Source organism: Apodemus sylvaticus, chromosome 17, assembly GCF_947179515.1.
Source record: "Apodemus sylvaticus chromosome 17, mApoSyl1.1, whole genome shotgun sequence".
Taxonomy (NCBI): Eukaryota; Metazoa; Chordata; class Mammalia; order Rodentia; family Muridae; genus Apodemus; species Apodemus sylvaticus.
The window spans coordinates 4872307-4944205 of NC_067488.1; the positions used below are offsets into that span (position 1 = coordinate 4872307).

The 71899-nt window shown below is 46.3% G+C and overlaps 1 protein-coding gene and 2 long non-coding RNA genes across 3 annotated transcripts; 1 reads left to right on the forward strand and 2 right to left on the reverse strand.

The window, feature by feature from the left end:
• Positions 1-13619: 13619 nt before the first annotated feature.
• Positions 13620-21836, reverse strand: Znf706 (zinc finger protein 706). The gene is made up of 4 exons (XM_052160502.1): positions 21593-21836; positions 17951-18087; positions 16194-16301; positions 13620-15546 (listed from the first exon to the last, which is right to left on the reverse strand). Exons 2-3 carry the CDS (start codon positions 18083-18085, stop codon positions 16206-16208), a joined length of 231 nt encoding a protein of 76 aa, XP_052016462.1. The 5' UTR covers positions 18086-18087; positions 21593-21836; the 3' UTR covers positions 13620-15546; positions 16194-16205.
• Positions 21837-21994: 158 nt separating this feature from the next.
• On the forward strand, positions 21995-37067 carry LOC127667484 (uncharacterized). The gene is made up of 4 exons (XR_007973881.1): positions 21995-22201; positions 24117-24271; positions 32813-32916; positions 36732-37067. It is a non-coding gene; the product is annotated as an uncharacterized LOC127667484 (long non-coding RNA).
• An 18872-nt stretch (positions 37068-55939) lies between these two features.
• On the reverse strand, positions 55940-57778 carry LOC127667485 (uncharacterized). The gene is made up of 3 exons (XR_007973882.1): positions 57620-57778; positions 56468-56678; positions 55940-56171 (listed from the first exon to the last, which is right to left on the reverse strand). It is a non-coding gene; the product is annotated as an uncharacterized LOC127667485 (long non-coding RNA).
• Between the last annotated feature and the right edge of the window lie 14121 nt (positions 57779-71899).

A 71899-nucleotide genomic window follows, 5' to 3' on the forward strand; every position in this document is an offset into this window, starting at 1 on the left:
ATGCAGAGCTGAAAGTCCACACACCTTGGCATTACGAAGGTGTCTGTGGGGGAAGGGCAGGCACAGGAGATTTAACCCAAGGCCTCGGCATATGCTCTAGTTGAGCCATATCCCCCACTAGAAAGAAGTTTCTTTTTTGAAAGCTTACTTCTACAGAAACCATGTCTGTGTTTGTCACACGAGGTAACCACACCCAAGCTTTAAAGGACGCTCGAGCTGTAGCCCATGTACCACCGGGTCTGATGCTACCTGACGTAGCTCAGTGTGGCTAAACTGAATTTTTTAAAAATAGAAGCAAATATATTTCCAGTGTAGAGTCCTGAAGCCGCCTCTCTCCCATGCACTCTAAATCTGATACAAAAGGCAGTAAGTGACCCAGAATCTGTATTCTTAGCACCTGGGCAGCCTGTGTGATGCGAGAGTTCACACCATTGGAGAGGGGTGCACCACCCAGCACTCTCTCAGGCCCGGGTTGCATCTTCTCCCACTGGTCCTAGGACTGACTAGGTCAGAACTGACTTTTTAGGCCCCCACCCCTCTTATACCACAGTCACTTTTGCCTTCTGACCATGGAGTCACCTACAGCGTTTAACCAGTCTATAGCTTTTTCTCCAGTCTTATGTCGTTGAAACAGGTTTCTTCATCCAGAAGTGTCCATGTGACCTCAGAATGAGCTCTACGGCAGCCGAGAGTCCTGGCAGTGTCCAGACAGTGTCCTTACTCTTCTGTTTCCACGCCTCCCTCCCCCACCCCGGCGATCCCCGTGTCCTTCTATATGATCATAACACCATCCTTCCTTTTGGTGAGAGTTAGGTCTGGATAGCATACCTGGCTGTTTTCATCTTTTCCTCAGATATGAACTCAGTTAAGGACGTTATCAAATGTACTCTGAGTAGACAGACCGATCGAACAAAGGCCCAGGGGACAGTGCAGTGTTCCACATCTCACCATGACCTGCTGGGCAGGCCTGGGGCCCCCACTTGAACTGCTCCATCATGGGATCAACCTCTGATTCACCTCCACCGTTCCTCAGACTGTTGCTGGGGATGGCTTTTGGACAGTCTCTGCTTCTCTGTGACCCTGCAGACCAAAGCTCTGGCCTGCTCGCAGGAGCCTGGTTTCAGGGTGTACACTTTCTACATCCATTTCTGTTGGCAACTGTGGAAATGTTTCCTGTCTCATGCTCTGCTCACCCGTCCTCCCCGCTGCTCACCAGTCCTCCCCGCTGCTCACCAGTCCTCCCCACTGTTCTCCCATGCAGATGAGGGGATTCTTCAGTAGCTTCATGAGCACAGGCTTCTCCAGGCTTGCGACGCTGTGCCTCCCTCGCATGGACTGTTTGGTTCAAGCTCTTCTTGGTAGGGTTGTGAATGGCTAACCAGCACATTCTTTCCAGGCCTCCCACAGTGAACTTTGACCCCTGCTAACAGTCCACCACCCAGCCCTACCGGTTGTCAGGAGGCAAGCAAGATCTTGGGAAACCTTCACAAAATTAATGACAATAGAGTTTTGCGGCCCTGACATTCTGTGCCGACCGACACCCAGGCTTTCTGCCCAGAATCAGGAAGCCTGGCAAGGCAGTGCTCCTGGCTCCAGCTGCAGGGCTGGGTCAGAGAGGCACACTCTGGACTACGCCTGGGCCCTCTCGCCCTCAGGAAGCCTGTCCTGACCAGATGCTGGCTTTTGTGCTGCCTTTTTGTCCTCCAGACAACCTCTTCAGTTCTTTCAACGTGGCATTCTTGCAGAGGCTTGTGTATGCCCGTCTGTCTTCCTACAGTTTCTTCTATAACCCACTAAGGTAGCTTCTACCCCAAGCCGTCTGACGGCACAGTGAGACCTCTCCCTCAGCCACCCTCACCAGGCCTTCTGGGACTCACAGCCTCTTCCTTTCTGCCTCAGCTCTAAATGCTGGGGTTGACCCCAGGCCTCCTCTCTGCGTACAACCTTTTTCTACACTTCAGCAATACCAGAGGCTGAACTGATGCTGGCTACTGACAGCTTCGAATTTCTGGCTCCGCCCGAACTCTCCCCTGGAGTCACGTATGTCTCTAGATGTTGTATTTCAAGTGCATGTTGCATGATGCTGCCACACGGCTGACTGATGTCCCATCAGGATTCTTGTTCACATCTCCCGCTTCCTGGACGAGACTTCTTCCATCTTCCGTTATTTCTGCGAGCGTTACTGCCCGCACATTGATCTGAGGCACTGTTACTTCCTTTTCTCTCATAGAAGGCCTGCTCTCGGCAGGTTCAGTAGATCCTCTTTTCCCCTCTTTTTAGATTTATTTTTTATTATATGTAAGTACACTGTAGCTGTCTTAGATATACCAGAAGAGGGTGTCAGATCTCAATCCAGATGGTCGTGAGCCACAATATGTGGTTGCTAGGATTTGAACTCAGGACCTTCGGAAGAGCAGTCTTAACCACTGAGCCATCTCTCTAGCCCCAGGTCCAGTAGATCCTAAGGACTGACGTCCCACCATCTTTTGGTTTGCTCATTGTCATTAGATTGCCCCTAACCTACTTCTTACCCCAGTTGATCCTCCACGCCACAGGTAGAGCATTCCTCACCAGACATAAGTCAGACCATGTCACTCCTCTGCGTAGGGTGGACTCCTGGTCACCCCATGCTACCCCTTGTCCTCTTTATCCTGGATCTTCAGGCATGCAAAGCCCAGGTTATCCAGACCCAAGGAAGGGATGGGATGAGTCGCCTACTTTAGAGTTGACCCCACCCGGCTGATAGCACCCTCTGGTCAACACAGTAGACTCTGAGCTGCATGGAGGGCCAGAGATGGGCACCTGGGGGGGGGGGTCAGTTCTGACAGTGGTTCAGAAAGGGACAGAGATAAAGCGCTTCCGGCCACTCCTAGCCAGCAACGTAGCACAGCAGCTCGCTAGCACACGAGCTCCTCTCCTTGGAACTCCTCCTAGTCTGAAGAAAGCAGCTTCCGGAGCTGTGTTGCCACCTTACGGCCTTTTCTGCCCAGCCCTCCTTCACAGCTGAGGACAGCGCCTCAGCATGAAGGCTGCCTACTCTCTTCCTGCCCCTCTGCCTCCATCTTTCTTAGGGTTCCCCCTTACACTTCAGTTTTGCTATCAGCTTCCCAAGGGCAACATTAGAAATTTGACTTTTTTGTTCCTGGGCATAGAACCCAGGACCTCAAAAATGTAGAAATGGAAATGCTCTAGCAATGTAGAACACTGGCATTGTAAGCCTTGGCCTGTCTTTAAATATATATATATATATATATATATATATATATATATATATATATATATATATATATATATATATATATATATACATACATACATATATATAAATTTATAAATATATATGTTATATATATATAAATTTATATATGTAAAGGCATCTGCTTAGTTCTCACACCACTTTCAGACATGCTCTTCCACTGGAGGACTGAACACACAAAACAACAAACACTAAAAACAAAAACAAAACCACTTGTGTGTCCCCCAGGGCCTCAGATTTACCCTGCATTCCAGATCGAGTCTGGAATGGAGTCATTGACCTGCATGGTAAATTCTGTAAAATCTTAGAACTGCAGAAGCACACAGTTACACTCAGGGTCTGTAAACCGCTTAGCCACTGGTCCCCAGCACAGTCTTGGTACCACTGGCAGCTTCATTAACTCTGTGGGAAGGACCGTGTTCACAGAATGTTGCTTCTGTGACCCGAGGAGTGGCACTCATCTCTATTCATCTGAAATCAGAACACACAACACCAGAACTGTTGTCACCTATGTCCCCTGCTGGGGCTCACAGCGGTCAGAGTTGATGCCCTTATCTTACAAGAGGTGCTTTCACAGGATCTCAAGCCTCCTAACGATGCCAAAGGCAGTCTTCACTGTGCTAGGCCTCAGCAAGACCACGACGTCCCCAAGATCACCTGGGGACTATCCAGAAACTCAGACCTCTGCCAGGGCCAGAAGACTAGGTTTCTTAATTCCAAATGACAAAAACTTTCATTCCCTCCTCAAAAGTCCAGAACCTAAAACAAGCGTGTCACCCATCACGGCCCAGGAAGAACGCCTGTAGCACAGTAAAGTCATCAACTCCCGTCACCATCCTTTAGGAAGAGGATCTCCGTCTGCCAGACTTGTACTGAAGACTGGAGAACACTTTAGACAAGAAGTTAGGGAGGGCGAGGGTGGGCTACTCAGGCATGTAGGATGCTTTTCCCCAGGCTTGGTGGCCTTACATCTGGCCATTTAAATCCCAGAATGCACTTCTGTGCTCAGTATTAACTGAAACAAACCTCTCTGAGTGTTTTGGACTCCTGCAGTGCTGGGCTGTACGGCTGCTTTTACTGCACACAAGGCGAACACTCAAAACTCGGGTAGGTGGTTGTTGTTTTGAAACAGGGTTTCAAGACAAGGAGAACCTCATAACTGGTTATCCTGGAACCGTCTCTGTAGACCAGGTTGCCCTGGAACTTGGAGATCCACCTGCCTCTGCCACCTGAGTGCTAGGATTTTTTTTTTTTTTTAAAGATTTACTTTTATGTGCATTGGTGTTTCACTGTGTGTGTCTGTGTGAGGGTATTGAAGCCCTCGGAACTGGAGTTACAGACATTGTGAGCTGCAGTCTGGGAGCTGGGAATTGAACCCAGCTCTTCTGGAAGAATAGCCAGAGCTCTTAACCACTGAGCCATTTCTCCAGCACCCAAAACTCAGTAGGTAACAACTCCCAGGCAGTGTTAGTCAGGAGCCCTTGGCCTCTTCAGTCACTTGGTCAACAAGTCTTTAAGGACAGAATGACGGAGGCAATTGGCAACACCTGAAAATGGCCAAGGTGGGATTTCGTGGTCACTAGCAGGGCCGTGCAAGTTATTAGGCTGCCAGAGACCAGCTCTGAACAGACTGCTTGGACACTACGTTCAGTCTGGGAAGAGCAAACATTTACCACTGGGTTTTTCCTTATTTTATATTAGACAAATTAATGAAGCAGGGAAGTCAGACCTAGGGTCAGCTTCCCCTCGTTGATCTACTATTTTCTAGATCATCCGCTCCCTGGAATCTGATGGGACTCACACTAATCTCAACAGGAACACAATGCTCCTAGGTCTTCAGTTAGACTTTCAGTAATCAAAAACACTAGCAAAGCCCGCTTTTATGTAACCATGGGAGCCAGTATCCCTTATGTAAACGGAGCTGGCGAGCTGTGACATCAGGCGGCAGCAGGGCCTCCCTCACACAGGGGGCCTCTGCAGTACCAGTGGGCTGTGGCATTTCCTTTAAGTGGCAGGGTCTATTATTAGAGCCTTTCAGAACACAGCGCAGTCACACAGCCTTCTCCTGCGCTGGCGAGCTCTGCTGTTACAGCTTTCAGGTGCCTTCAGCAGAGACCCAGGCTCAGCCCAGCAGAAGCTGCTGGGAGCCGGATGGCCACAGGTCCTAAGTCTTCCCTTCAGAAGCTGTGAGGTTGAGGGAAGAAATTAGTGACACTTTGCATCTGAAAATCAAAACTGAAACTAATCAACCTCCATCTATTACAAACCACTCAAGCTCAATATGCATGCAGCCATGGCGGCTGCCTTCCCAGCAGCAGGAGCAGCCGTCAGTAGTCTAGGCTAAATAGTGCTCAGACGGCCACAAAACGAGATGGGGTCTCAAATCTAGCCACCGCCGAACAAAACAAAGGAGAACCAGTGCCAACAGCCGGAGAGGGCATTTCACTATCTGTCATGAAGCGTATTATATTACTTTCATAATTAAAAATTATTCCTACCCATACCAGTCAACAAACAGATACTAACAAGAAAAAAAAAATAAAAACAAACCCAAACCGCTTAAGAGCCAAGCAGGAATCTCTCTGATATGAATTTAAAACACAAAAATGCAAACATTTTCAACATTCATACCTGGCCCACCTGACACCCTGGTCCAGCGATGCATTTTCACAATCACTGTTCCCAGAGAGCTACACTTAAGATGGCTGACACACCCATTCTAAAAACATCTACCATGTGTAGCTTCGGATAAATGCTCACAAGTACTCAACAGAGAGAGCCTGTCCTCACTGCACAGGTTGGTGTGACGCGGGCTGTGTGATGGTGAGCTTCCTCCTCAGGGTCCGGCTCTGCGACCGCCCGGTGAGGAAAGGCACGACTGAGGAACCTTGGGTCACTTCCTCCTTCAGTGAGCCTGTATTTTCTCCCAGTCATGGCATCCATGTATGAGACACACACAAATATATCTGGACCCAGACGTCAGTTTAGATTTTAATTATGCTTATAATGACTTTGTGCAGGGTCAGAGGGTAACCTGCAGGGCCGGTTCCATTCTCCCGTCCTGCGGGTTCCGGGACTTGGCCATCGGGCTTGGCAGGCCACGCCTTCACCACTGAACCACCCTGCCAGCAGCCCAGACATCTTACTGGCTGTAACTGAGCCCTTTCTTTCTCTACAAAGTACCCTGAGTCACTGGGGAGTAAGATTCTTAGCAGAATACCCCTACATGCACTGAGAAAATGATTGCTAGCTAAACACACAACAGCACAGCACAGCCCTGGGGACCCAGGCAGCATCTCTCAGCAGTTCTTATACGCTACACAATTGCCTGGGTTTTGGTCGCCCCCCCCCCCCACACACACACACAGGGTTTCTTTGTATAGACTTGGTTATCCTGGAATTTACTCTGTAGAGCAGGGTGTCCTGGAACTCAGAGATCTACCTGCCTTCGGTAGGATCAAAGGTCTGTACCATCACACTCAGCAAATTTCCTGCTCTAAAAAACAAACAAACAAACAAACAAACAAACCAAAAACCCCTCCTCCTCCTCCTCCTCCTCCTCCTCCTCCTCCTCCTGTGAGGTAGGAAAGAGATGGCTTCAATGCCAAGAAAGCTGGGCCTCAGAGGCCGCAGTCACTTGCCAACCCACGCTGGCTTCTGAACTGCACCACTTTCCCATGCAAAAACTGGCAGGCTAACCCCAGCCAAAAGACAGCCACTGTGAAAGCCATTATTTGTACTTTTTACCCAGGAATTTTATTTCCAGGAGGTTTTTCAAGAAAATAACCACTACTAATTTCCTGACCGGAAATAAAATGGACTTAGAAGTAGAAATGGGTATCATAGGCCAGGTATATTTCCCCTTTCTATCTACCAGTGAGTGGTTCAGATCTTGTTCTCTTCCTAACCACTAAAATCTAGTGTATTTTATGTATGTGCAGGATTTTATAATCAATAATGCATAAAATAATCGGATTTAGATATAAATTTGTTATGAAAATGTATTAAAATATATATTCAATAAATTATAAATTAAATAGGTCTATAAAGCATATATAGGAAGGCTAAAAGCATATAGTCAAGACTAAAACACTGAATATAGGCTGAACTGCTGTATATAGACAGTATAACCATTCCTAAACATTTCAAAATGCAAATTAAGCTCACAATGCTTAAAACAGTGAGCAGTGCACAACCCAGCACATTTTAGGCTGTGAGTACTTCCTGCTAAGTGACAGAGATTCAACTCCTTGGAAGGAAGCCATGGCCACTAGTTTTGTTGTGTGTGTAACACTCGCTTCTCAGGCTGGAGATGAACATCTGCTGGCCTTCTCCTAGCTCCGTAGTTTGTGAGAAGCCCATTCCCTTGACCTTGGAGGAAGGCTGGGAGTACTGGACGCCAGTGTGGCTCACGGCGACCGTTTATAAGCTGCCCTGTCACCTGAGAGCCTAGATAGTCTTGCCTTGACTCTGTCTCCCTGGTCGTCGCTTCCCACTCCTTTCTACCCATCCATAAGAATAGGGCATCCCGAAATTTTAATCTTAGCTTGTTTGTTCTTTTGACTACATATTGCGGTAAAGATATCATCTGTCTCTAAGATTTCATCTTTATGCATATCTATGCAAATTTCATCTCAGTCCTGATTTTAAGTTCTAGTATCATATTCCAAGCTACATGCTAAGTCGCTTTACCATCGTGCTGTTTCATGGGCGTGCCGTGCCCTGGCACTTGACTTTAACTGCAGATGCTTTAGACACAGCACGGACCCTTAGCATATTATTTTCCTATTAATTTATAAAGATTGTGTCTGCGAGTGGCTCAAAATGCTTTAGATTGAAAACAAACAGGAAGACAAGGACAGGACAGAGTGACAGCCCCCAAAGCATGCTGTGTACTAAGAAGATCCACTGGGACATTGAGTGTATGGGTGTTTATCGACGCATACATGTTTACACACGTGCCTGGTGCCACAGTTTAATTCCCCATCAGAATGGGAGGACCGGTTTCCGGGCCCTCCGCAGGAGCACAAGGACTGCTCACCGCTGAGCCACCACTCCAGCCCTTAGTGAAGAAGTTTTGTTTGCTGATGGGACTTTCTGACTTCCCTGTTACATTAGCTGACCTGGATATTGGTCTTTACCCATGATATACTCATGTCACTACACAGTACATGTGCCAGATGCTAGGCCTTCCTAAACTAGGCTTGACATCCAAAAGCCGATTAAAATGTGGTCCTGAAAGACCCATTCAAATGTACTTTATGGTGCACACTTTCACCCCTACAGGCCCAACCACGTCAGTGAACAGTAGTTATTTCAGAAGCTCATGGCTGCTGTTTGCTGAGAATGAATGACAGTGAGTGCTTGGCCCAGTTGGGCCACCCGTGAGGCTCAGAGAGGTCTAGGAAGGGAAAGCAAGGAAGGTGACAGTCTGGAGAAGAGCTGACGAATGCTTCTGTTAGGGCAGGGGACAGCCATTGTAAAGATGACCCCACAGGAGCTGGGCTCCCCTACATTGGACCTACATAAGACTATGGCTGTCAACAGCCAGTCACAAATCAAGCAGGAGCTCCTTGATGAACTACTGGATTCTGGGGAAGGGACAGTTATTTTCAGTTATGTACCAAATGGTGAGCCCACCAGGCTCCTATGGACAGAGACAGTCCTGGTTAAAAACAGTAGGTCACCAAACAAAAGCTACGACTGTAGACAAGGTGCATGGACGGAGAGGTGTCAGGGATGGGAGACGGGAGGGTGGGTGTGACAGTACTCAGAATGCAGTCCATGTGCAAGTGTGACCCCTTGATTCTGATGGAGTATCTTCCCGTTTAAAATTATAAGCAGAGGATGAGGGCAAATAGTCAAGAGTCAGCAGAACATGGAAGAAACTACCTCAGCGTGAGACTCCATCTGTGATGGCTTCCGTGCTGTGGATTGTGGCTTACAACATGTTCTCAGTGAGCCTGTTTACTGACTCCCAGTGAGAACCAAGCCTCACTGTCCTGTCCGGCCCGGCCCGGCCATGAGCAGCGGTGTGCATGAAGGGCGTGTGGAAACCAGCAGAGGCGTGCTCTTGTCAGGGTGCTCCCCTTCAAATGTGCATGTCTTGGTGTGTGACATGGCATGCCACCCTTCTGGATGGAGGTCAGAAGGCAACTTTCGGCAGCTGGTTTTGCCCTTCCACGGTGGGTTCCCAGGACGCTACGGAGGTTACCAGTCTGTCCACCCACTGAGCCATTTCACTGCCCTGCTGTTGACTTTCACAATAACGGCTTTAAAATAAACTCAGGCCAAGGAGAGCAGAGGCAGGACCCCCAGCCCCATTCTTGCCACTGCTCTGAGGTTTAGCTTTGGGGGCTTTACTTCCATCCCGCTGTCTTGTCCCTTATGTATTGGCCGCGGCGGCGGCGGCATGTGTCCCTTCCCCTAACCTGCACTCGCTTTACAGTGCAAGGAACAGGTACGTTTCCAGCAGAAGAGCCTGAGGAAGGTGGGGAGGAGGTGAAGAGGGCAGGGCACGTGTGAGTACACACCCTGTACCAGCTACACGAGCTCACACACTTCCTTTATTTGTTGAGCTTTGAGCTATCCTTTGTTACTTTGCTACCTCCAGAGCGAGAAGGTCGCAATAAATAAGAATTTACTGATTCTGAATACACGTAAATACTGTTTACCCCAGGCACATGGCAGGTAAACCTTGGCGCACACCTGTAACCCGAATGCTTTGGCTGAAGCAAGAACTGTGCACGGGAGGCCAGCATGGTCTACAGCTCTACAACAAGACATCTGAACACGGACTCCGGGGAAACCCTTCCAGCATGTGCTGCCCACACCTCAGCAAGCTGTGGTTACCTCCATTCTTCATGCTCCCCGGGGGCCTCCAGTCCTTCCCAGCCTGCACACCAGGCACACTGAGAAGATCCAACAGGAAATGGATAGTGGATAAATTGTACCCAGGTAACAAATAAAATAGAATGTTCCACATTTCACCAGACACCAAAGGACAACACCACATTACAACAACTTGGTGTGTGAAAGAGCTGGCACTCAGAAAGTATTCAAAGGCACCCCAACACCACTGTCCAGAAGCCTGGCCTGCAGCTCCGGGTTCCTCACCCTCTAACCAAACACCCCGTGCTGCTCATCCTCTGCTTCCCAGCAGGAGCTGTCAATTTAATGAGATGCGATTCTAAGTGTGGAAACAAAGCATGCACGACTTAGAGGCCTAAGTCCCACAAGGGACAGACAAACGGACAACCCCAGCCCCACAGCTATACTTCGGTCAAGCTAAGAACATGAAGACAAATCGCTTGCTATGTTATAAACAACATACAAATTTTATATTGTGTTACCATATAGAATATGCACATGTGTGCACAAGTGTCAAACAGACCATTGGCTGGTTTTTATATAGTTTTAAAATTTTGTTTTACTACACTCTCCAAAACCTATATATATTATTTTTCAAATGTATTACTTTTAATCCAGTAGATGACAAACACCATGTGCAGACTCAATCATCTGGATCTCTTGGTACAGACGAAAACAGCAAGGCCTCTGGACACTAGACTAGCAGCATCACTGCACCAAAGCAGAGCAAAAGACTTCTGTTTGTTTTTGAGACAGGGTGTATAGACTTGGCTGTTCTAGAACTTACTCTGCAATCTACCTGCCTTTGCCTCTTGAATGCTGGCATTAAAGGCATACACACCACCACTGCCTGGAAAATTCTCAATCTATATTCATAACTACTTTAAAAAATAAAGTTAAATTATAAACAGGTTAGCCTGTGACAGGTAAGGTACAAACGGTATATAAAATGATTTCTTTCAAAAAGTATTTCACCCTAACAGAATCTTCCTACCTCAGCTACATTATATCCCCCCTGTCAAGTAACACCACAATACATACACCGCACAACCTGATCCTGCTCCAAGGGCTGCTCCCCACTCTCACCAGGGGCTCCGAGGCCTAAACTGACTGGCGCACGCACTCACGCCACACTTCTGCTCCTCCTGCCACTCACACCTGCTTGGCTTTCACTATTTGTTCCTGTTGCTCTCTCCACAACCCTAGACAACTCCCCATCCCTCTGAGCATGACTGACCTCAACCCTCTCCCCATGGAGGCCACTCACAATACAGTAAGCACTTATTTACCTAAAATTATGTAATAGATGTATTTTCTCTAGAAGGTTGCTTAGAGCAGAGGCTTTGGACACTTCTTTACAAAACGCTTTCATGTTAATGCTTTACAACCAACACGAGAATCTTGTGTTAACCATTACAATAGTACCATTCTCCTGTACATCAGCAATTTCCATTTGGAGCTGGAGAAATAGCTCAGAGCTGGCCTAGCATGTATAGGCCCTGGGCTCAATCTCCCCTCAGCTTGGGGTGTGGTGGGGCTATCATTAGGTACACAAAGAAAACTCAGCCAGAGAACCTGTCCCACAAATGTGTGAGCAAAGAGATTCTTCCTCCCCAAAAAAATGTTCAAGACATTTAAAAAAAAAATGCTAAAAGAAAACTTTCCCCCCAAAACAAACTCAACATACACACCTAGATTTCTAATTATTCCCCAAAAAGAACCATTGGAGAAATGCTAATTCCAGGAATATAGTAAACAAGCCTGGTGCTTCTTAATCTTACAGACTAGAAAATTCTGAAAAACCAAAACAAGGAGTATCTGATACTGGAGCCAGTCTGAAAGCTGCATCCAGTCGAAGCTGAAATAATTTCAACAGGACAGATAGCAGTCCAGTCCAGTAGAGCACACATGGACTCAGAAGACTGAACAGATGGGAAGAAACATCCTCAGTAGACCTCCGAGTTAATAGACTGCTTCTCAGCAGCCAGAACTCAGCAAGAGACAGAGAGAGCTTACTGTCCACACAACAGAAGCCATTAGAAATCACGACGCAGGGCTGGAGAGATGGCTCAGCAGTTAGGAGCACTGACTGCTCTTCCGAAGGTCCTGAGTTCAAATCCCAGCAACCACATGGTGGCTCACAATTTGTAACGAGATCTGATGCCCTCTTCTGGAGTGTCTGAAGACAGCTACAGTGTACTTACATAGAATAAATAAATAAATCTTTAAAAAAAAGAAAAAAGAATTTACAGTGCAGAGCCAGGTGTGCTGGTTGGTGCACACCTGTAATCCAAGCAGGTGGAACATGAAGACCAGAAAACAGGCTGGGCTAGATGAGACACATCTCAAAAACAAAACCACAAATAATTATGGAACAGCGCTGCAAATATAAAGATATTTTAAAAAATGACTTTAACATTATCAACACTGAAGATCACACCCACACAAGCATACATAGCATGTGACTGAAATCTATCTCTGTAGGAAACATTTCAAACTTGGGTCTATTCTATACACAAGAAATGAAGGTGAAAAGTGGTTGCAAAAATCAAACTTAGCTAATCAAAAGAACACTTAAAAGAGAAGTGTTTTACTTACCGTTTTTTATAAAAAGCTTACACTGTGACTGCCAATTTTATGAATATAGCATATATTTTGAGTCGAGCATACGGATGCTTTATTATATCTATACACTGGAAACTCACACTAGTTCTAAAGGTTTCACAGTAAACTTAAGCTAGCCTAAGGAATTCACTATGTACAGTGACATTACATATAGCCCTGCCAGTTGGGTCACCACTGCTGTACACACTAAACAAAAATCCCAAACTAGAAAACTGTACAAATGAACTCATTTGGACTTGGTTATTTAAGTATGGCATTTTGGTTAGTTTAGACAATGTTTGATCAATATATTGTAGGAAAAGTGACATTGTATCAGCCACTAAAGCAAGCAGTGCAGACATGTGCCAATAATGAAACAGAAAACAGGGTCCCTGTGGGGTAACCTGTAGTTTTAACTGTTGACTTTAATCCCACTACTCAGGGAGTAGTAGGAGGAGGATCTCTTGAGTTCTAAGACAGCCACAGCTACATAGAGAAACCCTATCTCAAAAACAAACAAACAAAACAAACTCTATACCACCACCACCAAAACGCCCCAAGTCTTGCTGTCATACGTGATTAACCATCCTATCCAGCAACCGGCGTAAGTATTCTGTTGTTCTTGTTGGTAACGTCAATGTTCTCCTCTAGTATACACTGCACACAGCAAGATTTGAGAATGGCAAACACTTTGTTGACTCTCAGGCAGTATCTTACAGACCCAATAGTCAGATATAGGAAAAACAGAGGCTGATCAAAGACCTAAAAAACTTACTTGTTATTCTCTGGATTACCAAACTATACTTCAGAGACAATTCTAAAACCAGAGAGGGAGGAGGGGGAAGAGGCGATGGAAAAACCTCTTAAAAGGTATAAGAAATTAGACTGGTTTCATTTTCTTTAACATCTTCTTTAATAAGACATTACAGCACACGTGAGGTCCCAGTGTGTCAGCTAACCATGGGCCGAGAATGGAGACAAGTGTATGTGAACCCCATCCTTCGACAACCAATACAGAGTACACATAGCTCAGTCCCCTCTTGCTATGTTATACCACCCTTGAAGACAGCAAAACAGTTTTTAAACAAACTTGTCTGTTAAGAGACTCTGCAAACTTAATTACAAAGATGTTCGAGTTGTCATTTTCTCCTTACAGCAGACTTGACTGAAACACAGAATAGGACCATGCTGGCAATCTCCATGCTCAGAGCGAAGACCCATTATCTACTCCCTACCACTGAGATACAGAGTGAAATACGGTGTCTTCAGCTGCTCATACAACAGGTAAATACGACTGAAAATGTTTTATTCTGAATTACAACAGTGAAACAAACAAAAAGAATTAAACCAAAAATTGCGATCAGGCTCTGAATAACCAGTTTTGTTACTAAAAGAAACGTACATCAGTGTAAAGCTCTAAAATTGCCATTTAACTAGAATGTCTGTAAGATCCACAAGAAAACAGGTAAAACTCTAACTCTAGTCAGCAACATTTTAGCAAACAGTGGATACCAAGTGTAAGAGGCAGGAAATTAATTAAACAGATGAACTGTACTTCTGTGAGGCTGGGGACAGGGCTGCTGTGCAAATGACCAGCACTAAGACTCTCCCTTGAGTCACCCTCCTTCAAGCTCAGTGGCATGAGCCAGGTGGTCAGAGTATGCCATCCTGTCCACTAACTGACTGCCCGGCTACATCACGAGGGATCCATCTGTTACCCACAGGTCAGGGCCGCAGCTCTAAGCAGCTGTCAGTAGTAATGCTCTTCCCATTACATCAATTTCTAAACTTAAGCTGAGTTACAGCAGACTTGCTTATAAACTACAACACCAGAACTAGTTATTCTTCCTTCACTGGCAGAGTTTACTTCATCCCAAAATGCTTTGCTAGTTCAGGTGGAAGGCAGATTAGACAGGCTTTGATTTCAGGAGCCAGCACTAAGTCTCTAAAGTTAGAGTTTTATTTGAAAGACAAAGAATGTTCTGGGAATTAACCTGGAACAAATCATTCTAATCTTGTTAAATGCAAAAATCCACTCATAAAATTAGCTAAATAACTTCCAAATCCTTCAAAAATTATAGTTCAATTTCAAATGAAAGAATTTGAACAATTTGTAAAGACCCATTGTAAGACAAAGGCCTTTACAGTTCACATTGTTCCTTCATATGTTGTCCAGAAGGGCTCACTGGCAACCCTGCCAATTTTATGAATTGAATCTGTCACCTACAATGACTCCCAGGTGGATACACAGGAAATGATCAGAAGTGGGGAATGGCCTGTAACTGTGAATGCACGGAAGCAGAGATAAGCCATTCTTTACCCCGCATCAGCTGCCAATAGAATCATGTGCACGATTTAATGAATGAGTCTGCTCTAGTTAACAAACCTGCCACTGAGCTGAGAAAGGGAGAGAACTGCTCTTGCAACATTAGCTGATCAATTTGTTTTTTATAATAAGGCAAATAATAAGGAAAGTTAGAACAGAATTTCTAGAACCATTTATCCTGCGGTGTTGTAAAATCAAAGCACTACTTTATTAAATGAGTTATTTTACACAATATGAACATCAATATAATTACAATTGTAAAAAAATTTTTATAACAAGAATGGACTGATTTTTCAGATTTCCACACCAGAGTCAACTGTACATTTACACAGAATTGTCTTTGCATGACGCCCAAAGGGAACAGCATAAAAGTGAGTGTTTCTGTAGCCCCTTTATTTTTTGCTGATCAACAGTTTGTTTAAAAAAGCAGCTGCAGGTTTGTTACCTAAGGTCTGAGACAGTAGAAGAGTCAAAGGTGTCATGAATTCACCTGTAAGACACAAGAGAAAGCTTCAGTAACTGTAATGACTGACAAGCATTTCAAATACCTAAAATGAAAGACTATCAAGATGTCAGTCTCTGCTGGGTTTGTCAGCAGGTATTAGAGGTGGGAAGAACTCTCAAACACATACACATATGTACTACAGTATTTAGGAGGGCAGGAAATTCATCTACACATGAAATTAAAAACAATAAAGGAGTTTCTATGAAGCATGCCTATACTTCGCTCTATATTTTAATACAGAAAACCTCTGCCTAGCACTGCAAATATAGTCAGTACATTGCTCTGATTTCCTAAAAGACACTTGTGCGGTTGAGATGATGGTTTTCTCACAGCTGACCAGTCTTTTGCTCAAAGCTGGCGGGCATTCACTCATCCACTCCCTCCTATTTTGGGCTACAGTTGCAAAAACCTGAATGTTTCAAAGGCATAAAAAAAGAAACTGTACAAAGAAAAGGGCCTTTGCCAATCATAAAGTATTCTAGTACAACCGGAGCCACTATTATTTAACTTCAGTATAAAAGTTAGACATTAAAAATAAAAGTCTTTGCTAAAGGCAGAATCCTTCCCATGGCTGAGGATATACAGTTTTCTCCTATATTCAAGAACAAAAACCCAATAGAAAGACCAATTACCTGTAAACAACTTTATGCCTGGACATCAGCCAATTCTGGAGGAAGTGGAGTCTTAGGGTGCTTGCTCTCAAAGTGCTGCTTGAAGGTCTTGGGGTCTGGCATTTGTGTCTAGTTTAGAAAGTGTGAGAAAGAAAAGAAGCAGACTTTATGTAGGAAAGCAATCCGTGTAACCTGTAAAAAAAGACTTTGACCTTGCTTGTGCTAGACTGTTACTGCAAAATGCTTTTAAATCTCTACTTGTGACTAGTAAATGAAAAAGTATCTTAGAAAAAGGAAGCTCCTAAGGCTTCACATATGAAGAGGAACACGGCGAAAAATCAAGTGTTTTAAGTCATTATTAGAGCCTTAACAACAATCTTTAGCTTCTACTATCATGCTCATTTTACGTGCCAGAGAAATTAAAGCCCAGAGCTTACTGTGCCTGAGAGCTATGTTCAGCTCAGTTCTAGGTTCTCCTAGTTTCACCTAACACAGTAAGACAGTGGCTGCCCTTTGGGACGGGGAGACAGTTCCACAGGTACAGGAGGTTCTGCATGTGGGTTCTCAGCATCCACATAAAAGCCAGGCACGAGCACACATTTCATGGCCCTGGAGCTACTGGAACAGAAATGGCTCTCCCTCCACAGCTTGTGGGGCCAGTCAGGCCAGCCAACTGGTGAGCTGTGGTTCAGGGAGAGACCCTGATTCAGCAGTAAAGTGGGAGCCAATAATGGATGACACCTGATATCTGCACATGTATGTACATATACATGTATACACACCCACACAAAAAAAAATCTGACAAAATATACCTTTAAAGATCAGTATGTCTTTATTACTAACCCAATGAAACTTAATTTCACCTTTCCTCTGTTAAAAAAATAAACCAGAAGTCATTTAATTTCATTATCATCATTACCAAGGTTAGAGATTCGCTTTTTTCACGAGAACCTTCATGTACCTAAGTTAGGAACTCCCATTTCATTTGTAAAGATTTCAACTGATGATTACCTTCAGTCTGGCAATCATGTTGTATCAAGATCCCTTCCCATCCACACCAGCAATCTTTATTCAAGTTCAGAGCTTAAAACCACTGTCTATACACCAGACCAACCCTATGTTTTTTCCTCTAACACTTCATTAACCTCAAGGGTGGTGAACTCACAAGAGGCTAGACTTTAAAGCTAGACTACCCAGACTCAGGTCCCAGCTCTTCCTACTTCCTGGATTGCCTGTAGAACTTATGCATGTCACTTTTAAGTTGAACATCTGCACGTAGAGAAGGAAGCAGCACAACTCACTGGTTGCTGTGTGGATCAAACATGTGACTACAGGTAACACACCTCACACATGGCAAGAACTCCAACAATTCTTTAAACATGTTAATTCCACCAAGAGCCCTCGATGTGAATAGTCTATGTGGTATCATACATGCTCACACTGCATGTGGTGGAGCTGGAGGAAAACAACTATCACACAGGCAGTGTTTGTTTGGCAGCCCTGTACAAGGCAGCATCACAAGCGCCACTAAGACACCTTTATTTTACAAAGGGCTGGACATTGTTTTATCCATGTTTTCCCAGCTAGCACTTAGAGAAATGTGCATGGCCAAGGAAAAATGTTTCTTGAATGGGTGACTGTAGATGAATTCCTAGGAAAAAAACACTCTCAAATCTACTAGTTCAAATAAAGCATCCATTTTGTTGTAGGAAAAGTTTAACCTCTCCATTTCACAGGGGAGAACTAGCTACAGGAAAGCACCTCCTTGGGCTCCTTACCCTACAGACGGTGCAGGTGTATATTAGGGCAGCTTTGGCAGCAGCCTTTTGGTCATGTCCTTGCTTCTTCTTTTGTCCAGCCTGCTTTTTGGCATTTTTCTGCTGAGACTGAATCTTCTGCTGTCCACGAGCCATATCTAAAAAAAAAAAAAAAAGATGAGGCACCAGAGTGACTTCTTCATTCGACTACAGAGCAATTCAAGCATAGTAATATTCTCAGAGTTGACTACCTAAAATTTCAGACATCGTCAGTAAGTATCATGAGTGGATTTTCAAACTCACACACAATGCTGCTAGATGACAAATGAGTATATTCCTCACAAGATATGTTCAACAGAATCAAATGTGTATCAATGTATATACAAGGATATTCACAGGACCTGATCTAAAACTAGACAGTTCAAATATCAGTGGTAAAAATAGATAAACACAGAGGAATGCCAGGCAGCATTTTAAAAACAACAAAAAACAAACCATGCCTAGCCAGGCGTAGCGGCACACCACACACCTTTAATACTAGCACTGAGGAGGCAGAGGAGAGGCAGAGGCAGAGGCAGAGGCAGAGGCAAACAGATCTCTGAGTCTGAGATTAGCCTGTTCTACATACAGTTCCAGACCAGCCAGCGCTACAAAAAGACACCCAGTCTCAAAAGCAAACAAATTATTTCTCTAAGTCTGTATCTCTGTCAGGAAAGAAGCCACACTGTACAAAGTTCAAAAGCGCAGCTAAGGAGGTCCATTTATGGAGCAATGACCGGGAAGAAGCACTCACAGGTGCTGAAAATACTCTCATCTCAAACCAGGGAAGGATTATAAAGGTGTATGTGTTAATAATAAAGGCCAACACACAGAACTGGGATGGAGGTGCCTCCCTGGTCCACAAAACAAGACCACATCTCACTCCAACAGACTCCCAAGTTTATTGTATATGTTGTATATATGTATACATATATTGTATATATGTATATGTTTATTGTACATATTTATGTCTTTTTTTCTTTCACTTTACATGTAACCTTCAAAAGTTTAGTACTCCAAAGTTTAGTTTTCCTTTATCATTTGATTACAAAGGTAGTTTCTCCCTGCTAGCATCCTCTACTGTGACTTACAATTAGTACATTTTAAAAGCAGCGCTGTCAGCTAATCCTCAAAAAGAGATACAGGGACACCACAACTCCTTTTAGTACTGAGGTTTCATTAAACTATTATACTATTCTAAGTTTTCCTTAAGAGTTCTCCTTTCCTGCTCAGACAAAGGCTATACTCATGTGTACACGCAGACACACACACAGGCTCCACAGAGCACTTGTGGAGTCCGTTCTCCTTCCATAGCTCATGTTCTGGGGATCCAGCTCAGGCCCCTCAGGCTTGACAAAAGGTACCTTCACCACCCAAGCCACCTCATTGGCAGCCGCACACAGTGTAAAGACAAATTAGAACCCTGGTTAAGGGTAACTTTTACAAAGTTGAAAGGTTCTTTCTATTCTTTACTACTAATGGCCTGGAGTAAACAAAAATGAGTTTAAACAACAGTCACTTAAAAATGATTTTCCTGCTAAAACCGGACTTTTGGTTAGACAGCACAAATTCAACCTGTTCACCGAGTATCTACCAGAGTTGTGCTTTTGAAGCACATTAAAATGAGATTCTATGCCACTTTGAATAGCACTGTAATTACATTTTAAACTCTGAAATCACTAAAAGACATGAACGGACAAGGAAACGGTACTATGAAGAGGGTTGACCTTTTCTGACTGCAATCCTCTTTGGCGACTGGATATAAAGTCAAAAGTGTTTTAGAAGCAGTCATGCTCTCCTCCCTATCCCCTACCCCAAAGGAAACTAAACAAATACACACTTACTGGACACACTCCCACTAATATTACATAATAAACTGAAAGTCCGCCCAGTCTTTCACCAACCGAGAGAATGTTTAATATGCTAGCCTAATATAAGAACTCCACTCCCACCCAAGGCAAGTATCAACTGTTTGCCATAAAAATTATACTCCATTTTTGTGTTTTTAAACCAACACTGTATCAATTCTAAGTTCAATAGCATATTGGGGGAGAGGGTGTCTCACTACATACCTCTGACTGGTCTGGAACTCTGCCTCCTCAGTGCTGGGATTTTAAGGTGTGTGCTACGTCACCTGTTCTAATGACATATTTAAAAATACATTCTTTTTTTTTTTTTTTTTTGAGACAGGGTTTCTCTGTGTAGTCCTCCTGGCTGTCCTGGAACTCATTCTGTAGACCAGGATGGCCTTGAACTCAGAAATCCGCCTGCCTCTGCCTCCCAAGTGCTGGAACTAAAGGCGTGCTGCACCACCGCCTGGCCTAAAAGTACATTTTAATGGTGGGTCTTTAATGTATGTACACCAATGCTTTGAAAGCATTCTTTTTAAAAAAATGTATTTATTTTATGTATGTGGGTACACTGTTGCTGTCTTCAGACACACCAGAAGAGGGCACCGGATCCCATTACAGATGGCTGTGAAACACCATGTGGTTGCTGGGAATTGAACTCAGGACCTCTGGAAGAGCAGTCATTACTCTCTTAACGGCTGAGCCATTTCTCCAACCCTGAAAACACTCTTAATGTCCTCCTGTCTTAGTATCAAACCCTTACCAGATCATTCTCGTTGTCTAAAGCATCTTAACTCTTCCACACAGCATGGCTTATGTATGTGAAGACATTACTTGGTGAACAGTCCTTAAGGCTTTGCTTTTTTTTTTAAGTTACAAAGCCTGTTATCAGTAATTCCAAAACTTTCCGTGGCATCTAGGAATTAAAGCAGCTACTTTGGTAACCTTTTCATGAAGCGTGCTGTAAAAACAATGCCATCAGAGAAGCAAAATCTATTTTTAACTTTTGCATATAGGGTTCTCCTAAAACACAACAGAACACCTAAAATTTAACCCATTTTCTCTACCACCCAACAACGGTTACAAAAAAGGCATGCGCTTCAATAAACACAAACTATAACCCTAGGCAGAGGAGATCTGTTCTACCAGGCTAGCTGAGCGGGGCAGGCCCCTAACTTCTGACAGCAGTGGCACGGATTTCCTTTCTGAAAGCAGAAGTGTAAACGATCCAACCAACTACCTGCTTTCGGACAGCTTAACGATTTGCTCTCGATCAGCCCATCGAGTTTTGGACAAAATCTTACGTATAACCCGCTCCCTGATTAAATGGGACAAATTGAAAGGCAATAAATGGTTTGCAAACAGTTACCAGCTGATTTTTAATAAAAGTTTTAGCTTTCCCAGGAGGCTGCAAATGAGCTATGAACCAGGAAGAGTTCGTGGAATTCCAGGACTCTCGAGGAGGCAACAAGTAAAGCTCCGGCCCTAAGGGGCCGCTTAAAGCCAAACAAGTTACTCTGAGGCCGGGGAGCCAGGAAATGGGCTCACACTCTGCAAGCAGCCAGAGCAAGAGGCCCAGGCAGGCTCCGCAGCCCGATCCCAGCTTTGAACAGCCATTCGTGGGCAGAGCCCGCAGCTGCAGCCCGGCCCGCCCGAGGCCTCGGCGGCCCTCAGCCCCGCGCCTGCTCCGCTGGGAGTCCGCCGCCCGCCCGCCCCGGCCTCACGCCGCCGCGTGCCTCCCGCCCCGGCTCCCGCGTCCTGCGGCGCCGCTCACCCGGGCCGGGCCGGTCTGGCGTCCGAGAGACCGCGCAGCGCGAGAAGAGCTGGGCAGGACGAGCAGGGAAGGAAGGGTCGAGCCCCGCACCGCTTGGGGCCTCCGCCACCCGCAGAAGAAGGACCGAGCAGAGCCGGGAGCACAACAGCCCGCGCCTCGCACACCCGCCGCAGCGCGCGCCCGCCGCGCCTGAGCCCGAGGCAGGCCCGTCGCTCGTGCCCGCGCACGCCGCGCCGCACTCCCAGTCGCCTCAGCGCCGCCTGCCCGCCCGCGCGGTCCCGCCCCTCACCTTCCTGCGGCGGCTTTGCCCCGCCCCTCTGTCAAGCCCGCGTCCTTCCGGTCTGCAGACCAATGGCAGCGCTCCCCTGTTACATAAGCGCGCGGGGGCGGGGCCTAGGACGGGAACTGCAGGGCCGTCGCCCGCCTCTCTCCTTCCCGCCCGCTCTCTTGGTGCGGCCTCAGCGCTTCGCTCTGCCCTTGCTGTGTGTGACCTCCGAGCCGCGGGCGGTGGTCGGCAGAGTGGCTCGACCGTCACTGCTTCGTTTCTCACTCACCCGGCCTGGCCTCGGCCCCGCCGCCCTCGTTCTTCCCTGGCCAGCCCGGAGCCCTGTAAGGCGCTAGCCGGAGCGGCGGGGGAGTCGCGCCCGGGGCCCCGCGTGGCCGCCGCTCGGCCGTGAGCCCTTGCCCGACTCGCTGCCATTGTTCTCTCACTGGTTCCGTGCTCAGGGTATTTTGACCTACCAGGGACTTTCACATAGATGGAGACTTGAGCCTGAAAATCCGGTTAAATCCTGCCGTGCCCGCTTGCTGGCTATTGGATTGCTAATATTTGGGGGAAAGAATAAAAGGTCGCTCCCCGCCGACACTCGATTTAGACAACATAGTAAACTTCAAATACCTGATTAAAAGTGGTTGCAGTTCTAACAACGAGAACATCTACTGGTGGTTAGAAAATGGCGTTGTACATAACTGCACCCGTTACCCTTGTATCTGCAACAAGCTGCTTCCCAATTAGATGTAATTGGCTTATAGGTATACTGCTTTTGTGGCCTTAAAAAAAATCACTATGTGGTCTAGACTGTCCTAGAACTGACCCTTTCACCTTCACAGGAACTACATGACCATGTGTCACCATGCCCAGTCAGAATCTCAAATTTGCCTGGCAGTCTCCAGAGAATTAGTTAAATATGAGGATAATCTACTTTACTTGAACTATGATAACCTTGTCACAATATTGTTTAAAATAGCAAGAAAGACCTGAGCTTGCTGCTTACTGCAAGTGCAATCCATCTGGGCCATGATTGAAGTGTACCTATCTTTGATTCATTTCACTTTTTATGCTCACAAGCTTTTATTAAAATGTTGTTAGGTGTTTAAGTTTTGTTACTATTGCTGATAGTAATCTGTAAGTTCATTTTTATTACTGTATAGTCAGAGACCAACAAAGTGCTGAAAAAAAATAGATATTGAACAGAATGTGTCTAAAGATACTGAGGTTTGGAAAAGATCCGTCAAGAAGCTATAACAAGCCAGGCGGTGGTGGTGCATGCCTGTAATCCCAGCACTCGGGAGGCAGAGGCAGGCGGATTTCTGAGTTCGAGATCAGCCTGGTCTACAGAGTGAGTTCCAGGACAGCCAGGGCTATACAGAGAAACCCTGTCTCGAAAAAAACAAATCCACAAAACAAAACAAAAAGAAGCTATAACAATTATTAATGGTGGCCGCATTTGTTGTATTAATCTGCCTTTTGGGTTGTGGGTCTTAGAGGATCTAGACGTGAGAAATACAAAGAGCTGTTTGTCTAGTCATTCATGACAATGGACAGTGGAACTTCACCTGAAGACCTCTGTTGTGAAGTAGGATTGGCTTGTTGTTTTTCCTCCCGTGGCCTGGGGAAATACTCATAAAAAGCTAGTATTCCTTGAGTTTTTTATTCATATCTCATTCTAGAACCCTAGTTGTAGTTCTCTATCTCAGCACAGCTCTTAGGTGTTTAGTGATAGCCCTGTCTTCTACCTGGCTGGGTCCAATAGCACTCCATTTTCACTTGGGGCAACTAAAAGTCTTTGAAGATGTTTATAGATGTTCCCTGGAGAATCTGTTCACAGCAGTAAACTTGTCTCTTTATCCCCACACTTTCTGCGTGAGCTTTTTTTGTTTTTCAAGCCACCCAGATCTCTTGTCTCCTCTATGCTTTTTATCTTTGAAGGAGTCTGGCTCACTCTCTTGTTTAAGCACTGTTGCCTAGAGAATATGGTGTAATGGTAATTGTATGTGGTGATTAGGACATTTGAAATATACAGGAGAAGGATGGAGCTGGAGTGTGTAAGCTTGAGCGGGCGAGTGGTAGCAGTTGGCAGAAGGCGGTGCCTCTGCTCTGCCACCAGCTGCTGTCTTTCTTGCTTTGGTGTCAGGAAAGTGACAGCAAGCTAGATGTGAACTCTGAGGTTTCTGTGTACATTCCTGCGTTTAATAGTGGGTGCTACAAGTACTTCTGGTAATATTTTCCCTTTTCTGCTTATAGGCGGTCACTTTAAGATATTATACAATAAGAATTTGCCAATTTGCTATCCAAAATCCACCTCATGAAGTGAAACTGCTTCTCTGGAGATGAAAGAAAGATGAAAGGCCTATTGATCTGTTTGGATGCGTGTTGGGATTCCTGCGATGAGGGTATTGGTGAGTTCCCAGCATAATAATTCTCAATAGATAAGTTATTTGAAGGATTTTTTCAGTGTATCTGTTGTGGGTTGATACGTAAGTTAATAAAGTGGCATGGGGGGAAGGTGTTAGAAAACAAAGAGGCAAGGTAGAGAAGCTCGCAGCTGTAATCGCAGAGACCTCACATTAGTCAGGTTGTACTGAAGTAATGTTTATGTGCAGTGACTCTTTAAAACATGCCGCCAGTTGAACTATGATGTCATGCTCTTGGTTGTAAGGCAAATCTTGATTTCAATAAAATTAAAAGAAGTTTAAACGGTAATGTGAGGTATTAGAAATGCATCAAAAAGAGTAAAGTACTTAGGTAAAGCCTTACCAAGAGAGACTCAAAGCTTGTATTCTGAATACCAAGCAGCACTGATGAGGACATTGCAGAATATCTCAGTAAACAGAAAGGCACTTTAACTTGGGCAGTCAGAAGATTCAGAATTACACCCGTGTCAGTAATCTCTGCATTGATCTACAAATTAAGTGTAGGCCTGACCAAAATCCTGCTGGCATCTTTGCATATGTTGAAAACCCTATCTATAGGGTTATAGGAGCTGAGAATAGCCAAAGAGCTCTTAAAACTTAATGAAACATACTTCCCAAGTTCAGAACTTAACACAAGACTCCCGTCCTTGGTATGCATGGTAGAGGGAGAAGGACGGCTGTGCACATCAGCTCGCGGAATCCAAGGTCCAGGGATGAAGCCTCATAGTACCATTGTGCTTTGTTCTTTTACCACAGTTGACACACTGGGACAGAGTACCTGAGGACAGTGGCTCCCTTAGACAGTGTGCTCCGTTGAGACTCCATGGCAGGCTTCAGACTGGCAGTTCAGGAGATGAGGCCTAAATCTCTGTCACCAAGAACTGGGCAGGTCCAGGCAGGTCCAGGCCTCAGCAGCTGCCCCACCACCTGTCCTGAGGCAAGGACGATGGGTCAGCAGCAGTTTCCAGACTTCCCCAGCTACTTCTCCAGTAACAGTTTCCAGACCTCCCCAGCAAGTTTCCAGCCCCTACACCCCGATAATGGAATGTCCGTAGAGATGGACCCAACAGATTAGCACAGGTCACCTGCCCCGGAATTCCCTAATGTTCTTTAAATCAGGCCTGTGAGTTCACTTGGGTGCCTCTCTATGCTGGTAATGGGAGGCCCCAGCATGCTGGACTTGTGCAGAATAACACACTCTTTGCGTTTATAAACTATTTGAGTCCAGGATATCATTCTTCAGCAGATCATGGACCCTCACACCATTATGGCAGTGAAAGGAGCCCACTCCATCATGGTGGTGAAGAGAATGCGATGTGTCACACTGGTAGAGAAAGCATGCTCCGTCACAGAGGGGAAGGCATGCCGGTGTGAGTGGGAAGCAGCTGGTCGAGTGCCTCTGTAGTCAGGAAGCACATAGATATGTGTAATTAATGAGCTAATGGAATTGATCGTATGCAGATCAGGGCGCTACCATAGAACGGTACTGCCCCCATTTAGGCGAATCTTTCCACCTCAGATAGTCTAGAAAATACCTCACAGACATGGCCAGACGTCTGCCTCCAAGGTGGTTCTAGCTCCTGTCAAATCAACAATTGTAACCATCAAAGCAGTCAAATTTCAACACTAGTGTCAGACACAATTCAGTGGGGTAGGGAAAAAAGTCTTCAATAAGTGGTCCTGTGGCAACTGGATGTCCACGAATGAGGAGAGACTAAAGTACAAACTGCCCAAGATAACAAAGCCTGCCGTGGAGTGGAGAAGCGGAGGTATTTTTGTACGTGTCCATTTCATTGTTTGTAGGTAGCATTTAATATGACCCTTGGCCTGATGTGGGTGCCCAGTACATGTTTGTGGAATGAATGTATGCCCAGATCATCCCTCCAAACTAGGTTAAAAGGCCTGCAGGGCACCTCAGAGCCTCCCTTCCACTGACACCAGCAGTTGCCTCACTTGGTGGGGCTAGCTTGTTGAACCGGCTACACCCATACAGGCTTTGAGCACCCTGTGGTCCTGATCTCTATCTTTATTAACTAGCACCTGGCACGCAGTAGGTACTCAGTAAGTGTGTGAATGGGTAAATTACAGTCAGTGGATTGTGAAAGAAATTAGAAATATTAGTGACTATTGGTGCAGCCATGTTTGGAATGCGTGCCCTTTCTCTTGAGGGCCTACTAATTGCAATGGTAAATAGGAGTTTCAAAAGAAGTCACCAAGGCAAAAGACAGAAGGCAAGACCTATGTCACAAATTGAAAAATGTTTGAGAAGTAGGCAAATAGTTTGAGGATTTCCATGCTTCAGAGCAGACGAAACAGCAGTCCTAGGCTGAGAAGAGGGGTTCAGTGGACGTTTAAGCTGATATGGAAAACCCTTCTCCCCTCCTCCGCCCCAGTTGAGCCTGGCAGCAGAGTCTTTGCTTCCAGTCTGACACTGGAAGAAGTTTCTTAGGAATTATCTCAGCCTAATGCTGAGAAATATCTAAAGATACTTGAAACTGCAGTCTCTCAAAGAATCACACGACCTGTTTAAGCAAGCCTGTTTGAGAAGTGCTAGCTCCCTGCACAAACCTTGCAGCCAGATGTCCAGAGCTTTGCTCTATTACATGATCTAACAGCCAAGGATAAGCAGAAACTGGAGACCCCAGACAGCAGCTATGGAAGAGAGCAGCCTGAGCAATAGTCTGTTGGGCGAGGAAGACTTAAGAGAACCTTTGGAGTCCCTGGCCTTACAAAGACACGGGGAGCACTCTGGGAGGCAGAGGCAGGCGGATTTCTGAGTTCGAGGCCAGCCTGGTGTATAGAGTGAGTTCCAGGACAGCCAGGGCTATACAGAGAAACCCTGTCTTGAAAAAACCAAATCCAAAAAACCAAAAAACCAAAAAAAGACATCGGTGTGTTGTTGCCCTCAAACTGTTCTACCCATGGAACAATTAATTGATTCAATAATCCCTTACCTTCCCAACCCGTCCTTAAGCCCTCAACCCTCCTTACCACTCAGACTTAATTGTGTTACTCCTCCAGCCTATATAGTATTTTCTTTTGATACTTCAACCCCACCCAGAATTTTGACTACAAATGACACTCCAGGGACTCGTTTTTTTTTTAAAAAAGTAAAGGGAGGAAATGTGGTATGGTAAAAATCAGTCTGTGTTCTGGTTGAGCAAGGCTTAACCTCTGGGGACACCATAGATATTATACAATGGCCTGTTGACCATGCTCCCAAACTCTAGGCTTCTGACACGAGGCTTTCAACTCCATAATTCTGTGCCCATCAGTCATGTAGAGCAACACCCCAAGCCCCTAGTATTCTGGCTGGACTCTACCCCCACAGTCACCTGGCTACAGCCAGGTATGCTCCTCCCCATGGTTACCTGGCAACAGCCAGGTAGGCTCAGCCCACTACAAAAAGGGGCTACTTGCCCCTCCCCTCTCTCTTATTCTCTGTTCTCTCTGTTCTCTTACTCCTTTCCCTTCCCCCTCTCCAAGTGGCCATGGCTGGCCTCTACTTCTCTATTTTCTCCCTCTCTCTACTTCTCTACAATAAATTCTCTAAAACAATAACAAAAACAAAAACAAGACATCAGAGTACAAGCCTGGTGCTGTTTTAGAATAAGGATCACTGGGGAATCGAATAGCAAACCCAATTTTAATGTTGCTCCATCTACCTACTAGTAGATGGCTGGCCAGGAGGAAGGCTGAAAGATAAACAAGAAAACTGTAGGAAGAAGGATAAGAAAGCAAAGGAACTGTGGTGTCAGGAGGCAGGCAGGCAGATGCACATGACTTCCAGGCTGTTCGGGCGATGCAGTGAGACCCTGTCTAGACAAACAAGCAGAGAGACAGGCTAAGTCAGTCAAGGGATGATTTCAGGACTCACAACATCCGACTGATAAGGATTCCAGGAAAGGAGGATGAGAAAGCAGAGAAAAAGGGATCGTGAAGTCTAATTGTGAAAACCACCACACTCATTATTTTCAAAGCCTCCATGAGTGAGTGCTGACGCAACAGATGGGGAAAACCACACAGAGGCACAAGTGCGACACTGTAGAACATGGGACAGACAGCATAGCCTCTGCGTGCTGAGGAGGGAAAATGAATTAGTTCATCAAAGAACTAAAAGCTGGTGTTTGAGCAGTATTGAACACTAGAAAACAATGGAGAAAGAAATGTATTGAAATATTTCCTTTCTTCGTGTTATCCTCTCTAGGCTTATTGGACTATGGGCTCCATCAAAGAAAGGGAGCAAACAAACTTGGGAGGGGCGTATGCTTCAGACAGGGATTTAGCCCAAGGGATGAGGAGATGTGGAAGAGGGGGGTGGGGAGGCCAAGATGGCAGCCGGCAGACCAGTCAGGGTTGTTGAATGCAGAAGAAACTTCAAGAGGGTGAAATTGATTGTTTCGTAAGTATGAGTTTGTAGGGAGATTACATAACTTGGATTTAATTGGTAATAAGGACATTGGGGAGGGAAAAAGCCAAGGATAAGCAAAACAAGTTTCAGCTACTGGGAAGATTAAAAGTTACACAAGGCAACTTGATTATCCCTCATTCTGTGGCTCAGCAGCACGTAGCATTTACATACTGCTGATGGTGTGCATGTGGATCAGCTGTGGGGCGTGTGTGTGTGTGTGTGTGTGTGTGTGTGCACGTGGCACAGTCAACTCTTCTTTTTTTTTTTTTTTTTTTTTTTTTTTTTTTTTTTTAATTTTTTTAAAGATTTATTTTACTGTCACTGTCTTTAGATACACCAGAAGAGGGCATCAGATCCCATTACAGATGGTTGTGAGCCACCATGTGGTTGCTGGGAATTGAACTCAGGACCTCTGGAAGAGCAGTTGGTACTCTTAACCGCTGAGCCATCTCTCCAGCCCTCAACTCTTCTTAATCTTATGTGGGCTCCAGGGATCTAACTCTGGTCATTGTGTGCTCAGGCCCACACCCACCGAGCCTCTCAGCCCGTCTCCTGAGATAGTTTAACCACACATTATAAGCTCCTTGAGGTATTTCAGGAATGTAAAATCACTCTGAGTAGCCACCTTAGTGTGGAGAAGACCTGAAAAGATCCAGTGTCTTCTGCCATTGTGTGAGGTCCATATATAATATGTAAGAGAAGGGAAAATCCCAAGAAATAGTAAATAAGAATGTTATTTAAATGTGACGTGCCCACAAAGGCCAAAAGACTGAAGTAATTCCAAGGAGCTGCTGCAGAGAAGAAGGCAGCAGGTTAGAAATGACTATTTTTCAGAACTAGTGTTGGATTTCTTTAATATGTGCATTTTCACAAAACAAACTACAAATTAATAGAATGAAGCCTAGCTCGTGGTATGCTTCTGTGATCTGAGACTCTGGAGGGAGAGGCAAAAGGACCAGAGTTCAAGGCTATGACTGGCTGCATAGCAAGTTTGGAACTAATCTGGGATACCTGCCACCATATCTGGTCCTAGGTATGCATGCCACCTAGCAGCATGCCTCCACAGCTCTGGTCCAGGGCAGTGTGTGTGTCTAGGCACAACACGAAGGCTCTTGGCATCTCCCTGCAGTTACAGTTCCTCCCTGTAATTCCGGGGGAGGGGTGTGCGTCACCTTCCACCATCCCATCTTCTAATTCCTTCCATTCCATTCTTATTATTAGATTTCAAGAAGATGAATACACTAGATGTTTAGATGCAATGTGTCCATCCTTGCCTTGCTTTGCTGCTGTTGGGCAATGGGGTGGGAAACAAGACCAAACATTCTTCCCCAGGCAGGGGTTCTCACAGATCCCCTGTGGGGGAGGCTTCTGCCCGGGTCTGAGGCTGTACAGTTGGCTCAGTCTGATGGGTGGTCTCGATGGGTCTGAGCCCTGTTTACTGTGTTGGTGACAGCAAGATGATACGGTACAGAGAAGTATCTCCTAAGAACACCTCAATAGGTTTCTAACTTCAGAGGTTTGGGAAGACTTTAAGCAAGCCACTTCTCTCTGAATGGTAACTTTGGAGGAGAGAACACAATGAGAAGGTTAATAACACCGCAAACATAACTGCTGTTATGTGGATGTGGCTTCTACTGCTTTAGTTACATACTCATTTTGCTATAAAGATATGCTCTGGTTTGATTTCAGCAATAGTTCAGCTGTGAGAACACAGAAGAATGTCTGCTGACTGATTCCCAGAGAGACCATGGAGGAGCTGGTTGGAGGGACTCCAGGCTCTTGTCTTGTCTTCTCTGATTGACTTGTCAGGGATGGTGGTGGTGGTGGGTGGTGGTGGTGGTGGTGGTGGTGGCGGTGGTGGTAGTGGTGGTGGTGTTAATGGTGGTGTTAATGGATTTTACATATAACAGACAGCAAAAATCACCCATCTGTGAAAAATTGAAAAGGAAGACCCTCGTAATACTTGCATATAAAGTAAAAATTATATCTGTATTCCATGGATGTAGAGCCCAGGGTTGAAGAAAGAACAGAGGAGAGCATGAATTAAGGAAAACTACTTGTTGAAATTACTATGACTGTTTAGTAATATTTTCCAGTATTTTAGACATTTTACAGGGCTTACAGCCCTGGAGAGAGACTGCCCCCTTCCAGGATGTCCTAATTCCCAAGGATAATACAGTTTGTCCAGGAATACACCTTTCATATGCAAACAAGTCCATCCAAAGAAGTCTGTGTCCTCGAACACTCCCCATTTCTGCTGCTTCAGATGGTCAGTTTCCTGTCTGTCTGACCATCCCAGGCCCACTACCAGGTAGTATGATACCATACAGAGAGGGCCTAGCTCAACAGCACAAAGCCCTGCTGAAGTTATGAAAGTTAGCCAACTGTCTTGCCTTCTGGATGGTTCCAATCAAGGTTCTGGCCTCAGCCTTCCCTTCTCCCCTCTTTTTACCTCTGACCAAACCCTGGTGCTCCCCACATAGCCCTGAGGTGCTTTGTGGGCCTCCTCTCAAAGAATGTAGCTAATACATTCTCTTCCCGTGGCGTTGGTCTTCTGAGTATAGTCGCTGATGAGCCAGCCTCCCTCCATCTTGGGCTCGAAAGCCATCTTAGAGTAAAGACAATGAAGTTCATTCCTGTTTATGATGAAACCTCTGTCTCTCCAGGACTGGGCTATGCCCCACCTGTTACCTTACCTAGAAATGGTAGCATTCTGGACTGCCTGTTCCAGGAATGGCAGCCTTGACTTTGTCTTAAACGTATGATAACCACCTTGCAACGCTACCTTTGTTTCCAAAGGTTATCTGAGCACCACTGACTCCCTAGTCATGACTTCCTTGTTATGCCCACCGTGCAGCCATGTCTGTTAGGACTAGCTTGGTATGCTTGGGTTCTGCTCCTGTAGCCCTGCCTATTTTGCTTGTCGGACGTCACGTTTGGAAAGCTCCTACCTGTATCCTATAAACCCTTGTCTTCCTCACGGCCACTGCTGGCTTCTTGAACTCCACCTCAGGGGAAGGCATCCTGTGTACATGAATTTATTTTAAAAAGAGGCTTGTTTTAATCACTTGTTTGCTTTAATTAATTTGGCCATGAGGACTTGGGTTGGTGGTCTTTCTCCTCCCATCTTTGGGATTGACATTACTTCCACACATAAATTCAGTGTTTACAGTGAGACGGTGACCTACATTTATCTGTTGTCTGTAAACTGAGGAATGCTCTGCTTTCTGTGATCCTTACACATAAGGTGAATTGGTTCATCCAAACAGAGCATTGTATAACCAATGCCTGATCTTACAGCCAGTCCCTGGGGTGCCAGGTAGCTTCCCCGGACTTCATGACCGTACATCAAACCTGTCAGGATGCGTAGACGACCATACAGCTCTTACCTGATTCTCTAGGATGGTTAGTCATGGAGTGTGTTATATAAGCTTAGGTCCCGTGTGCTCTCCCTATATAAAAGTTAATTTATTATTACCTAAAGCTTCTTGAAGATAGCGGTGAAGGCTACAATCTATCCAGCCCCTGTGGTGTGTTCCTACCCTTCACAAGCGACCTTCAGAGCAGGTCTGAGGAGGCCACACACACTGCTGATGAAGAAACAGGCACCGTGAGAGTTCTCTTGTCACTCAGTTGTGGAGGGCTAGGAGAGAGAATTCAGGTTTACCTAGCCTAGACCGTAAATGCTCCCCCCTTAGCCATGCTGCCGTGGGTTGAGATCTCCATTCCCTCAGCGTGCACCGGGGCTGGTGCTGCATGGGTTATGTGTTACTCTTAAGAGTAGCCAGTGCTGGGAACCAAATTTGTTCCCTGGCTACTTCTCTGGGTTACACAGGGAAATAGTTTCTTGTTTCTCAACCTAAAGAATGAGGGATTTGGAGTATTCCTTTTGTGTTAACAATTTGAATTCTTGAGATACAATTATAACTGTGCTATGATATATTATTTATTTTTGAGACAGGGTTTCTCAGTAACTTTCTCTGTAGCCCAGGCTGGCCTCGAACTCAGAAATCCACCTGCCTCTGCCTCCCAAGTGCTGGGATTATTTATACCCTTTTTTAATTCCAGAGTTAATCCTGAGTATTTAACTGACAACTATTTTTCCTTAATTTCAGAAAGTCATTAAAACATGAAACTTAAAGAGAACTCTATCATCATTGTCTTCAAATTAAGGTCTGAAAAAAAATAGATGAAACACATCTTCAATAAATTATTTGGGGTAAGTAAAAAATCTGTACGTAGCTTCGTCCACAGCCATCCAATTCCCAGCACATGGAATTTGTTGTGATTTAAGGTGAGTGTGTGTACAAGTTCACCTTAGTCATTCATCCCTGGCTGGCCTCAGCTGGGCATCGTCTCACACTTGTTCGTGTGTCAGTGGGGAGGAGAAATGCACACGCCCTCTGTCACCAAGTCCATGCCTTGATTCATGGCTTACATGATTGTTTCACTGCAATCTGTGACCGGAACTGCATATTTCCTGTCCAGAGGATGGGACCCCAAAGCCCGTGTCCCATTGTCCCTGAGTGTCAGCTCAGTCATCGTAACCAGCTGCTGGGCTCAGGACCGTGGACGCTGCCTGTACCTACCTGCCTTACTTCATTTTCAGCCTTAGGCTGTCTGAGCTGAGCCTTCAGCACACTGGCTCAGTGGGCCTCCAGGAGTCTGCCCACAGTCGGAACTACCTTCTGAAAGAGCTTGTCTGACCAGAGGGAAAGACAGACAGCAGGCAGTTTAAGACTGTACTGATAGCCGGGCGGTGGTGGCACACGCCTGTAATCCCAGCACTCTAGGAGGCAGAGGCAGGTGGATTTCTTAGTTCAACGCCTGTCTGGTCTACAGAGTGAGTTCCAGGACAGCCAGGGCTACACAGAGAAACCCTATTTCGAAAAAACCCAAAATCAAAAAAAAAAAAAAAAAAAAAAAGACTGTGCTGATGACTAAAATATCAGAATTAAGTAGAAATGGTCTGTCCAATAAAACATCATGAGTTTGGGTGACAGATATGTCAGAGAGTAAGGGAAAAACTGAAAGAAATGGGATTTACGTTTCCTAGTTTTGAGTCAAAGGTTTTAGGGGAAACATATATATTTAGCCCGATTTTTATTTCTGTAGAATGCACAGTATAATATAAGGAGTCCTGGATTCCTTAATTTTCAACAGATGATCTTATGCAGAGATATTAGAGTTGCAGTTATGAGCTTGTCTGTCCCAGCTGGCCTAGCAGTTCCTTCTGCGTGCTGCAGAATGCTTTTCCTGGGTTGTACTCATGAAGCAGCAGAATTTGGACTTCAGATCATAATAGGCATTAAAATATGAATAAACGTAGCAGGTTCACATTACTGGAAATGCCACTGAATGAGCATCCAAGGAGGGTGTGCTCCTTAGTGACTCCACTACATCTGCTACTGCCCAGTTAGGAGAATGATGAGTCAACTTACCAGACAAGTCCAACAGAGACTGAGCCAAAGCCCTGAGGTTGTGAGAGCGCTCTCCCGGCTTGTTCCCACAGATGATACATTGGGTTCAAAAAAGAATAAGAAAAGAGCTGCCAGGAAACGCACTTATCAGCACCTGCAGAGCAGGCCCCAGGGTGTTCTTGCTGAGCAGTTCGCTACTGGAGCAGGTGGCTGCTGTAGCACCTGGTACATCAGTGCTCTACATGCCTTACACTGGAAATCCCTAGTGTCCCAGGCCAGTGGGCAGCCTGCAGAAGAACGGAACAGGCATTGTGAAGTTCTCACTGCAATCTTTATACATAGACACCTTCCCGCCACCTCCTCCACACTCCCTAGATTGGTTTTCTTTCTCCCCACAAATAACCCCCACTGGATTTCACACACACACACACACTCACACACACACCTAGATGATCCTTATGAGGGAAAGCATGCACTATCTAACTTTCTGAGTCTGGCTTACTTTGCTTGACGTGGTGCTCTCTAGAGTAGCCATTTCCCTCCAAATGATATAAATGGCATAATTTCAGTTTTTTAGAGAATGAGTGGCTGAGTAAGTTCCACTGTGTGTGTGTGAGAGAGAGAGACAGACAGACAGAGCGGGGGGGGGGGGGGGGGGAGGGGGAAGAGAGATCTTATATGTCTTCATCCATCTGTAATGGAAAGAAGCAAAGCAGTTTTAAAGGTGAAGGACGCCCAAGGACGTGGCGTCATCTCCTGCCCGTCAGGCTGGAGTGAGCAGCACAGTGGTGATCATGGCGGGCCCCTGTCTCTGTGCTCTGCCGACTGGGCGGGCATTTTCAACGATCCAAAAATATTTCTCATTCGTTTTCTTCTTCCTAGAGAAAAGAGCAATGCAGACATTTTCTTAAATCCCAGCTTAGTGTTGTTACAAGGATGGGAGGGAAGAGGACTGGCTTAATGGAGGACTCACTTTGGGAAATGGTTGAAGATAATTAAGGGCTGCTCGAGCAGAATAATCGTGAGCTTTTTCTTGTATATAAACATGTTGATTTCTGTGAACACATCACATACGTTGGGTCTGCTTACATATTAGCCTCTTAGAAATTACGGTATAGGGTTGTTTTTTTTTTTTCCCTTTACATCATTTTCTCAATTGCTCCTTTGAAATCTTTATCACAGCAGGTAAGGGGATTGCTCACTGCAGGAGATTGCTTAAATATCTGTGAACAGTAATGCATACTTGGGCCTGGAGCTTGGCCTCTGGTCCCTGCAGGAGGCGGGAGAGCTGAGCTCACTGAAGACCAGCAGGAGTGATGGGTGCGTGTGGTCCAGCACCCACTGGTCTAGTGTGTGGTCCAGCACTGTAGGGAAAGGCCCTTGTGTAGCTGCTTTTGCACATAAATAAAAATATTCTCCACACAATGCAAATGAGCACAGCAGACCTTCCACTCCTCATTGTCTACCACAGTGAATATCCCCAGGTAAAGACCAGTCCACATAAAAACTCTACTTATTTCTGTGAATTTTGAATTAGAGGTCTGCCAGTTTCTCCCACCCCCCATTTTTCATTTGAATTAGAAAGGTGATCATCTTCCGTGCCTCCTACGCTCTGCCACCCTGTGGATTTTACTCAACACTGCAGTCAGTACGTGCAATACACGAAAGGGACAGGTCTGTTGATCACACTTAGAATTATTTCATTTGAGTTTTCCTAAAAGATTGACATATAGTATTTAAAACATGTTTAAAATCTGCAGTAGACTAATCAGTCATAAACATCCCAAGGACATCTAGGCCTAAGGCTTTCTCAAAATTTTGTTTTAAAATTATGTTTTGCTTTCATACATTGCTACATGCATTTCTATGGGCATACTGATGTCCAGTTCTATCTCTGAGCAAGAATTCTAGTCAAAACTTATAATTACTTTTGAACTTTTAAAAACCATGTATCTACTACCTGTATTTAAAAACCATGTATCTACTACCTAGATTTACCTTCAACATAACTTTATTTGCTTTGTTACTGATCATTCATATACTTATCTATACCATTTTATTATGTGAGTATGTATGAGTGAAAGGTGTCCATGTATGTGTGCGTGTGTGTGCATGTGTGTGTGTGTGTTTGTGTGTGTGCACGTGCGCGCACGTACATATGAGCATGTATGTATAGACCAGAGACTCATGAAGGAAGTGTTTTTCAATTGCTCTTTTTCAGCAGCATTTGATGAGCCGTAGCGGCTCTCACTGAACCTGAGCTCTCTTATTGGCTAGGTTGGCTGGCCAATGACCTCTGTGATCTGATGTCTCCATGCATCTCTCAGCTCTGGATCAGACGCTACAACACCTGACTTGGGGCTAGGGATCTGAACTCTGGTCCCCATGAATGTATTTGTGTCCCTACCCAACTCTGGCAGAGGTATCCACCATTCCCATTTTCTCCACCACAGACTGTCTGTCTCTTCTTGGACTTGGGATCTTTGGTAAGGGTGTTTGCCTCAGGACAGTGTTTTTCACAGTGAAATGAAGACATTTTTATTGCACGATGTCATCTATAAGCAGTATTCTCTCTCTTCCAGCCTCTTACCAACTGCTACCTCCTTGTTTTCAGGGGAGTATTTGTTCCACACTCATTGTCTCACAAAGTGCTTTCAAGTCTGCAAGTTACTATGACAAATCCTGGGCTGGAGGGATGCGTCTGTGGTGTTGGTGTACATGCTCTTCCAGAGGACCTGAGTTCAATTTCCAGTACCCACATGAGGCAGCTTGCAACTGCCTCTCACTCCATCCCCAGGGCATCTGACGGTGTTGGCCTCCATGAGCCCCTGTGCACACTCACACATAGATACATAATTTAAAAAATAAATGTTTTCAAAAGAATGACAAATTTGGATGATCTAGATTTAAAACTTTAAATGCAAAAATAAAATCACACCTGTGTACATGAGATGGCAGTATGGAAGTGGCGTGCTTAGGGCAGAGTGTCTGGACAAGAGGAAATGGGGCCGGGTGTGTGTGTGTGTGTGTGTGTGTGTGCGCACGTGCGCTCAGCTCCAGCTTCTAAGTTCCCCTGTTACTCTCCCTCTCCTGGGCTTTGTCAGCATGGTGTGTCTGAGATCCACTCATGCTTGGACCCGTCACACTTCCCTCATATTTTCTAATAGAATCCCATCCTACGGAGATATGCAGTTCTAGTGTCCATGCTCCCATTACAGAAGTCAAGCTTTTTCTGGCTTTTAATTGTTTAGCAGTAATGCTGCTAGGTCTGTCCACAAGTTCTTCTGTGAATTTTCTTATCGTTATGCAGGTCAAGATGTCCTCAAAGTTGGAATTCATCTGCCTCAGCCTCCCAAGTGAAAGTATTTTTTTTAATATTTTATTTATTTTATGTATGTGAGTACACTGTCCCTGTCTTCAGACACCCCAGAAGACGGCATCAGATTCCACTACAGATGGTTGTGAGTCACCATGTGGTTGTTGGGAATCGGACTCAGGACCTCTGGAAGAGCAGTCAGTGCTCTTAACTGCTGAGACATCTCTCCAGTCCCCAATGTATATTTTTATTTATCTTTTAAAAATATATATTTCATTAGGAATGAAATACCTAGGTCATGGGACATACTATGTTCAGTGTTGCAGCCTGTCTTTTCTCCACAGTGGTCAAACATTTCTATTACTGATAACAACATGAGAGACGCACGGTTACACTGCCTCTGATACTGTCTAGGCCTCCCATCTTGATCCAGAGAAGCCAGACCTGTTTTCTTCTTACAGAACAGCCCAGTACATCAAGTTTCTCCATCATTAGCCCAGGGCAAAGTGCTTCTAGGTTATTTTCAGATTATGTAACATAGACTTCTTTGCTACTTTGTGCTGAATAGTTTTATGTCATCTTGACAGAAGCTAGTCATCCAAGAGGAGGAAACCTCAACAAAGAAAATGCCTCTGTATGACTGGGCTGTAGTCAAGCCTGTAGGACATTTTCCTCATTGGTAATCGACGGCATAGAACCCAGCCCACTGTGGTGGAGCCATCCCGGCTGGTGGTGCTGGTTTCTGCAGGAAAGCAAGCTGAGCAAGCCCTGAGGAGCAAGCCAGCGAGCAGCTGCTCCTGCATCAGCTCCTGCCTCCAGGTGCCTGCTGTGCTTGAGTGCCTGTCCTGACTGCTTTTGCTGATGGACTGTGACATGGACGCTTAAGTGAACCCTTCCTTCCCCAGCTTGCTTTAGTCATGGTGTTTCATCATAGCAGTAGTAACCCTAAGACACTCTTCGTGTGAAAAAAAATGTGTTATACAGCTGGGCATAGCGCAGACGGACAAATCCTGGCACTCAGGAGGCTGAGGCGGAAGGAGTCAGAGTTGGAGGAAAGCTCTGGTTATGTACCAAGACCAGTCTTAAAGACGCATGTGTGTGCAGGATACACACATGCATGGCACATGTATGCATGTCAGAGAACAATTTGCAGGGGTGTCTTTTTCCTTCCATACTGTTGTGTTATGGGGTCAAAGTCAGGTAATCAGGCTTGGCTTTAAGAACTGAGCTGTCTCACTGCTCCCCCCGCCCCTTAGTTTTATTACGACATCATCCTTTACTCACATTCTGGGGGCAGAGGCAGGTGGGTCTCTGTGAGTTTGAGGCCAACCTGATCTACAGAGAAACTTTGTCTCCAAAAACAAACAAACAAAAAAAAATCATTCTTGAGAAGTTGTACAATATATGCTATTCATTTCTGTGAAATCCAAATTTCATCCTTGTGCTCAAAATGATCTGGAGCCTTTTCCCTGACCAGCTCCTCTGTAAACTGTCCTTTCTGAACTCTGCATGTTGTGCCTTCTCCCTTCCATGGGCAGCACTGTCTGGAGTATCCAGGGAACCACAGTTGTATTCACCGTGAAAAAGCTGGTCAGGACAGTCTATTACAAGCGTTCTCTGCAGTTCAGTGCTGGAACACCGGGTTTACTCTCACGGGCGGTTTGGGTTTTCTTTTTCTGTGTAGTTCTCCTCTAACCCTGTAGCATATGGCAGATTCTCTCTCTGCTTGGACAGTGTTAGTGCTGATCACAGAAACTGTAACCTGCATCCCTGCCTGGCAACGATTCCTTCCATGTTTCGCACCATTGTGTGTGTGTCCAGCCTGTCGCCAGCTCCGACTTGCTGCTCAAGTCTCTCCTTATCTCTTTTGAATATCTCCTCAAATAATTGCCCAACTGAGGTTGATTCACGAGTAAATTTAGGCTACCTTGGTATGCAGTTTAAGGCATTAATTTTCAGAGGCTGTGGCTAATTGACAATGTTTAAGGCAGAGCAGAGATGAGTCATAAGAACAGGTTAAATGTCATTCCTTTATAATTAGGGTAGTCAGAATTGTCACTAGTCATCAGTTGTCACTGACATTAATCCAAGGATCCAAATGAAAGCAATCTAAGTTCCCATCAGTAGATGAACAGATAAAAGAAGTGTAGCGTATATCTATAATGAAATGTTATTCAGACATAAAAAGGAATGAAATACAAATTACATGTTACAACGTGGCTGAGTGTTAAAAAACATTATACTAAATAGAAGAAGCAGATCTTGAAAGTAATAGTGTATAATTCCATTTATATGCAATCTCTAGAGTAGACAATGTCATAGAGATGGGTGACAGAACAAAAGCCGCCAGCAGGGAGGTGCCACTGAGCAGTGGTAGTTTCTGCTGAGGTGATGAAAGAGTGTGTAAATCCTAGTAGGGAAGGCCACTGGGTTGTGCAGCTAGAGTGGTAAAGGGATACGTTTCATATGTGGATATTTTTCTACAAAAAAAAGTTTAAAACGATTAATTTTCATTCTGGTATGATTTAGAAGCTAGAATTGCTGTCTTAGACCTGTGAGATGGCTCAATAGAGCCAGCCGGATGATCTTTGACAGTCCCTGGGTCCCACGTAAAGGTGGACACAACGGCTGTTGTTCCAGTAAGCTGGCCCTCGCCCTTCACACACGGGTGCCTCCCCCACTAATAAGTAAAGTGAAATTAATGTTTTTAAAAAAAAATATTGCTAGGGTTCTATTCCAAGCAGTCGCTAGAGAACACCATGCTTGGTGAGCAGGACAGATCTACAACAGAGTTAGATTTGGGGAAACATGGACACAGAGGCAATGCCGAGTAAGTCACAGACATGGGCAGAAATGCATCATAGACACCAGGACTTGGCAGTGGTGTCCCGGCTCAGGACCTGTGTGCCATGGTGATGGTCACAGAGACAGAGCAGTAGGGAAAGACACAGCGTCGCACTCTGGCTCTTCAGGAGGCAGAAAGGAGTGTGAACAAGAGCTGAGGGAATCAGTTCACCTCCTGGGACAAGGGGCTGGGGCTAGAGGCAGGCAGGAAGTGCACTCATATCTTAAGGGAAGGACTTGCCCATTGGGTAGGGAGAGGGCAAGACCCCGGATGGAAATGAAGATCTAGGCAGGTACGCATGTCAAGTCCACAGAAATAGAGGGCCGTGAGAAGACATCTTCCAACCTAATAATTTGCTCATCAGGGAATTTGTTCCATAGAAGCCAACATCTAGCACAAAGATGTAAACTTTAATACAAACATTTTATAGCAAGAGTACTTAAAATAATAGAAAATTATGATTTGCTTAAATGTTCAGTGACATGGAGATTCATATAGTAAATTAACAGGTAGCCATTTAAAGACTATTGTGGAAAATTGTGTGTGTGTGTTTATATTTTTGTATACAAATAGGCAATTCCTTGATTAGACAGCTCAGTATTCAATTCTTTTACTAAAAGCAACTTTTTTTTGTTTTAATAGACGTTTTAACGTTTATGTTTATTTTATGCACATGAGTATTTCGCCTGAATGTATGTGTGTGTATCTTATGCATGCCTACTGAAGCCAGACGAATGCATCTGATTCCCTGGAACTCGAGTTCCAGGTGGTTATGAGCTGCCATGTGGGGGCTGGGAATTGAATCCTGGTTCTCTGAAAGAGCAGCCAGTGCTCTGAACCACTGGGCTATCTCTCCAGCTCCTGTGTTCTGGGCTTGTTCCTGCTTATATAAGCACTCCACTCGAAACTAAAGTAGATTGCACTGTCAACAACATATTATGCTTCAAGCAATCTGTGTTGCTCAGAATTCTGCCTGATTGCACAGTGAGGCTGCGGGCAAAGACACTTGTCTTCTCCTTATTTCTTCTCATGCTGCTGAAGTGTTTTATTCTCTTTATGGTTTTTTTTTCTCCACAGAAGTTAGTCTTTTGTTGTATTTTTTAATTTGTTTGTTTTGTTTTTTGTTTGTTTGGTTTTTTTGAGGGGAGGGAAGGGACAGGGTTTCTCTGTGTAGCCCTAGCTGTCCTGAACTTCTCTTTGTAGACCAGGGTGGCCTAGAATTTAGAGAGAGATTCTTGCCTCTGCCTCTGCCTCCTGAGTGCTAGCATTGAAGGCATGCACCACCATTGTCCATCCAGAACTTATTAAGTATTGCATGAACAGGGGTCAAAGTCTGTAATTCAAAAAGATTGCTTCTTTGTTGTCAATGGCCCTGCTAAGGAGCATGCCAGCCTTGCACCCAGACTTGCCTTACTTGTTGGAGAGGTTGCACCAACAGAGGTAGCACTGAGTATAGATGGCTTACTATGTTCTGGAGGACAGACCATTGATAAGTAAGCCACACATGACCACATTAGACAGAGGTGCTGCAGGTAGAGTGGTCAGAAGAAGCGGCTCTGAGGCACATCTGTGAGCGGCCCTTGTGTCTGCAGGCTAGGAGGGGCGGTGCCATGTGCCTATCACACTTTTGATAATTAACAAGCTTGCTACAGCATCGATGTATAATATGTCCTGTTAGGTATGGGGTACAGAAGAAACTTCGAATAAGCACCATTTAGTCACCTGTAGCCAGGCCACTTTGCATGTCATTGAACCTCCAGAAAAAGTGCTATTAGATCATGAGCTTAAAGTACACAAAATGAGCTTCAAATCTTCCATACTCAGACACGTTCTAGGACTTAATGTAGCTGAGACATTAGTGTCCCAGATGAAACTGGCTGACTCTGGGGGGAGAGGTCTCCACTAACCCCATCTATCCCCACCCTCATTCATCCCACGCCAGGCTTGCGGGAGGTGCCCTCCACCCTGCTAGAGACCCACAGTGCATTTCAATCACCCATACTCACCAAGCTGCAGGTGCCAGGTGCCGGGGAGCACGTGAACACAAGTGGGAAAAGCAGGAAGTTACACAAGCAGTCGTAAGAAACTGTGCCAGTACCAGCGACCTTGCTGTGGGATGCAAGGCAGGAGGGGCCTCTCCCTTGATCTGGAGGGAAGAGCTTCCCTAATAAAGGGCTGCTTAAGCAGGCCGAGGAAACCAAGAAGCATTTTGTGCAGAGCAAGTAGGGAGGACAAGGAGACAGAGGTCAGAGGAGGAACAAGATGCAGGGCCCAAGCTCCAGGCTTCTCCAGGGACAGAAAGCTGATGTCCAAAGCACAGGCACAGTGAGAGCAGGGGGGAAGGGTCTACCGGAAGGTCCGAGCTGGTCAGCCAGACACCGGGGAGAGGAGAGACTAATTCCGGATTCCATAATCCGCAGCTCTCCCGCTGTGCCAGCACCCTGTACTCCCGCCTCGCCCCTGCACCCTCCACGCCTCTGTACCCCATATAGGTTATTCTGAAGCCAGTCCTGGGCATTATATTATTATCAGTATTTTTAATTCATTCTGTATTTATTTTATCCCCACTGTCAAGTATAGTACCTTCTTTCTGAAATATTCTTTATAGTCCTAAATTTTTATTTTATTATGAATGTTTTTACGTTTGCTTATGTATGAGTGCCACGTGCTTGCCTTGTGGCTGAGATCAGAAGAGAGTGTCAGATTTCCTGGAACTGGACTTATGGTAAGTTGTGAGCTACCATGTAGGTGCTGGAAACCAAACCCCAATCCTTGTTAAGAGCAAGTGCTCAGAATCACGGAGCCATCTCCTCAACCTAGTCTAGTATTATCATCATCATCTTCTTCTTCTTCTTCTTCTTCTTCTTCTTCTTCTTCTTCTTCTTCTTCTTCTTCTTCTTCTTCTTCTTCTTCTTCTTCTTCTTCTTCTCTTTCTCCTCCTCCTCCTCCTCCTCCTCCTCCTTCTCCTTCTCCTCCTCCTCCTCCTTCTCCTTCTCCTCCTCCTCCTCCTCCTCCTCCTCCTCCTCCTCCTCCTCCTCCTCCTCCTCCTCCTCCTCCTTCGAATAGAGTTTATTCAGGGCATGGGGAGGGGAGTTAAGAGGCTAGTAGAGGCTGAGAAAGGCAGAGAGGGGGAGAGGGAGAAGAAGAGGAGGAGAGAAGTAGAGGGGCACTGTGCCCAGCACCTCTGAATGTATCTAATAGGGGGCCTGATGCTCAGACTGCTCAGATACTAGAGCAGAAGGGTTGCCACCCATTCCCAGGCACAAAATGCACCAGGTGTGAGCACACCTGTTGCTCAAACTGTGAACCAAAATAAATCCTTTTTAGAGTATCTTTTGTTGGATATTTTGTTATAGCAGTGAGAAAAGCAATGAGTACATTTGTTGGTTGTTATGAGCTCTGTTAGGGCCTGAACAAGAAGATAGAGGGCTTACTCTGTTGACAAGACAGCCTCTAGTAAATGAGGACAACGACTTGATCCAGGACCACAGATCTTTGATTCAGAGATCCACCAATTATGCCTTTCTAGGTTGTTTATGATACAGATAGACAAGGTTCTTCCAGACTCTATAGAAACTGTTCTTTACCAAGGCACAACACAACCTGAATAAATGAGTTTCAAAACAGTGCATGGTTGACACCATCTATCTCTTAGAGCTGGACATGACCGCTTACCAAAAGCTCACCTCACTCTAGGGTGGTGCTGAGGGCAGACTCTGCACTTCATCCTGCATGAAGGACAACGTGTCACATTGCGGTTTCTGGGGTCTTCAGGCCCCTCTTGGATTGTCTCTTTGCAGATGCCCTGACTATTCTGGCTTGCACGTCAAGGCTGAAAGCCCCCAATGGGATGATACAGCCATAGATTGCCATGCATCATGGGAGTTAGTTCCAGGTAAAAAGGGTCTCCCAGAGATGTAACAGCATGAATCTTAAAATGTGCAGATCACAGCCCTTTTAAAAGGACTGTTTTCAACAATATGTATGCGTCACCATGCTCCAGGTAACCAGATGGGCTGGGACATGGCCTTGTCTTCTGATATATTAATTTTGGATTCATATCTGACGGTTCTCATAGCATACTATGTATCCCAGTGAAGAATCGTCATAGCATACTATGTGTGCCTTGGAAGAATCATCACCTGTCTTTCCTGCGGATCCAGGAGACTAACCAGCAGATAACTCCTGCTCCCCTTTCCTGAAGTTAATAGTCTTACTTTTTTACCAGCCTCCCTCTAGTGTGCTCTCCTGAACCCTAGATATTCATAGAATGAGCATTTTTAGACTTAGAAGGAAATTGGAGCCTCTGCAGTCTTTGATTGTTAGCTAGGGCAGAACTTCAGGTTACCAAGGAAACGGGATAATTCAATATTGTTGCATTCAGAACTGCTCCCTATGCATCTGGGGGGACAGGGAAGTAAGACTTTGCCTTGCTGCCTTTGCAGAGGTCCAGAGTTGCTTTTAACTTATTTACATCTTACAAAATACTCTGTTCATCTGACCTAGACAGAGTGAGAGTACTGTACCCCAATTTATTTCTCAGTGTTTGGGATCACCAGTGTGTCCATTTTGGGTCATTTGATGAAGTCAGTGCTTGACTCAGTCACTGAGAACCTGAGGGAGATCAGGAGGGGCATGAATGGTCTGAGTCACAGGTCAGGAAGCCCCGAGGAGAACTGAGGGAGTCCACATTTGCTGCATATTTATTGTTATGATATACTGACAGATTGAGCTCTGGCTTCTAGTACCAAGGGACAAGGTAGAAAGGAAGTTCCCCAAATTCTGACTAACTTGGGAAGAGAGAGCTCTAAAACACAAGTAGCAGGTTTGTCTTCCTAAAACCATCCAAGAGCCGAGGCAGCCTTCAGGGAAACAGTGTCCCTGACTCAACAAACATTTAGATTTCGGCTACCCTGAAAGATGCCTCTTGCATGGCCATGGCCAACATCGAGTGGCAGAAAGTGGTTCGTGAGTAGGCTCATGCTCATAGACAGATCTTGAGAGGTTCTGTTTTCTTTCTGAAATTAAAACAAATAAACAAACATAAAGAGCCTGTAAGGCTGGGTCTGTTTCTGCTGTGTCCTTCATGCGGGAGGGCATAGCACTCTGTTCCTCCATTTCCCTTCTGTCTTCCTCCATGCAAAGGACTCTGAAAGATGGAGCGAATGTCAAGAAATGAATTTCCCTTCTTTCATTGTTCTGTTTGTTTGTTTGTTGCTGTTGTTTTGTTGAGATAGGGGTCTTAAACAGCCCAGGCTAGCCTAAAATTCACTGTGTAGTTGAAGACGACTTTGGATTCCGGATCTTCTCAGCTCTACCTCACAAGTATTGGAATTACAGGTGTTCCCCACCATGCCCAGCTTTTGTGGTCCTGGGGACTGAACCCAAGACAAGCATTCTACAAACCAATCACACCTGCAGTCCCTAAATCTTTATTACTAAATCATCCCCCCCACCACCACCACACACACACACAGTGGCAGCCTGGCTTACATCCCTGCCCCCAGCTACTTACCTTCAGCTAGCCCGCTCAGAGGCTGCCAGGGCCAGCCTGAGCAGCGCAGTCCTTAGGCCTGGCACGGCTGGGTTCTTGTCAGCACCTTTCCCTCCCAGGCCTGTACTTATGATTTCCCAGCATTCTTCAGACCGAAGGCAAACGTTTACAGTGGAGGGAAAGGCTCATATCTCTTAGTCACACCTTTATTGTTTGTCAAAAAGAACACAGGACTCAGAAACAGAGTGCCTGAACTCAAAACTGAGATCTGCAGCTTCCTGTGTGGCCTAGGCTATCCCTTCCACTGTCTCCTGAGCCTGGTGTCCTTGTTTGCAGAATTAGAATTGTCATCACTCTGTTTTCCTTCCAGAGAGCTCAACTTGGAGCCCGACAGGAGCTAAGCAGCTCTGTCTGCGCCGCTCAGGATGCAGGTCTGCGCATGTCTGCATTCCAAAGCCAGGCTCAGCCCTGGGTCCGCAGCGAGCAGTCAGTGGTCGCGGTAATCCACTTGAAGCTCAGCTAGGACAGAGTAGGTGACAGGAGGAGAAGCAGACCTAGGGGCGTGTCTCCCCAGTATGTTGTCATGTTCTCTGGCTGTTCTTTGGGGGCTCTTTGTACTGGTCTGACTTTTTACTACCCAGAGGTCTAGAGTGTTTCCCCCCTCCCCCCCCACCCCTCCACCCCTCACCCCTCACCCCGTTGCCATTGAGACCAGCACTGCCTGCAGGAGTGGCTGAGCATCCAGGCACTGCAGCTTGGCTGGAGACACGAGCCTTTCAGTGACGCAGGCTCCTGTGTGGGGTGATAGCTTCACGGTCACATTTCAGGCACTGTGCTAAGCTTGCACAAGAGCTTTTGTTCAACCCAGATGCCTTGAGTTCTGCACCAACCAGCTGGGCACATAACCCATTCCTCTGCCACACTCTGCCAGACAGGGTTTGCTGAGTAGTTCTCACAGGATTTTCTGGGGTGGGGCTATGTGTATGCAGAGGCATCTGGGGTGGGGATACCTGTGGACAGAGGCATCTGGGTTGGGGATACCTGTGGACAGAGGCATCTGGGGTGGGGTTACATATAGACAGAGGCATCTGGAGTGGGGCTACCTGTAGACAGAGGCATCTGGGGTGGGGCTACCTGTGGACAGAGGCACCTGGGGTGGGGCTACCTGTAGACAGAGGCATCTGGGGTAGGGTTACTTGTGGACAGAGGCATCTGGGGTGGGGTTACATATAGACAGAGGCATCTGACAAAGACCAGAAGGATTTTGTTGTTGCTAATTAAAACTTGATTTTCTTTAATATAAAATTTGTATCTACTCCTAGGCGTTAAGTGTGACTCCCAATCAGGACTATGAACATTTCTGTCACCCCACAAAGTTTGTCTCTTTCCTTTCAGTACTGCTCTATCTAATAGACAGCAATAGGCCTGACTCCCATCATGATAGGTGAATTTAGTCTTTTCTAGAGTTTCCTATAGATGAAACCGTACACCATGTACTCTCTTTCTGTGTTTTTAAAAAAGATTTGTGTGTGAGTATGTGTGCATGTGTGTGTATGAGAGAGTGTGTATATATGTGAGAGTGTGTATGCATGCAAATTCACACACCAGTGTCTATGGCTATCAGAAGGGAGTCTTTGGATCCCTTGGAGCTAGAGTTTGTGAGATGCCCCACGTATGTGCTGGGACCATAGCTTAGGCCCTCATAAAGGACAGTTGGACCATCTCCCCAGGCCCTGCATCTGAGTTATTTTTATTCTTGTCATTGCTTGGATCCATGGTGCATTTTTAAAAAAAAATTTTATTGGGGAGTAATTTCCCACTGCACAAAGTACATTAGGTTATGTCTGTACCTAATAGGACATTTGGCTTCTCTTTTCTTTATTTTATTTTTTTGTCTATCATGAGTAGGGTTGCTATGGAGATTTATGTAAGAATGTATGAAGGTGTGTTTTCCCTAGCCTTGCTAACTCATATGGCAGGAAGCTGTTTAACTCCAGAAGACACAGTCTCTTTTCTCATAGCCGTATCACCTTACAGTCCCACCAACAGTGTGTGAAACTCCAGTTGCTCCAGTCTTCACACACCTGCCTCCCTTCCCATCAGCTCCGTGGGGATGGCACACTTGGTCTCTGCTAGAGTCTATGAGATATTAGTAGCATTGCCGTCTGCTACACACAACTCTGGTTGAGACAGATGGCAGTAGCACTGAGGAGCTCTGACTCCACATCCTCCTCATCTGGCCGTCTGTCACCAAGTTCTGATGGTTTCCCAGTCTCAGAATTATCATTAATGTTCTGGAGGTTTCTATTTGGGGGCTGAATCCTTGAGTCTGGGGCAAAGCTAAGCTCCTGTTCCAAGACCAAGAAGGTCCTTGCAAACAAACAGCACCAAGAAGAGTGCTTCCCCCTCTGTACCCTTCATCTCTGCCTGTCGGCCTTCCCCAGAAGTCATTTTACTGAAGTATGCAGCTTCGTTTAAGCACCAAGTCTTTTGCATCATTTGGAATAGACAGAACTGTGGGTGACGAAAAAGACGCAGCAGCATCCAGAGCATGAGCCGCTGGCGGCAGTTAAGGTCTGGCACTAAGCGGGGTGCCCAGCTTTCAGCTTCAGTCTTAGCTCCTGGGGGCTCTTGAGGGTTCTGCCCCACATTGTCTCTACCGCCAGACGCCAGGGCTGCAGGCAGCATCCAGCTGTCGTCTCTACATGGTGAACTCTGTTCTTCTGAGGCAAGCTTGTAGTTCCAACCCAAACCCAGAAGTCACGACTGTCTGTGTGGTAGCCCCGCCTCCTTTTTTAATCTCTCAGCCAAACCTAGTCAAACTGTTTAATCTCTCAGTCAAACTGCCATGGGCTCCCAACTGAAGTGCATCTAAAACATGGGGATTAATGTCCTTGGGTCTTGTGTAGTGTAGATTCTTAATCTTGGTTTGAGAGGGACAATGATTTTGCATTTGATATAGCTCCCAAGTGATGGTGACACCATCGGCCGGCACCACGCTGACCTGTGGCTCTAACTCATGTTCCTCCTGCCACTCGTGTCAGCAGCCCTGGGTGCCATTTTAAAGCAGCCCTTCAGTGTTTTGTAGCAGCATGTAGGGTAAGGCCTCGACTCCTTATTGTAGTAGGACAGCTCTGTGACCTGCATGTCTGCCTCCTGCTGAGGAACCAATGCAGAGGAGCCTTCTTGCCCGTGGAGACTGACCTTTGACCTGCCCCTTTTTTTGTGGTTAGGGATAGAAACCTTTGGCCATGTCTCTGGAATTACATACATGGCCATTACTTAGTCCCAGTGGGAGGGTCTCCTAGGGAAACAGCACGTTAGGCTTAGCTGGAGGAGTCCAGAAGTGAAGGCCTCCAGAGCTTCCCTCCAGGGCAGCAGGGGACTTGCAAAGAACATGTTGGATTTTATTGGAAAAGAAAAATTCTGTGTTTATGGTTTTAAAGATAAAAGAGAGGGAGCCAGATGGTGGTGGCACACGCCTGTAATCCCAGCACTTGGGAGGCAGAGCAGGTGGATTTCTGAGTTCGAGGCCAGCCTGGTCTACAGAGTGAGTTCCAGGACAGCCAGGGCTATACAGAGAAACCCTGTCTCGAAAAAAACCAAATCCAAAAAAAAAAAAAAAAAAAAACCCAAAAAACAAAACAAAACAACAACAACAACAACAATAAAAAGATAAAAGAGAGGGTCATGAGCCAAGAAATGCAGACTGCCTCTTTGAGTATGAAAGAACAAGGGCATAGATTTTTCTATAGAATCTTAAGAAGAAACTCAGTCCTTCTGACCCATTTTAGATTTTTGATCCACAGAAATGTAAGATAATACATTTGTTCTGTTCTAAGTTCATAATAATTTGTTATACCAACAACAGAGAACTAACACAATTAGTGACATTGGAAACGTTCTAGAAGTCAAGTTTGTAGCTTGAGCCACAGGTCAGCTCTACAAGCAAGTCCTTAGGAGGAGACCATCAGGTCTGTGATGCTAATGTCTCACAATCCTGTAGCCAGCCAATCACCAAACAGGTGAGAGGAAGTTGCCCAAATTACCACAGATCCCACCCCGTCTCCCCCAGCTCACAGCTGGCACAAAAGCACACAGGAGCTAAGCCAAGAGGAGAAGAATAACATCACTGTGGGCAGTGTTACCATGGGCAGAAGCAAATGCATAAGCCACGGGCGTCCGCCATGATTCTAAACCACAGTATCCAATGGAGAGAGTTCAGAGCCTTCAAACAAGAGCTGGAGTGCAGCCCAGTGGTAGAGCACCAGCTTGGCACATAGGAAGGCTTATGTGTGCTCCTGACATCACCAAAGATAATTTAAAAATGAAAAAAAAAAAAAAAAAAAGGCCAAGACAAAACAAAGCACAGAGCCTTGGAGAAGGAATCTGGAACCTTACTGTTCTGTCTTTCCTCTCGCTCACCAGCTCTGCTTTCTCCATGCTGACCTGTCTCGCTCACAGGCTCTGCTTTCTCCATGCCGACCTGTCTCGCTCACAGGCTCTGCTTTCTCCATGCTGACCTGTCTCACTCACCAGCTCTGCTTTCTCCATGCTGACCTGTCTCGCTCACCAGCTCTGCTTTCTCCATGCCGACCTGTCTCGTTCACCAGCTCTGCTTTCTCCATGCTGACCTGTCTCACTCACCAGCTCTGCTTTCTCCATGCTGACCTGTCTCGCTCACCAGCTCTGCTTTCTCCATGCCGACATGTCTCGCTCACCAGCTCTGCTTTCTCCATGCCGACCTGTCTCGCTCACCAGCTCTGCTTTCTCCATGCCGACATGTCTCGCTCACCAGCTCTGCTTTCTCCATGCCGACCTGTCTCGCTCACCAGCTCTGCTTTCTCCATGCCGACCTGTCTCGTTCACCAGCTCTGCTTTCTCCATGCCGACCTGTCTCGTTCACCAGCTCTGCTTTCTCCATGCCGACCTGTCTCGTTCACCAGCTCTGCTTTCTCCATGCCGACCTGTCTCACTCACCAGCTCTGCTTTCTCCATGCCGACCTGTCTCGCTCACCAGCTCTGCTTTCTCCATGCCGACCTGTCTCGTTCACCAGCTCTGCTTTCTCCATGCTGACCTGTCTCGCTCACCAGCTCTGCTTTCTCCATGCCGACCTGTCTCGCTCACCAGCTCTGCTTTCTCCATGCCGACCTGTCTCACTCACCAGCTCTGCTTTCTCCATGCTGACCTGTCTCGCTCACCAGCTCTGCTTTCTCCATGCTGACCTGTCTCGCTCACCAGCTCTGCTTTCTCCATGCTGACATGTCTCACTCACCAGCTCTGCCTTCTCCATGCTGACCTGTCTCGCTCACCAGCTCTGCTTTCTCCATGCTGACCTGTCTCGTTCACCAGCTCTGCTTTCTCCATGCTGACCTGTCTCGCTCACCAGCTCTGCTTTCTCCATGCTGACCTGTCTCACTCACCAGCTCTGCTTTCTCCATGCTGACCTGTCTCGTTCACCAGCTCTGCTTTCTCCATGCCGACCTGTCTCGTTCACGCGCTCTGCTTTCTCCATGCTGACCTGTCTTGTGTCATCTAAGCAAGCCCTACTGTCTACCTAGCTCCAGACTGCCGCTCTATCTGGGATGCTTTTCCATCCATAGCTTTGCCTTCTATTTCAACCTGTAACTGACAAGCATTTGGCGCACATTTTTGCGAGCATCCTATTTTCCAATTCTAGTCAGCTGATGGCATTTGGAATTCGGTTAGGACCAGGCAGTGTGTTACTGAAATTAAACAGGCTGTAAGCCATTGCCATCTGTAAACTCTCAAAAGAACAAATACTTTAGAAAACACTTCCCTCTTAGAGGAGAAAGGAGCGCTGCTGAGAGAGTCACCCAAGACATTCTTTATTCTGATGTAGAGGAGGGTTTATTGACTGTCTATGAAAGTGTATTTCCTCAGTCCCATCACTGGGCTGGGGTATTCTTTTTTTTTTTTTTTTAAGATTTATTTATTATTATATGTGAGTACACTGTAGCTAGCTGCGTTCAGATGCACCAGAAGAGGGCATCAGATCTCTTTGCAAATGGTTATGAGCCATCATGTGGGTACTGGGATTTGAACTCAGGACCTTCAGAAGAGCAGTCAGTGCTCTTACCCGTTGAGCCATCTCTCTGGCCACCAGGGCTACGGTATTCTTACTGACTGATTACTCCTGTCTTATACATGCTAAGAGCTAGTCTGGACCAACATTACAGATCTCGTATTTCAATGTTTGCCTAAGAGGCAGCTACAAAACCAGTCACTGTTCTGGCTGGAAAATGGCAAATGTTCTACAAAATAGTGACTGGCTAGTGCTTCCGTGGAGTTGTGAAAGGGAAACAAAACCCAACATTTATGGAGTGCTTGTGTGTACTAAGCCTTGGGCTCAGTCACAGGATGAAGAGCAATGTAGACAGGGTCACTAGTCTATGGAAGTTATAACACCCTTATAACACATACCTAAGGGTGGTAATAAAGTCTAGAGGGAAGTAAGTTCTCTAGCTCAGCAATAATACATTTCTCTGACTTTTGTGGGCATGTGGTACACATATATACATGCATGCAAAACATTGGCATATGTAAAATATATTTAAAAACAAAAACCAAAGAAGAGGAGGAGGAAGAGGAGAAGGAAGAAGAGAAGGAGGAAGAGGAGGAGGAAGAAGAAGGAGGAGTAGAAGGAGGAGGAGGAGGAACAGGAGGAAGAGCAGGAGGAGGAGGAGGAGAAGGAGAAGAAGAAGAAGAAGAAGAAGAAGAAGAAGAAGAAGAAGAAGAAGAAGAAGAAGAAGAAGAAGAAGAAGAAGAAGAAAGTTCTAGTTCCTATGACTCAGTTTGTGTGCAATGGGAGAATTGTGCTTTCTGTGATTCTTTGGGGAGGACAAAGGGCCAAAGGGTCACTTCTGAGGCTTTTCCAGTGTTCTTAGGTCTGTTCAATAACTTTCAGCTATGAGAACTCAGGGTTGCAAGGTAATAAATATAATTTGCTGGTATCTGGGCCCTGATATTCCTCTATTAAGATGGCCTTTTGCATTGGTTCTTTGATCTATTCTTTCCATATAATTATTATTTACAATCCTCTATGCATCTTCTGGAAGTTTAATCTCATTGAGCAAGACCATCTCTCTAGATGTAGGAATGTCCTCTAAGATGTTAAGATCACACCGCATGGCCATCAACTTGAGCATCAAGAGCATGAAGGAGAAAGAACCATTCACCTATCCTAAGTGGTATCTCAGTATTTTGGGTATAAGATGGGACCTGGCCTTCCCGACCACTCTCGTGAGATTGGCCTGCGGTAGTTTCAGGAAGAACTACCATTTACGACTCTTCAATTACTCCCTCCATTACAAATGCCCTTGGACCTGCAGTCTGGCTCGCCTGATTGCTGCAGAGTCTTTCTCTGCCTCAAAAGCATAGGGATTCCAGGGCCAAAGCCACACCCACCTGGCTTCTTTCACTCGGTATCTGGAGAGCCAAACACAGAAGCAAGAGCTTTGCCCACTGAGCCATCTCCTCAACCCTTGATTGCTTCTGGAATCCTGTGTACAAAATTCTTGGCAGCATGAACTGATGACTTACCTCTGAAACCCTAGGTGAACAATGATGGCCTGGCCAGCAAAATGTCCACTCGGCCATCCGGGGCACTGACAGTCATGAGGAAGTGCAACTGCTGACTGCCACCGGCTGCAAACGAATCAAAGCCCTTAGTTTTCTGGCCTGTCTCCAGTCGGTCCAGGTTTCTTCTCTCTCCACCTAATCACAGTTATTAATTCAAGAAGCTACTTTCTGTGTTTACAAAATGGGCATTTGGCTTATCTCTACTTAAACACCTGTTTTCACATCTTCAAGGTAAGTGTTTAATCCAACTGTGATGTTGCCTGTGCCATGGCTGAATCTAGAACCTTCTCCTTCTTCCTGTCTCTCTCCACCATCTGTCAGCCTGATTGGGGCACAATGGCTAAGTGCATTTTCTCTGTGCAAAGCCTGTAGATAAACAGATCAGGAAGTGGTGGGAGCAGGGGCTCAGACTGAAGTGAGGTGGGCCTGGGTTTTTGACAGCTCAGTCACCTTTGCAAGGTCACCCCATAGCCTCCAGTTTTTCATCTCAGAAATGGACATTGCAGCTCTGCTTACATCAGAGTGGGTTTATTAGGATTGCATAAGTGAAGACACCAGTAGCCAACTTTGACATATGTGTGGCATAGGGTTTACTGGTGTTGGTGTGGCACCCACAGTGCCAACTGTACCATCTCGGGAGAGCTTAACCAAGGCCTGCAGCTTCTCACAAAGGCACACTGGAGGGAAGCCAAGGAATACTGCGGGGCTGCTAGCTGTAGGCAGGCAGCATATTATGGTATTGGTCAGTGATGGAGCTCACATGCTGCTGTGGGTGCTGAGGAGGATAACCGAGCTGGGAAGCTGGCATCCAGTATCCATGACACTGTCCTAACAACACACAACTCACACGTGGTGATGCTGTATAAACAGACCTAGCATTGCTCTGTGTTGCAGTGACCCAGTACACAGATCTGGCTACCAACAGTCATATTAAACATGGCACATAACAATTGTGCACTTGATTGTTATGTGCACTTTTATAAAACCACGCTTGCTCCTTGCCCAGTGTTGTGGCCCCCTCTATGCTCTGAGATCAACCGCCACCTGTTGTGTGCACTTTTATAAAACCACACTTGCTCCTTGCCCAGTGCTGTGTGCCCCCCCACCCCCCCATGCTCTGAGATCAACCGCCACCAGCAGCTAACTTCACCAAACTGCTCCAGGCTCACCCAGCTCAGCCCAACCACCAGCTCTGACACTTTTCCCATGAACACTTGGAACCACCTTCCCTCTTCACTGGCCAACCACCCTGAGGCTAGCTCTAACAACGGACCATGCTGTGCCCTTTCTCCTTCAGAGTCACCGCAGATGGAAACACCAGACAGCCTTAACTATCTCAGCTATCTTCTATCAGAATTCCACGGTGGTGGACCGCTGGTTCTAGTTGTTTCCAGGTTCTACATAGTTCGTGCTCCTCTCCAGAGCCTGGCTGAAAAGCCGCCCCCCCCCTCTGTCTCTGTCCTTCCTCTTCCTCCAGAAATCCCACCTTTTCTCCTCCGTCCAACAATTGGCTTCTGCTGCCTTTATTGACATAATCAAGAAACAATTAGTGAACCAGATTTTAGTTTCAGCTCTGTCTTAGTCAGGGTTTCTATTTCTGCACAAACATCGTGACCAAGAAGCAAATTGGGGAGGAAAGGGTTTATTGAGCTTACACTTCCGTGCTGTTGTTCGTCACCAAAGGAAGTCAGGACAGGAACTCAAGCAGGTCAGGAAGCAGGAGCTGATGCAGAGGCCATGGAGGGATGTTTCTTACTGGCTTGCTTCCCCTGGCTTACTCAGTTTGCTTTCATATAGAACCCAAGACTACCAGCTCAGGGATGGTACCACTCCCAATGGGGCCCTCTCCTCTTGATCACTAATTGAGAAAATGCCCCACAACTGGATCTCATGGAGGCACTTCCCCAACTGAAGCTCCTTTCTCTGTGATAACTCCAGCCTGTGTCAAGTTGACACACAAAACCAGCCAGTACAAGCTCCTTCCCCTACACTTGACAACCATAACAGATAACTTATCTGTTTAATATGCCATACTTTTGTTGTTATTTTGGGATGTTTGAACGATAGCTGGATATTGTTGCTGGTTTATGTATCTATTATTCTATACCTTTTCTCATTTTCAGCTATATTAATTTAAGGAGTTTATTCTCAAATGGGATGCTGTGTCCTGCAGCGTTCTCCTAGCTTGCATTTGGTGTTCCTCCTGCTGGCCACAGGGGCCATGAGGAGTGACCAGCATGCGTGTTCGGTGTGTGTAAATGCAGCCTGTAGAATGAACAATAAGGAACTGTCGTGGTGTTTGCCCCATAGCTGCCTGTCATGAAGTCATGCATGACTAACTGAGAGACCGAGCCCTCGACAGGTCAGGAGAGGGAGCACTCTCAGAGCCCAGGAAGGGGAGCTGTTGCCAGCTGCCAGTCTGACAGGAGCTGTGGCCTTCTTGAAGAATGCAGCAGCCCAGGACCATCTGCCAGATGGAGCAGCACTCCCGAGGCATTGGTGCTGCTCCTGTGGCCGCCTCCTCCTCCCTCTCCCAGCTTCTGCCAGCAGCTCCTTCCCGTTGATACCAGTTGGAAGGGAATCTGTGTTTGCAATCCATATGAGTTAGCCTTCCAAGGCTCAGAGTGGGATGAGAAACTCCCTCGTGGAGCTGGGGAGATGCTCAGTGAATCCAAACACTTGCTGAGCGAGCAGGGCAGTACGAGTTCAAATCCCCAGCACCCCTGTAACAGTCAGGCGACAGAGACGGGCAGATCCCAGATCTTAGGTTCCGTGAGAGACCCTAAAGTAAAGAGACTAAAGTGAGGGAGAGTGTTAGAGCAGGAAGGTTGACATTCCCCTCTAGTCCCACACACGCACACTCTGATGCTTATGGTGATGACGATGACGACCATGATGATAAGTCTCCTGGCAAAGCTGGCGTCCCCAGCTCATCTGCTCCTAATGACCCACAGTCAGGGAGGCTGAGGATGAAGTCCGAGCTGGAGATGAGGCAGGGGACACACAGATTGACTGTTTCCACACAGACAGCAACTGAAATGGGAGTTCTTGGGGTTTCTGTTAGGAAACAAACAACCACTTCTAATCAGCACCTTAACTGTGTAAACAGCACTGCAAACCCAGGTGAAAGCGGCCAGATGATGTGCTCCAGATGATGTGCTCCAGATGATGTGCTCCCTTGTGCCTGTGCCGGCCATGCTTTCTCTGCTGTCACTTTCTCAGCAGGCACAGGGGACACAGGGTCACCATTGCCTTGGCACTGTTCTGAGTTCATTTACTTCTTGATCCAACTGAATCTCAGTGCTACAATTGAATTAAGAGCCTGGCTTGTTTTTGGTATGTCAATCAATGAAATGATTTGAAACATTTAAATTTGTTTTAATTTGCTGAGGATACTGGAAAAGAAAAAACCAACCTCACATGGAAATATTAAAAAAAAAAAAGAAAGAAAGAAAGAAAAAGAAAGAAAAGTATGTTTTCCCATGGTTTTGGAGACCAGAAGTCCAAGATCAAGAGGAAGGCTGCCCCTTCCTCTCCCGGGGTACAGAAATGATGAGCTGTTTTGGCCTGAAGTGACAGCCCTGGCTTGGAGCATGTTATCTCTTTTATAGGAACCCCAGTCATAGTGAATTATGGCCTGTGTTGGCAAATTCATAGACCAGCCTGACTCCATCTTAAGATTAGAAGCCATCTTGTTACAAGTTCATTTCTGTTTTCTGTAGAATTTGGATTTGAATAGGTCTTGATCCATATTCTGGAATTTGACATGGTCCACACCTTATACCCTGACCTCCACCCTGATAAGATGGCCTGCCAAATAACTTTGAAATGTTCTGCCAGAATCCTACATAACCCAAAAAACCTTGAAAACCCCTAGCATTTCAGTTTGGGGGGGCCATATAAGCCCCACTTTTCCTATGCTCAATGCTATTTTTCTCAAACCCCACTTTAGGGAGATAGGCCTGTCTGACAGAAAATAAAACTGTGTGAATCTTTACCAAAGAGTATGGGTAATGGCCTTGTCTTAGCACTTTAGTGCTGTGAAGAGATATCATGACCAAGGCAACTCTTAGTTACCTTGGATTTTTGTTTTGTTTTGTTTTTTGTTTTTTTAAACAGAGCTGAGGACCGAACCCAGGGCCTTGTGCTTGCTATGCAAGCGCTCTACCACTGAGCTAAATCTCCAAACCCCCCACCCCAATGCAACTCTTACAAAGGACAACATTTAACTGGGGCTGGCTTACAGTTTCAGAGGTTTAGTTCATTGTTGTCATGGTGGGAAGCTTGGCGGGTCCAAGCAAACATGGTGCAGGAGGAGAACTCTACGTCTTCATCTGAAGGCATCAGGGAGAAGACTCTCTTCTAGGCAGCTAAGAGGAAGCTCTCTTAAAGCCCACCTCCACAGTGACACACTTCCTCCAACAAGGCCAAACTTCCTCATAGTGTCACTCCCTGGGCCAAGCACATACAAACCATCACAGGTCTTCACTCTCATCTGGTGGGGTTAACATAACCTTGTTGTCAACCCTGGGAAGAGATGTAGTTGCTTTTCTCTCTTTGTATATTTGATTTCTCCAAACTTGTGTGTGATGTTCGTATATGATTGGCCCAGGTAGTGACCCTATTAGTAGGTGTGGCCTTGTTGGAGTAGGTGTGTCTCTGTGGGTGTGTACTTAAGACCCTCACACTAATTGCCTGGAAGTCAGTCTTCTACTAGTAGCCTTCAGATGAAGATGTAGAATTCTCAGCTCCTCCTGCACCATATCTGCCTGGATGCTGCCATGTTTCTGCATTGCAGACAAGGGACTGAACCTCTGAGCCTGTAAGCCAGCCCCAATTAAATGTTGTCTTTTATAAAACTTGCATTGGTCATGGTGTCTGTTCATAGCAGTGAAACCCTAACTGAGACACTGTGTCAGACAGAGAGCAATGTAGTTTGTTTGTTTGTTTTTTAATGAGTATGTGTTACATGTCTACCATTCTAGACATTAGGAGGCAGAGACAGGAGGGATATTGTACATTCCAGGCTCCCCAGGGCTATATAATAACACCCTGTCTCAATCCTGCATTTCTGTACCACCACCACTACACACACATACACACACACACACACACACTCACACGTTCACACACACAGGTATACATGCTCACACGGACTCTCACACATACAAAAGCTTTGATGAAATGAATGTTTTTTGACTGCTCTGGTAATGTGAGTTTCCTAACAGCACAGGATGTATAAGTCTTGCTTGTCATTATACTTTCTGGTGTCTCCAAATGATTGTTATACAATTATCACTCACCAATTATCACCCTTTCTGTTTTGCACAAAACAGAGCAATTCCAAAATGTATGTTTTCAGTATCCCTTCCTACAGGCCCCACCAGCTCCATAAGTGTCCCTGCATCCAAAGCTAAACAACTCTCAGCCTTGTTCACGCTTTTCCAGATTGTTCTCGCCTCTCTACTGAACCCTGGGTGTGTCTCTGCTCCCCCTTGGCCTCCTTCTTCAGGCAGTCGTAGGCCCTTCTAGATCTTCCTCCCAAATATTCCTCATCCTCTGCTCTGTCTGGCCACGTCTCCTCTTGAGTATAGGCTCCATGCGGGCGGGGATGTGTATCTGTTTGTTCTCTGCAGAAGCCCGAGTTCCTGGATTAGATGCCACATAATGAGACTTCCAAAGCATTTGTTGAGTGAGTAAATCCTGCTAACATGCCCAGCCTTGGCGAATGCTGTCTACATCAATTATCCTTCTGCATAGAGCAACTCTCGAAAACTTGGAGACGTAAAACAACAGGCTGGCCTCAAAAGAACCCTCCTGCTTCTGCTTCCCAGGTTGAGATTAAAGGTGTGTGCCGCTGCACCCAACCTCTCTGTTACTTTTAATTGAATGTATAGATTGATGTGTCTGAGAAACAGGGCAAGAATCACAGGTGCTTCCTACAGAGCCGCGCTGCTGGTGTCAGGTGTCAGCGTCTTAGGAGCTAGGGCCCTGCCCTGTCTTGTAGCCTGGTGGGTTTCTTTTCTCTGGTTTTGTTTCTGCCCAGGCTGTGAAGCATCCTGTAGGAGGAGACACCGAGAATCCCAGAATGACAGGGATGGCAGGGGATGGCGTTAGGTACTCAAGACCCATCTCTGCCCATTCTGATACTCTGCTCCCTCTGCTGCCGGATGGAGGCTGCCGGATGGAGGCTGCCGGATGGAGGCGGAATGACAGATGACGCTTGCTGAAGGACAGCATTCGGGGAAGCTGTGGGCAGAGGAGGGGGTTTCTCCTCTTCCCTTCATTCGTGGGCCTTGCTCTGGTGGGCAGTCGGCAGCTGTAATTCTGACCTAGAAGCTGCTAGGACGGCCGACAGAGGGACGCTAACAGCTTGAGAATGTTTGTCCACAACGTTGAGGAAACCAGAAAAGAAGATCTGCAGCGACAGGGAAGGTATGCTGAGAGGCAGGTGTCATGTGGTTGAAGTGTGCCGCTTTCTTACCATTCCTCATTAAGAAGGGACAGCTAGAATGCTCACATCAGGGCAGAGTTTCGGGAGACTGGGACTTAGAGACCATGGAAAACAACATGTACCCTGGTAGACGTAATGGGCTTGGAGACCACTGGGTCTCCCATGGGGCTTTAACCTAAAGCCAGAACCTGAGAGAGGAAGTCCAGCTTCTGCTCACACAACAGTTGTTTTGCACTGTAACACTCCACTGAGTCAGTCACAGTGACATCCCCTGAAGGGTGATGACTCCTGAGGTCCCGTGGCTCCCTCAGCAGGAAGTGCATTCTTTGTCTTGCCAGGTCATCCTGAGATATCCACAGCCTAGGAGCACTGCCCCAGAGCAAGGGTCAGTTCTCAGTGGGGAGAAAGAACAAGGCTTGTCTTTCCATGAAGGGACCTGCTTGCTGCGGCTGCCATGTGGTAAATGGATACCCAGCATCCCTGTAAACCCCAGGTCTACTTCCAGAAGACTTCCGCCTCCAGCCTTCATGCGCCAGGGGTTATCGGGCCGGACTGACCCTCCTCCCCCACTCTGGACTCTGACCTCTGTGTTTCTATCGGTGTGTCTTAGTCAGACCTCTGAGAACACCTTCCTGTGGCTTTGTGAGTTCCTTGCCTGATGTATGGGGTAAATGTTAGCTGGATGGAAGATTGAGAGAATCCTGCCTTGGGTGGGGTCTAGGTCATGTGCTTATGTGCACGCAGACTGGGAAATGGATTACAAAAGACACGCAGGCTAAAAGCTTTAAGTCACACAAGGGTCATCAAAGATGCCATTTTAATGCTCTAGATATGAATAATTAGAATACCAAACATTCATGTTTGTTTATAAATTAAAATTAGATGTCTTGGTCACCTTTCTGTAGCTATGGTGACAAGCAGCTGCTCGATCACTGCTCGGCCGGTTGAGCGACCTAGCTAAGCAGGCAGGGTTAGTCCAGTGCCCAGGACCCCGCTTCAGCCCTCTTTCCACCTCAACACAGTTTCCTCTTGGCCTTCACACGGATCCCATTGGCCAGCCCCTGAGATGCTCGATTGTTCACTGGACTTGATGGGGACTGGCTTGGGCATTGTCTAAGTGTTGGGGAGACACAGCTACACCGAGGCCATCCTCTGATCCTCTTTGATCCTCTGGGTCAAAGGTTATTCCCTCAGCCTCTATTACCATATCCCAACCCAGAAAGGTTTCTCAGCGTTCTCTTTGTGTGCACACATTCATGCATGTGTGCACACGGGTCTGGCTGCAGGTACAGCTGTGTGTTTGTGGGTAGAGGCCAGAGTCTAACACCGGTGTTTTGTCAGGCTGCCCTCCACTTTACTTTTTTGAGGCATTATTTCTCACTTGCAATCACTGATTGGGCTCTACCGGCTGGCGGGTAAACCAGAGGGATATGCGTGTCTTTGTCTCTCCAATGGAAGAGTCCAGGCTTTTCCCATGGCCACTGGAGATCTGACTCCTCAGGTCCTCACATGACTCCAGCATTCTTCCATCACTGTAAAAAGATGAGAGCGTCTCCCTAGCAACCTGTCTGCTAATTGCTGGTTTGATTAAAATACTATGTACCAAATGGCTTGACAATAATTATTAGCTTTTCGCTCCCATCAGAAAGCATTTTTCTTTCTTTGGAGGGAAGCAATTATTTGAGTTGTTGGGCATCTTGCTTACAGCTTTGTATGCATTGTATGGATTTAACTTTACCAGTTTACAGAGCTCCAAGGACTATGTTGGAATGCACCCATTTTGTGGATGGGAAAGCAGAGGCTCATGTGACTTAACTGATCTAGGTCAAAGTCAGCATCTGAACCCAGGCCAGTCTGATTTCAGACCCTCACTTTAGCCTTAGTAGATTGTGTCACACATGGCAATGTGCGGCGGTGTCACACACATCGTGAGAAGATTGGCAGTTCAGTAGCTGGGTCTGTATGTTACATAAACATGAGCTCTTTCCAGGATGGCTGAAGTCCCAGCGTCACGACAGCAGTTGAAAAGAAAGAAATGCAGCCAAGTGACACATGCTTGTAATCCCAGAAAAGGTCGGCAGGGATCTCTGAGTTCAAGGCCAACCCGGTCTACAGAGTGAGTTTCAGGATAGCCAGGGCTACACAGAGAAACCCTGTCTTTAAAAACAAAAACAAAAACAAAAACAAAACAACAACAAAAAAAAAACCAAAGAAAAAAGAAAAGGAAAGAAAGAAATCCATAACCCGGGAGGCAGAGTTGCCACGGTGCCCTCCTCTCTCCATTTGGCCTGACCCCAGGCGGCAGGGCCGCTGTCAGCAAGGCTGGGGTGGGGCCGGGGTCTTCTATCCCAAAGCCCTGAAATCCCTACCCTGGTCTATTGGTACTAATGATCAACCCTAGGTCCTCCTTCTTTCCTCTTGCATGTTTTTTGTCCAAACATAAAACATATCACAGTTACAGAAGTGATGCAGCTTTATGTTGATAAAAACTCAGACTGTGAGACCAAGACGATGGCTCGGTGGCTAAAAGCTCATTCCATACAAACCGAGTCCAAGTCCCTGATCCCACCGCTGACAGATCAAACCGAGTCCTGGAAGCTGACCTCTGACCTCCACAGGCCCATCATGGCATGGGTGCTTCACTCGGACTTGACATCATACCCTGACGATGATGATGATGATATCAATTATTAACAATTAGCAGAATGGCAATGATCATAACTCTCAATGTAATTTGATCCTAGGCCTCTGGGGTTGGGGAGAAAAACCAGATTAAGTAAAAACTCAAAATGTGAGCCCAACTCCTCAGGACGACTACTGCTCACTCCTTACAGCACCACCAGGATACTAGGTAATGTGAACACAGCTCACAGTGACAGCCAGTTTCCAGTGTCCTCCCAGGCCAGGGCCCAGGTACCCAGACTGCAAGCCATGGCCACCGCTTAGCAAAGCTCAGTGTTCCCAGACTGTGTGCCCAGCACCCTGGGCACACCTGCCATACTCCCACGGCCTCCATCTGCGGCAAAGTGAAGTAAGATGGCGAGATGCCACCAAGACGATGACGTGAGACCTTGTAACTTTTTGGTGACAGAGTGTGGGAACTCAAGCATCTTGCCAGACTTGTGGCCTTAGTGTAGCTTTGGGTCCTTTGTCTGGAAATGGTGACTTGGATGATGTATTCATTAGAGTTTTACTGTTGTGAACAGACATCATGACCAAGGCAACTCTTATAAAAGACAACATTTAATTGGGCTGGCTTACAGGTTCAGAGATTCATCCATTATCATCAAGGTGGGAGCATGGCAGTGTCCAGGCAGGCTTGGTGCAGGGAAGCTGAGAGTCCCACCTCTTGTTCCAAAGGCAGCTAGGACAAAACTGGCTTCTAGGCAGCTAGGATGTGGGTCTTAAAGCCCACCTCCACAGTGACACACGTCCTCCAATAAGGCCACACCTCCAAATAGTGCCACTCCCAGGGCCAAGCATATATGCACCATCACAGATTTTAAATATGGAACTTAGTTGCTAACTAACTGGATCATAAGTTCTTAATCCACTGATACATTCATAATCTGATGACATCATAACCCAATGGCATCATAATCTGATGACATCATAACCCAATGGCATCATAATCTGATGGCATCATAACCCAATGGCATCATAATCTGATGACATCATAACCCAATGGCATCATAATCTGATGGCATCATAACCAATGGCATCATAATTCAATGGCATCATTGCAAGGTGATGGAGACTAAGTGGTAGGCCCCTGGAAATCTATTTCTGTCTGTAAACGCTTTATCTTTCTCTCTGCTTCTTGGGGTCATGAAATGAGCAATCTCCTATTGCCTTGATAGTTTTGCCTGGCCTCAGGCCAATTCAATCTTGGACAGAATCTTTTAAACCATGAACCTGACTAAGCCATTTTTTTCCCTGAAGTTCTCAGTTTTAGGCATTTTATCACAGTGACCAACACAATGAGCTCTTCTTGTAGTAAACTCTTAGTCTTTGCTATGCACAGATAGTGTTCAAAGCACACTAATCAAAAACAGGTGTTGAAGAGATGGCTCAGTGGTTAAGAGAACTAACTGTTCTTCCAGAGGACCGGGGTTCAGTTCCCAGCACCCACATGGCAGATCTCAACTGTCTGTAACTCCAGTGCCAGGGGAACTGATTCCCTCATACAGATATACATGCAGGCAAAACAGTAATCACATCAAATAAGAATAAATACATCATTCTAAAAAAAAAAAAAAGCAAAACTGAGCCGGAAACAAGAGAACCAAGTCTGCTGTGAGACATGCCATGCACCCTCTCTGTGCTGTCTCGCACCCTCTCTGTGCTGTCTCGCTAGTGTCTTGCATTACCTCCTCTTGGCTCGTCTGTCTTCTGGGGAGAGAGGACAGCACCTGTGGTGGTTTGAATATGCTTGACCCATGGGAAGTGGCACTTATTAGGAGGTGTGGCCTTGTTGGAATGGGCGTGGCCTTGTTGGAGGAAGTGTGTCACTGTGTGGGCGGGCTTTGAGGGCCCCTAGTGCTCAAGCTCTGCCCAGTGCAGAAGAGAGAGTCTCCTCCTAGCTGCCTTCTGATCAAGATGTAGAACTCTCCTTCCAGCACCATGTGTGGCTAGACACGCCATGCTTCCTGCCATGCTGATAATGGACTGAACCTCTGAAACTGGAAGCCAGCCCCAATTACATGCCCTCCTTTATAAGAGTTGCCTTGGTCATGGTGTCTCTTCACCACAATAAAAGCCCAACTAAGACCTGTGGGAGTCCCTGTGATCCTGTGGGAGTCCCTGTGATCCTGTGGGAGTCCCTGTGATCCTGTGGGAGTCCCTGGAGTCTGTGGCACTCCCACCACTGTCTCTGCCTACAGTTCCCAGCTGCCCCATTGCTGCCCTTACCACTGCCTCTGCCTACAGTTCCCAGCTGCCCCATTGCTGCCCCTAGGCATCACTGTTCTTGCGTTTGCCATCTGTATTTCCTGAGAGGGATCTGGCTATGCCTCAGTTCTCACTTCACTTCCGCTGCCTGCCAGGCTATAACACTAAACAGAGCTGCAGGTCTTCAGGAAGGGTGAAAATGCTGGGTTCACACTGAGTTGCCATGAGAAACATCTGCTTTCATCAAAGTAGAAGGTAAAAGAACATTCTTAATCTGTTTCAAATTACTCAGTTATGAAATTGAAGGTTTGCTAACTGGCCAATCAGAGATCCCAGTATCAAATAAAACCTTCCCCAGTGCATTCTCCATAGGCTTGCTCTTCTGAGAACGTTAGTTAACACCATGTTGGAAATAATCCTTTGTTAATAAAGTGTAGGGCTAGGTGGGTTTCACACAGTTCCCATCACTGGGCCTCTCAGAGCCTGCAAAACCCGCGGTGCAGACCTCTTAGGGCATGGAGTATTTTCTAAGTTGGTGTTCAAGCTCCCAGATTCATATCCTTCTAAACAAGCTTTGAAAAACAGATATAAAGGCCAGGGAGGGGAAACTACACTTCCTACCTATTCTAGAAAGACAACTGTGGAAGTCGTTCTCTGGAAAATGTAGAGAATTCCCTGGTCATATGTGAGGAATTTAAGAGGCAGGGGACTGCAAGCTTTGGAGACAAAGTGGCATTTACAGAGAGTTCTCTGGCCTGACCACCTGTCATAGGTGTACATAACATGCATCCTAAGAGAGTGGGCCGCGGCCTGGCACGCTGGTGCAGGTCTGTGGTCCCAGTCTGGAGGGTTGATGGCAGAAGGCTGTCACTGCTCCTCAGGCCTCCAGCTTCGTGTCCAACAGACACAGCAGTCACTTCCCTACAGCTCCTACAGTGGTCACACCGAAGCTCTTGGGTATTGTTGGGTGCAATCACTGGGCAATGTGGAAAATAGACTCCGTCTGGGTCTCATATTCTATTCTTCTAATCAAGAAGTAATGACGAGGAAAATCAATACCCTCCGTAGGTATTGGAAGCAACCAACGGCTGGTGGCACAAATGAGAGGTGCCACCATGCTAGATGGGGAAGACCCCTTAGCAGAGGAAAAGAGTGACATTCTTCAGCTGGACGTCCTGTGTTTAACCCTGGCTCTCCTTGTTACCTGACTGGTGGGTCCTGTAAAGTCATGTGACTCCATTTTCTCACCCATCATGAAGATTTGTGTTTGTTTGCTTCTGAAGTTCTACATGCACACCACCGAGAGTTCTCAGCAGGGCCTGCATGCTCTCTTGATATTAGCTACTTCCCAGGAGATGCCTGGACTCCAAGATACCCCTCAGATATACACGCAGACCTTCCTGGCTCCCAGGTTTTCAAAATCGTGAAGCTAGCAGGAGCAACAGTGAGCCAGCAAGTGTCGTAGAAAGCTGGGTGTCCTAGCACTGGGGCGCAGAGGCAGAAGTGCGCTCGGTTCAAGACCAGCTTTGCTTACGTAGTGCATAGAGGGTTCTAGGCCAGCCCAGCCTACAGAGCAGGACCCAAGTTAATAAGTAAATAGACAAAACTATGCATAAAAGTATCAGTAAGATGGCTTGGTGGGTAAGGGCACTTTTTATAATAACAAGATCACCTGAATTCAAGTCCCAGTCCCGTGCAAAGGCCAGGCCTGGCGCTGCATACTTTTGACCTTGCCCTCAGGGATGGAGACAGTCTGCTCCCGGGAGCTTACTGGTGGCCACTCTAACCACACCAGGGAGCTTCAGGCTCAGTGGGAGACACTGTCTTAAAAATAATAACAAAAATAATAAAGAACGGGGTGTGTACTTATAGATATCTGACACCCTCCTCTGGCCTTCCTGTGTGCACTCATAGCTGTGTGCAGCCATTCAGATACAATATGCATAGCACACACACACACACACACACACACACACACAGACACACACAGACACACACACACAGACACACACAGACACACACACACACAGACTCCCCACAGTGAAAGCACATCTGGATTGCTCAACACACAGATGCACACCCGTTGCCTCCTGAATAAGCCTCTCCTATGCCGGTGTGTGCAGTGCTCAGCCTACTAAACTGAATGCCTTGTGTCTAGACTCCCCGACTTTAGGGGAAGACAGGCACACAACAGGTTAAGGATGCGCTCACATGGTAGAGCGCCTGGGTAGCATGAGTGAAACCCTGGATTCAGTCCCCAGTTCTACTGTGGGGTCCTGCCAGGAATGGGTCACTGAAGACCAGGCAGTGGGAGCTGCAGGAATGTGGCCATCGTGTAAGTCTGCGGTGGTGGGAGGCGCCTCTCTGCTGATGGAGGAAAAGGGGAGGGGAGAGGTAGCCCGAGAGAAACGGCTATGGTTACCTCTACAAATTCAGTTAAAGACAGTAGTCAGTGAGGACTGGCTCGTGGCGGAGGCACTTGTAGCAAGGGCCTGGGTTCGATCCCCAACACCAAGAAAAGAAAATAAGAATGTCGAAACACCAGATTTCATTTTAGCTCTTTAAGAATAACCCCCACCTGAGCCCGGCAGTGGTGGCGCACGTCTGTAATCTCAGCACGCAGGAGGCAGAGGCGGGCAGAGCTCTGTGGATTTCGAGGATAGCCTGATCTACATAGAGAGTTCTAGGATAGCTAGAGCTATATAACAGAGAGGCCCTGCCTAAAAGAGAGAGAGAGAGAGAGAGAGAGAGAGAGAGAGAGAGAGAGAGAGAGAGAGAGAGAGAGAGAGAAGAAAGAAAGGAAGAAAGAAGAAAGTAAAGAAAGAAAAACAGGAAAAAATGTTTTATGCTTTCCTCGGCCAAAAAGTCATAAATCACTGCCTTCAGTATTGTATAATGATGCCATGTGTTTACACAAGCAAACCATTCTTACACACTCACTCACACACACACACACACACACACACACCCCAGAGGGATACAAACTGATTGTAATGACAATGACCAAAATATCCGTGTTAGAAATTGAAGCTCTTTTATAATTTACAATTTATATTTATCTTTACATTTAAATTTCTACTACCAACAGTTACAATTATTACCCTTCTAATTCAGGGTGTATATGTGTATACGTGATTATATATGATATTGCATGATATCATATTACATGATGATACATTAACAATACTGGCTGTTGCCACACAGGGACTGTGGTGCCCACATGAGGGCTGAAGACAAAACTCAAAGGGAAGGAAGATGAGGACAGCGGGACATGAAGAAGACAGTCATCAGGAGTGGGCAGCGGGAGAGAAAAATGGGGAAAATGTGGTAATGCACTGAATATATGAGTATGGTACTGCCAAAAAATGTAATTAGATTAAACATTGAACAGTCCAAGAAAAATAAATATGTAATGATATTGTAGGGTGTACTAAATGATAAGTACAGTGTAATTAATTATAATTACATGGTTTTTTATAATATTGGTACTCACACATAAATAAAAGATACAGATTCTCTGCAGTGGGCCTGCTGACAGGGAGAAGTGGCTGTCTATTTCCACCCAGTCCTCCTGCAGTTCCCTGCCCAGGCCATCCGCGGTTCTCTCGGACTGGCTGTCTCCCTTCTGCCTTTGCGCTCACAGGGGCGCAGTGTCCAGGGTTTGTGTTAGGATCGCCCACTGTCCTGCAATGTCTGCCTGGGCACTGAGGCAAACACCTGACGAGTCTTCAGCCTCATTATTCACACCGATTGCTTGTTTTCTTTTGTTTGAGGGAGGGGCTCATTCTGCAGCTGCTCAACCTCCCAGGAACTGGTCGTAACACGCATGTTGCTGCCAAGCCTGCTGTAGCCGGCTTGTAAAGAGTGCTTACCGAGGGCTTGTAGCTGCTGGACAGTCAGGAACACAGATGACCAACACGGGGCTGTCCAGCCACACTGAGTTTAGATTAGAGAGAAGCCCACATGTGCGAGAACTAGACAAGGCTTCCAGAGAGAGGGGCACCTGCGAGGTGGTCTTAAAGTATAGTATCTTAGTCGCTGTGCTATTGCTGTGAAGAGATACCGTGACCAAGGCAACTCTTAGAAAATAAAACACTTAATTGGAGCTGGCTTACAGTTTCAGAGGTTCAGTTCATGATCAGCGTGGCGGTGTGCATGGCGCTGAAAAAGGGCAAGGGGGGTTGTGAAACCTCAAAGCCCGCCCCCATGACACACTTCCTACAACAAGGCCACACCTCCTAACCCTTCTAAATTTTTCAAACAATTCCACTCCTTAAGGACTAAGCAGTCACATATTGAGAGCTACGAAGGGCATTCTCACTCAGACCACCACACACAGGTAAATGTAGGTGGAAAGAAATTAACAGGGCCATGCCTAGGGTGATTGTGAGGAATTCTGGGCAACACCTGCTGGAGCAGGAATTATGTTGAATTGTTTAGAACAGAGACAGGTCCTACAGACCCCTGGTGTCTCAGCAGGGAAAATACATGTTACTTTTGACTTCCAGCCACAGAACCTCACTAACGCTGGTGAATTAGAAGGCACGGTGATTGCGAGTCTCTCTGAGTACCAAGTTCCCCTGCTGTCCATGAGATCTCCCCAGTGCTCTGGTGCGCTCTGCCCCCTGCATAGTGGTGGACATCTCAGCACAGTGACACCATTAGGACCCGGGAATGAGCCAGCTAAGACTTGTTTGTCCGAAAGCTCAGAGGTGGCTACTTGTTTGTTCTGTTGAGGAGTGCTCTCCAAGACCCCGTATCCCTTTCAGCCTGATTAAGAGCTTTTGGCAGGAATCCCTTCAGGGCCAGAGAGAGAGAGAGAGAGAGAGAGAGAGAGAGAGAGAGAGAGAGAGAGAGGACAGTAGGCCTCCCTTGCTCCTATTCAGTTTTTAGACAACTGTAAAAACCTTCCACCTCTCCTTCCAGCCATGCTCAGTCCTCTGTAGGAAGAACCAGGCTGCTCACCCAAGGCATTGGTGGGGATCTGGTGGCTGGGGTGGCTTTCTGGATTCTCTCCTGTTGCCTTGAATGCTAGCAGTATTGTAATCCAGTTTTCTCTCCCTAGCAGCTGTTCCCCAACCCCACCCCTGCACCTCCCTAGCATCCCTTCCTTTACCTCCTCCTGCCCAGCACCACACAGCGCCTTGCCGCCCTTGCACAGTGGGCTTCACTTAGTGGCTAACCCATTGTTACCACTTAAGAGTGTGGCATTGTCCTACAGCCTGCTCCTTCCCGGCCTTGGACAGGTGGGCGGCCCAAGACTTCCCCTTCCCTCCGCCCACTTTCCTCCTGCAGACCCTGCAGAACCTGTGGGCAGGTCTGCTGGGCTCCCCACACCCACCTCTGTCCTGTTGCCTTAGCAACGAGACTGAGACAGTTGGGTTTCCTGGTATCCAAGGTTACAGCATTCAGACAGCTGCTATGTGCTACCAGCACGTATGGATCTAGTTGGTGAGCCGGAGGTTTCCATTATATCCAGGTGGCATACCTGATCTGGGTCTGCACATGAGACTTTTCATTAGTAACCAGAGCTCAGAGTGTGAGAAAGAACATTGGGTCCCCTTTGTCATGTTTTATGGTACCCCCTGGAATCAATTCCTCCCGGAGAATCAGGGAAACAGGCTGTGAATGCAGGGAGAGGGAGAGGGCGGAGAGAGGAGGGGACAGATGCCTGGCTTTGTCTACTTAGATGGGTTTGCTCAGCAAGAGGAGGGGACTCCTTCCTGTCTTAGAGTTACAAACCTGGGTGGCCCTTTCTGGGTCAGCTCTCAGCTCAGTTTAGTCACACAGGCTCTCTAGACCATGGGTGTAAAACCCTACAGGTGTCTCCTGCGATCCTACCAAAGCCCGAGGAACAGAACGGTGTTAGGGGCCAAAGTGAGTGGCGGAGAACTCTGGGCAGCCATCCTGTGGGTTCAGGGCCTGAGAATGGGGACACGGTCCTGCTCAAGGCAAGGGACCTCTTACTGGAGGGAGGTTTCATGTCTTTTCCTTGTGTTTGCTCAGACAAATTAAAATGATCCCACTAGGTTTAAACCAGTTTTCAGAGGAAGATTCAAGGTTATCATGACATTTTCCAAGCTAAAACAAGTGATCTGACCAAAGACTCTTGAAAATACAAAGAAACACGAAGGCCATATGTCAATGTGCTGTTTTCACGTGCTACACTTATTCATGTAGGGCTGCTGGGCGGTGGTGGGTTTGGGGCTCGGACTTGACACGCCACGTGGCGTTTGTGGAAGCAGAGGACAGCTTGCTGGTGCCGGTTCTCACCTCCCCCAGCCTGGTGACAAGGGCCTTTGCTCAAGGAGCCATTCTGACGCCCCTCCTCCAGATGTCCCCTGCTAATATATCAATTTGATTTTATACAAAATAAATATAAAACAACCTCTCACTCAGTCATGTGTTTAACCAATTGTTAAACAGGAAAAATACAATTACTAGTGGGACCCACACTTTCCCAGAGGCTTAGCAGTGAGGGACACGAAAGGGTAGATACCGTGTGAGGGATTCCATGAAGTAGAGTCCCACTTTTATTCACATGCTCTTTTCTTTCAAAAGGCTCAAGTGATTTTTTTTTACTAATCCTTTATGAATATTGATACCAGTGTTAATATAAATTGATCATGAAACCAGGCTTCTAAGAAACATAACAGAACAAATATTAAGAGATCTAATTATTAAGTTCAGATTAGTAAATTCATAAAATCATACAGTTCCAACTTCAAAAAGTGTGGTCTTTGATTTGTAAGTCACGATCCATTAAAATTTATTTATTTTACGCGTACGCATGTTTTCTCTGTGTGAATGTCTGTGCACCAGGTGCATGCAGTGCCCTTAGGTGCCAGAAGAGGGCGCCAGATCACTTGGAACTTGAGCTCCCCGTACTGACAACTGTCCACAACTCCTGTTTCAGGCCTTCTTCTGGCGCTCAGGAGCACTATGCATGCATGAGGGTGCTGGGAGCTAATCCTGGGGACCTCTGGAAGAGCAGCAATTGCACTTAACCACTGAGCCATCTCTCCAGACCCCATGATCTAGTTTATAAAGGAAATTGTATCCTACTTTCCAGGATTTAATAAGCATTTGGGTCCGCAGATTCTGAATTTTTAAGAATGAGACTGAATTCTTTGCACTACACCTATCTTAAAAAGACATGTGATGTCAGTGTGCCAAGAGC

Bases quoted from the DNA above. Each gene is read 5' to 3' on its own strand.
- Znf706 (XM_052160502.1), bottom strand. From the start codon at position 18,085: ATGGCTCGTGGACAGCAGAAGATTCAGTCTCAGCAGAAAAATGCCAAA. The intron at 16,302-17,950 runs GTAAGGAGCCCA...TTTCTAAACTAG, and splicing joins ACACCTGCACCGTCTGTAGG to ACACAAATGCCAGACCCCAA.